Below are 62409 nucleotides of genomic sequence, written 5' to 3'. Positions count from 1 at the left end.
CTTTGGTTTCATCAAGAACGCAGACGAATCTTGTGTATACAAGAAGGTCAGTGGGAGCAAAATTGCTTTCCTAGTATTATATGTCGACGACATATTGCTTATCGGAAATGACATTCCTATGTTGAACTCTGTCAAGATTTGGCTTGGGAAATGTTTTTCGATGAAGGATCTAGGAGAAGCACAGTACATATTGGGCATCAAGATTTACAGAGATAGATCTAAAAAGATGATTGGACTTAGTCAAAGCACTTATATCAATAAGGTGCTTGATAGGTTCAAGATGGCGGACTCCAAGCGAGGCTACCTACCCATGTCTCATGGAATGACTCTAAGCAAGACTCAGTGCCCAAAAACACTTGATGAGCGTAGACGAATGAATGGGATTCCATATGCATCATTGATTGGTTCAATAATGTATGCTATGATATGTACACGCCCGGATGTTGCGTACGCACTCAGTGCTACGAGCAGATACCAGTCAGACCCAGGAGAGGCGCATTGGACTGCTGCCAAGAACATTCTGAAGTACCTGAAAAGGCACAAAGATGACTTCCTGGTCTATGGTGGAGATGATGAATTAATTGTTAAAGGCTATACGGACGCAAGTTTCCAAACCGACAAAGATGATTTCAGATCACAGTCTGGGTTTGTCTTCTGCCTCAACGGAGGAGCAGTAAGCTGGAAAAGTGCTAAGCAAAGCACCATTGCGGATTCTACAACTGAAGCGGAGTACATTGCTGCACATGAAGCAGCAAAGGAAGCTATATGGCTAAGGAAGTTCATAGGAGAACTTGGTGTAGTCCCCTCCATTAAAGGACCAATAGCCCTGTATTGTGATAATAACGGAGCTATTGCACAGGCAAAAGAGCCTAGACACCACCAGAGAGTCAAGCATGTACTTCGTAGATTTCACCTTCTACGAGAGTTCGTTGAAAGAAAAGAAGTCGAGATAAGCAAAATTGGAACTGATGACAACATATCAGATCCATTAACTAAACCTCTGCCGCAAGCGAAGCACAACTCGCACACTGCAGCTATGGGAATCAAGCATATTGGAGAATGGCTTTGATGTCTCTGTTTAATGTTTTAAAGTTTTAGAGTTTAAATCTTTGTAAAACATTATTGGTTAATCATTCACAATAAATGAAAGGAATTCATTTTTCCATTTAATTTGTGGTTTATTAAATGATGAGTCCCTTCAACTTGACGATATATTCAAGATAGACTGTCAGGACCAGTCCTGTGACTAAGAAATGTCTATCAAGTGAACTTGAATGTCAAAGGTTGAAAATGGTCCCTAGTCGGAGTTTTCTATAAAATTGGACGCATAGAAAACGTTAGACGATTAGAATGCAAGATGACTAGTAGTTCTGTTTCTTGAACTATGTGGACATGGCAATGTCATAATCATTTGCATAGATACTTACTTTGGGAAGACTAGTATCGGACAAGACCTATGAAACTTTACTGTAAGAGATGAAAGTCTGTCATAAGTAAATTTCATTAAATTATTAGACACTAAATCCTCAATACCTGAGTGATTTGAGATTACTTGTTTGAGAACTGGTTGCTTTGACGTTGACCAACCGTCGCACCGTAAAAGGAGGCTATAAAGGCAACGCTCAGGTAATCACCTATCAAACGAAGTCTAATCTCAAGATCGCAAGATTGGGATTGTCCTCCCATAAATCGGGATGAGATGCTTAAAAGTTGTACAAGGCCACTCGGAGAGCTAGAAACTGTGAAATGCATGGCCGTGCTCGGATGAATCATAGGCTATGATTATCTGTTTATTTGATCAGTTGAACTCTGAAACCGAGGAACACCTCTGGACATAATAAGGATGACAACTCTTACCTTATGTTCAAGAGCAAGCATCGAGCGACAAAGGAATTAGGAAATGCACACTTGTCCCTAAGGACAAGTGGGAGACTGAAGGAAATAATGCCCTTGGTCCAAGTATGCATTCTATGTTAAGTCTAATAAATGCGGTTCAGTATTAATTAACAAGTTAATAATTCAGTGAGATCAAGTGAGCTGAATGCCTAGCTAGAGGCCGCTTCAGTTCAAGTGGAATTAATGATATTAATCCACAGCTTACTCTTGACTGAACCCGTAGGGTCACACAAATAGTACGTAAACGGATCAAGTATTTAATGGCATTAAATACTCCATCTATGAATATTCGGAACCGACGGATCTTGGTTTCAGTGGGAGCTAAGATCGTCACAGGCAAGAAATGAATACTCCGGAAACGATGATATTGCCGGAAACGGAAATATGGATCGTATCGGAAATATGAATATTATCCAAGTCGTAGATGTTGCCGGAAACGGAAACATGGTACGTATCGGAAAATATTGTTGGAAATGGAAATATTACCAGAATCGGAAATATTGCCGGAAACGGAAATATTGTCAGAATCGGAAATATTACCGGAATCGGAAAATAATTCCGGAAACGGAAATATTAAATATTTGTTCGAAACGGAAATTAATTCCGGAATCGGAAATATTAAATATTGTTCGTATCGGAAATAGATTCCGGAAATGGAAATTTAATCGGAAGCGTATCGTACGAATTAGCATCGGACGAGGCCTGCCGGACGAAGGCCCAGCACGAAGCCAGGCCATCGCCCAGCAAGCACGCACGCCACAGCCCAGCGCGCACAAGGCCGCGCATGCGTGGGCCGCGCTGCGTGGGCTGCTGCTCGCATGCGTGGGCAGCCCTAGTGGCTGCCGTGTGTGTGTGAGTTTGAGCTCATGCGAGATTCCTGAATCTGCAAGAGTCAGTGTATGATTAAATGTCTATTCCTATTGGATAAATTGATTAAGTAGAATTCATGTAGAATTCTAATTCCAATTAATTCGCATCCTACTAGGATTACGATTCCTTTTCCATAACTCTATAAATAAAGGCCTAGGGGTCATAATTTATATACAAGTTTCAAAGTATTCAAAAATTGGTCAATCTTAAGGCGGATCCGGACGTGCTGTGGACTTTCTACGGAGGGACGACACTTGGAGTCCTAAAAGACTTGTTCTTGTTCGGTTCGGGCGCAGCTAGGGAAGGCACGCAACAAAGAGTATGCATCTAATTATGCTATATGATTATGTGTAAATAATATGTTTCCTGGGTTAATGGTTGTTTCCGCATGATCTATGTAAATGTCATATGTATCATAACCTAACAGATTATTCCAGATTAATCCTAAATATATGATTTGTCTTCTATAAACAGTCTTAGTAAATTTAGAACTCAGTATAGCCGGTAACTTCATTAAGCGTGGGTCCCACCCCCTATGTTCTTCTTCTTCTTCCTTATTACTGTATTAATAACGAAGGACTTCCTTCATTGAAGCTCTTCTCTTCCTCTTTCTTTTCTATTTTTCTGTCTTCTCCTTCAATCTTCTGCCTCAATCTCCATTGAAGTATGGAGTTAAGCTCTTTTGGGTCTTCATCAAATTCAAGAGGTCAGCGATCTGGGAACGTCGTAAAATGCCACCACAACATCCCGGCTAAGGCAAGGCTAGCCAAACGTGGGGAAAACGTTGGAAGCTACTTTTATGGTTGTTCATATTGGCCGGTAAGTATTTCAATTATTTAAAGCAATTTAATTATGAATTCTGAATTTTAGGGCTAACAATTCCTTTTTATTTTGCTTCTGAAGAATCGGGATTGTGGGTTTTTCATCTGGGAACAAGAGCTCATAGAGGAGCGTGCGAGGGATCAAATTGCACCTAAAAAGAGTGAATTGGAAGAGAAAGTGGCAAAATTGAAGTCACAAAAAAGGCTCTGGAGCAGATTGTTATTGAACTGAAGGTTGATGTTGGTAGGCATGCTAAAGGAGAGAGACTAGTTGTTTTAGGTCTGATTGTGTCATGGTTCTTTTTTGCAGTTGTAATGTTTGTAATGTACGGAAAGTAGTGGTCGTGAAGTTAGTTGATGGGTTATAATCTTAACTAGTACGGAGTACCTGATTGTATTGAACAAGATCGGTTTCAATGAATTAAAATATTTTTTCAGAATTAAAGCTTACATATGTATGTTGAGTCCTAATAGTTATAGACAGTAGTATAGTTTAATTGTCCAAACTTATGGGCATGGTTGGCTTGTCAATGGAATATAATGTCAGAAACCTAATTCCTTTTACTTGGAATATTTACACTCGTACTTTGTTACTCACAATTCCACTCAATCATGATCTGATCATTCCTTTGATCATTCATCATTTGTAATAAGATGTCAGAACATTTGGTATTAGGTGGATAATTTTGAATGTTTTACTAAGGTTTTTGGTCCATTCTTAAAATGTATGCTGATATATGGTAACTCAACTGATCAAAATTATATGCTAACTAATGATACCATAATCTATTAACAAACCATGTACTGGAATGACGGCCAACGGGCAGCAAAACCAGGTCTGATCTTTTGTTTGGTGATGTTATCCTGATTATTCTAAAAGTTCAGAGAATAGGTCAATGGCTAGCCATGATGATGATTCTCAAATTCAGTTATGCTTCAGGACTATGATGGGGAACATATCCAAGAGCCAGTGGTTGTATTAGATATATTTATATCTATATCATAAATTTCCTGCACTCTTGACTTCTTGAGTCATTGAATAGGAATCTGAAAGTATGGAAATCTATAGACAATAAAGGCAGCTATGGTAAAGAACTGACAAGGAACCATGAGAATCGATTAGGCCCAACTCTTGTAATAAGACATAGATCTTCTTGTAGTTCACTTGATCTTTGTAGCTTGTTAAGCTTGTAACTTTTTATAATAATAATAATAATAATAATAATAATAATAATAATAATAATAATAATAACTCTTGAGGATTTGAAAGGATCAAGAGTTTTCCTCGTGGTACATCATGTGGGAGGGATGGTTTACGTGCTCAACACTTAATGGATTGCTTGAGTGGTGCTACTATTGTTAGGTTATGATACATATGACAATTCATAAATCATGCGGAAAAACCATAAACCCAGGAATACATATTATTTACACATAATCATTTAGCATAGAATAGATGCATACTCTTTGTTGCGTGCCTTCCCTAGCTGCGCCCGAACCGAACAAGAACAAGTCTTTAGGACTCCAAGTGTCGTCCCTCCGTAGATAGTCCACAGCACGTCCGGATCCGCCTTAAGATTGACCAACTAGAATCGCCCTTAAGGTACTAGAAAATTTCGGCAATTTGAGCAAGATGTGTGTTTGAATTTTCTCTCAAAAACTCACTTTGAATACTTTGAAACTTGTGTTATAAATTGTGAGCCCTAGCCTCATATTTATAGCGGTATGGAAAGGGAATCGAAATCCTATTCAGATACAAATTAATCAAACCTAGAATCCTACAAGAACTCTAATTTAATTAATTTATCAAATAGAATTAGGAATTTAATCATTAACCGAACTCTGCATGTTTTAGGAAACGTGCACGAACACAAACACTTGCACACACACGCACGACAGCCACGATGGGCCTCATGCGTGCGCGCGAGCAGCAGCCCACTCAGCGCCCGCGCGCGCTGCGCGCGCTGTGCGCTGCGCGTGCTGTGCGCGCTGTGCGCGCTGCGCGCTGCGCGCAACCTGCTGGGCCTGGCCTTGCTGTTTGTGCGGCGCGCTTGGCTTGCTGGGCGATGGCCTGGCTTCGTGCTGGGCCTCGTCCGGCAGGCCTCGTCCGATGCTTATTCGTACGATGCGCTTCCGATTAAATTTTCCGATTCCGGAATTCATTTCCGATACGAACAATATTTAATATTTCCGATTCCGGAATTAATTTCCGTTTCGAACAAATATTTAATATTTCCGTTTCCGGAATTATTTTCCGATTCCGGTAATATTTCCGATTCTGACAATATTTCCGTTTCCGGCAATATTTCCGATTCTGGCAATATTTCCATTTCCGATAATATTTTCCGATACGTACCATGTTTCCGTTTCCGGCAACATCTACGACTTGGATAATATTTATATTTCCGATACGATCCATATTTCCGTTTCCGGCAATATCATCGTTTCCGGAGTATTCATTTCTTGCCTGTGACGATCTTAGCTCCCACTGAAACCAAGATCCGTCGGTTCCGAATATTCATAGATAGAGTATCTAATGCCATTAGATACTTGATCCGTTTACGTACTATTTGTGTGACCCTACGGGTTCAGTCAAGAGTAAGCTGTGGATTAATATTATTAATTCCACTTGAACTGAAGCGGCCTCTAGCTAGGCATTCAGCTCACTTGATCTCACTGAATTATTAACTTGTCAATTAATACTGAACCACATTTATTAGACTTAACATAGAATGCATACTTGGACCAAGGGCATTATTTCCTTCAGTCTCCCACTTGTCCTTAGGGACAAGTGTGCATTTCCTAATTCCTTTGTCGCTCGATGCTTGCTCTTGAACATAAGGTAAGAGTTGTCATCCTTATTATGTCCAGAGGTGTTCCTCGGTTTCAGAGTTCAACTGATCAAATAAACAGATAATCATAGCCTATGATTCATCCGAGCACGGCCATGCATTTCACAGTTTCTAGCTCTCCGAGTGGCCTTGTACAATTTTTAAGCATCTCATCCCGATTTATGGGAGGACAATCCCAATCTTGCGATCTTGAGATTAGACTTCGTTTGATAGGTGATTACCTGAGCGTTGCCTTTATAGCCTCCTTTTACGGTGCGACGGTTGGTCAACGTCAAAGCAACCAGTTCTCAAACAAGTAATCTCAAATCACTCAGGTATTGAGGATTTAGTGTCTAATAATTTAATGAAATTTACTTATGACAGACTTTCATCTCTTACAGTAAAGTTTCATAGGTCTTGTCCGATACTAGTCTTCCCAAAGTAAGTATCTATGCAAATGATTATGACATTGCCATGTCCACATAGTTCAAGAAACAGAACTACTAATCATCTTGCATTCTAATCGTCTAACGTTTTCTATGCGTCCAATTTTATAGAAAACTCCGATTAGGGACCATTTTCAACCTTTGACATTCAAGTTCACTTGATAGACATTTCTCAGTCACAGGACTGGTCCTGACAGTCTATCTTGAATATATCGTCAAGTTGAAGGGACTCATCATTTAATAAACCACAAATTAAATGGAAAAATGAATTCCTTTCATTTATTGTGAATGATTAACCAATAATGTTTTACAAAGATTTAAACTCTAAAACTTTAAAACATTAAACAGAGACATCAAAGCCATTCTCCAATATGCTTGATTCCCATAGCTGCAGTGTGCGAGTTGTGCTTCGCTTGCGGCAGAGGTTTAGTTAATGGATCTGATATGTTGTCATCAGTTCCAATTTTGCTTATCTCGACTTCTTTTCTTTCAACGAACTCTCGTAGAAGGTGAAATCTACGAAGTACATGCTTGACTCTCTGGTGGTGTCTAGGCTCTTTTGCCTGTGCAATAGCTCCGTTATTATCACAATACAGGGCTATTGGTCCTTTAATGGAGGGGACTACACCAAGTTCTCCTATGAACTTCCTTAGCCATATAGCTTCCTTTGCTGCTTCATGTGCAGCAATGTACTCCGCTTCAGTTGTAGAATCCGCAATGGTGCTTTGCTTAGCACTTTTCCAGCTTACTGCTCCTCCGTTGAGGCAGAAGACAAACCCAGACTGTGATCTGAAATCATCTTTGTCGGTTTGGAAACTTGCGTCCGTATAGCCTTTAACAATTAATTCATCATCTCCACCATAGACCAGGAAGTCATCTTTGTGCCTTTTCAGGTACTTCAGAATGTTCTTGGCAGCAGTCCAATGCGCCTCTCCTGGGTCTGACTGGTATCTGCTCGTAGCACTGAGTGCGTACGCAACATCCGGGCGTGTACATATCATAGCATACATTATTGAACCAATCAATGATGCATATGGAATCCCATTCATTCGTCTGCGCTCATCAAGTGTTTTTGGGCACTGAGTCTTGCTTAGAGTCATTCCATGAGACATGGGTAGGTAGCCTCGCTTGGAGTCCGCCATCTTGAACCTATCAAGCACCTTATTGATATAAGTGCTTTGACTAAGTCCAATCATCTTTTTAGATCTATCTCTGTAAATCTTGATGCCCAATATGTACTGTGCTTCTCCTAGATCCTTCATCGAAAAACATTTCCCAAGCCAAATCTTGACAGAGTTCAACATAGGAATGTCATTTCCGATAAGCAATATGTCGTCGACATATAATACTAGGAAAGCAATTTTGCTCCCACTGACCTTCTTGTATACACAAGATTCGTCCGCGTTCTTGATGAAACCAAAGTCACTGACTGCTTCATCAAAACGTATATTCCAGCTCCTGGATGCCTGCTTCAATCCGTAGATTGATTTCTTTAGCTTGCATACCTTTTTAGCATTCTTTGGATCCTCAAAACCTTCAGGCTGTGTCATAAACACAGTTTCTGTTAAAACGCCGTTTAAGAAAGCAGTTTTGACATCCATCTGCCATATTTCGTAATCGTAATATGCAGCGATTGCTAACATTATTCGAATAGACTTTAGCATTGCAACTGGTGAAAAGGTTTCATCGTAATCCACACCGTGGACTTGCCTGTAACCTTTTGCAACCAATCTAGCTTTGAAAACTTCAAGTTTCCCATCCTTGTCCTTTTTCAGTTTGAAAACCCATTTGCTTCCAATGGCTTGGTAGCCATCTGGCAAATCGACCAAATCCCATACTTGGTTTTCAGACATGGAGTCTAATTCAGATTGCATGGCTTCTTGCCATTGCTTGGAGCTAGGGCTCGTCATAGCTTGCTTGTAAGTCGCAGGTTCATCACTTTCAAGTAATAGAACGTCATAGCTCTCGTTCGTCAAAATACCTAAGTACCTTTCCGGTTGAGATCTATATCTTTGCGATCTACGCGGGGTAACATTTCTAGATTGACCATGATTCTCACCAGATTCTTCTAAAGATCTCTGAGTTTCATCTTGAATGTCATCTTGAGCATTCTCTAGAGTTTGTTGTTCGACTCGAATTTCTTCGAGGTCTACTTTTCTCCCACTTGTCATTTTGGAAATGTGATCCTTCTCCAAAAAGACACCATCTCGAGCAACAAACACTTTGTTCTCAGATGTATTGTAGAAGTAATACCCCTTTGTTTCCTTTGGATAGCCCACAAAGATACATTTGTCAGATTTTGGATGAAGTTTGTCTGAAATTAATCGTTTGACGTATACTTCACATCCCCAAATCTTAAGAAAAGACACATTTGGAGGCTTTCCAAACCATAATTCGTATGGAGTCTTTTCGACAGCTTTAGACGGAGCTCTATTTATAGTGAGTGCAGCTGTATTTAGTGCATGTCCCCAAAATTCTAATGGAAGTTCGGCCTGACCCATCATTGACCTGACCATGTCTAGCAAGGTTCTGTTCCTCCGTTCCGACACACCGTTCCATTGTGGTGTTCCAGGAGGAGTCAATTCTGATAGAATTCCACATTCTTTCAGATGGTCATCAAATTCATAGCTCAGATATTCACCGCCTCTATCAGACCGCAGTGCCTTAATCTTCTTGCCTAATTGATTCTCTACTTCACTCTGAAATTCCTTGAATTTGTCAAAGGATTCAGACTTATGCTTCATTAGGTAGACATAACCATACCTACTGAAGTCATCAGTGAAAGTGATAAAGTAGCTGAAACCACCTCTAGCATTTGTACTCATTGGTCCACATACATCTGTATGGATTAAACCCAATAGTTCATTTGCTCTTTCTCCAACTTTAGAGAAAGGTTGCTTTGTCATTTTGCCAAGTAAACATGATTCGCATTTACCATAATCCTCTAAGTCAAATGGTTCTAGAATTCCTTCCCTTTGAAGTCTTTCTAAGCGTTTCAAGTTTATATGGCCTAATCGACAATGCCACAGATAGGTGAGATCTGAATCATCCTTTTTCGCCTTTTTGGTATTTATGTTATATACTTGTTTGTCGTGATCTAATAAATAAAGTCCATTGACTAATCTAGCAGATCCATAAAACATCTCTTTAAAATAAAACGAACAACTATTGTCTTTTATTATAAAGGAAAATCCCTTAGCATCTAAGCAAGAAACTGAAATGATGTTTTTAGTAAGACTTGGAACATGGAAACATTCTTCCAGTTCCAAAACTAGCCCGGAGGGCAACGACAAATAGTATGTTCCTACAGCTAATGCAGCAATCCGTGCTCCATTTCCCACTCGTAGGTCGACTTCACCCTTGCTTAACTTTCTACTTCTTCTTAGTCCCTGTGGATTGGAACATAAGTGTGAGCCACAACCTGTATCTAATACCCAAGAAGTTGAATTAGCAAGTATACAGTCTATAACGAAAATACCTGAAGATGGAACGACTGTTCCGTTCTTCTGATCTTCCTTTAGCTTTGGACATTCTCTTTTGTAATGGCCTATTCCATCACAATAAAGACAGCTTGATGTGGACTTGTCCTGCTTTGATTTAGCATTGCCCTTGGACTTTCCACCTTTCTTGAATGGTCTCTTTCTAGCCTTGAGTAAATCTTTGGCTTCACAGTCCAGTACTATTTCAGCCTTTCTGACAAGGTGAATAAATTCTGCAACTGTTTCTTCTCTTGGTTCACTTAGGTATAGTTGCTTGAAGCGACCAAACCCACTGTGTAGTGAATTGAGCAAGACAGAGACTGCCATCCTTTCGCTTATTGGTGTTCCTAGTAGACTTAGGCGATCAAAATATGAACACATAAGATCCACATGGAACCTCAGTGGGACGCCTACCCTTTGTTTAGTGCGAAGGAGCTGAACATGTGTTTCTTGGACCTCCATCCTATAACACCTGTTGGGAGAACTAACCTTTAGACCAGACATTGATTCAATCAACTCATGGACGTTCAGGTCCCTGTCCTCCGTACTTCCACGACAGATATCCCTCAGATTCTTGATGAGCGTAAAAGGTTCATAGGCTACAAACCTTCTAGCCCAATCATCAGGGATATTGTTCAGCATGAGACTCATAACCTTTTTGAGATCCGCATCCCAGGCGTAAAACCTCTCAGGGGTCATGTCTCTGGCATAGTAGCTTGGCATGGGATGTGACAGTACATACTCAAGTCCATTGAGTTTGACTATTTCAACTAGCTTAGCTTCCCATTCAAGAAAATTTGTCAGGTTCAGCTTGACCATAAGCTCAGAACCCATGATGATGTTTTGATTGTTGTTTGCCATATTAAAAAACTACAATTGAAAAGAATAAACAAATAAATAACCATTCACAGTTTCTCTTAATAAACTTAAATTCTAGCATACATGCATAATTCAATGTTTATTAAGCATTTTATTCAAGTTATGTGTTCCGGCAGGTGTGAATAAAATGATTCCAAGATCCTAAAATCATTGAAGAACTAAGCACAGTTTGTCGACTTAATCCTAGAACATCTTAGGTAAGCAAAAGCCTTTTGCTAATAGTCTAGAAACTATTCTTGGTTGATAGGTACGTCTAAGAACTTATTAGGTAAACCTATCGAATTTGCCACGACATAAAAGGACTCCTTACTTATATCGTTGAGTTTCACCAAAACTAACATGTACTCACAATTATTTGTGTACCTTGCCCCTTTAGGACCAATAAGTAACACCTCGCTGAGCGAAAACTATTACTAGATTGATGTAAAGGATATCCAAGCAAGTGTATATTTTGGCATGGCACCTTTTAACTCAATTTTTAAGTTTGGAACTTAAGGCTCTTACTATGTTGGTTAGATTTTAAGTGAACTAAAATCCTTAATCATGCAACATAATCAAGCTTTTGATCTCATGCATTTTAAGACATATTTAAAACAATAAATAACTTAAAACATGCATAAGATATTTGTGATCTAGTATGGCCCGACTTCATCTTGAAGCTTTGACTTCAAAGTCCGTCTTGAAAATCTCCGTGGGAGGCACCATTTTCTTCAAATAGGATAAGCTATAACTAATTACAACTATTTGATGGTTCGCAGACCATATTTGAATTGAAAAATAACTTTGGTACTTTAGACCAATTACATTCAAATTAATGGTACGCAGACCATATTTTCTATCCTATTTGGGCCATACTAGTCACTTCATAACCTGCAAAACAGTACATATACAATATATACCATTCACCCATTCATTATCATGAATGGCCCACATAGCTGGTTAGTAAAACACATTATGCATCACGTAAACATTTGCAGCAATTAATCAAGGGCACCAATAATCTACCAATTATTCAGTCCTTATTAATTCTAATCAAGTTGTTTTAACCTTAAGGATTTGTAGACCTAATCAAGAGTTTATGACTAAAAAGCGCTCCCACTTAAACCAATAAATTCATATGCTTTACCAATTTTAAACATACAAATGTATTTCTAGTCCAACCGGAAACATACAAATTTAATTAAAATTTAAAGCTCATATCAATTTATAATTGAATCCAAAAATTTAATTTAATTTCAGTCGTATTTAATTAATTCATGATTTTAATTTTAGTAAAATAATTAGAATAAATAACATTTATTATAATTATAATATTCAAAATTGAAATCCAAGAAAATAATTCAAATTTTTAATTTTAAAATTAATTAAAATTACGTGAACTGAAATTTTCAAATTAAACATTCAAAACGATCTAATCGTAACGCAAACACCCTACGCGTTGCACGCCCATGGGCCGTACGCACACAGCCATTGCTGGCCATGTGCGCGCAGCCCATGCGCTCGTCGCATAGCTGCTGCTTCCCTATCGCAAGCCTCCGCACGCATTGGCGCTCGCTGCGCGCGCCAGCGCTCATCGCACGCGAGCTATCGCTCGCAGTGCGCGCGCGCGACATCGCTCGCTGGGCGCGCGACATCGCTCGCTGGGCGCGCGACATCGCTCGCTGTGCGCGCGAGCCATCGCTCGCTGTGCGCGCGAGCCATCGCTCGCTGGGGCGCGACATCGCTCGCTGGGCGGGCGACATCGCTCGCTGTGCGCGCGAGTAATGCTGGGCGCAGCGCTCGTGGCACGCGAGCTTGCGCTCGCTGCGCGCGAGGCTGCGCGCTCTTGTGCGAGGCAGCGCGCGTTGTGGCGCAGCTCGCTTGCTGCCCACACGCGACTGCCTTGGCTCGCTCTTCGCCCATGCCCATTCGTTCATTGCTCGTGGCACACGACACAAGGCAGGGCTGCTGCCTTGTGCTCGTGCACTACGCCCTTGCTCATTGCATTCGTGCCGCACGGGCGACGAGCTCCCTTGCTCGTCGTCGCATGCCCGCATTATACAACACCCCTTAAGGGTAACACGAAGCATCCATTGCTTCGTGCGTGCAAGTTATATGAACGAATCGCATAAAAATTTAAAATTTATATTTAAAATTAATGACAAATTAATAAATAATATTAATTTCATAATTTTAGGGCGAAAAAATCGAAAATTTATTATCCAATTGATTTCCGATTGATATGGATTCAAGTCTAGGTCATAAAAATTTAAAATTTATCGTAAATTTACAATTTTTATGGTGGTTTTTAATCATAGGTTTCTAATTAAATTACAATTAATTATGAAAATCAAATTAATTCTAAATTATTCTAATTTTCAACAAATTAATCATAATTAATAATTAGATTGCATAATTAACAAGACTAGGCATTCAAACTTGTTAAACATATGCAGTAGGTCAATCAAAAATTCAAGATTTATCAACAAGAATCGCAAATATTTAATTTAACATCTTAAATTTACGAAATTTTGCATTCGAAAAACTAAAACCTTCGAAAAGTCATAGTTAGGCTTCGAATTTAAGAATTCTGGGTTCGGCAGAAAAATACTATTTTTGTCAAAATTTTTAGAATGCCTTTTACATGCGGAATTGACACAAAAATCACTCAATTCGGATGAGTAACGAAGAAACTGCCGAAAAACTGCGTACGTATAATTAAATAAACGCAATTTGCAATTAATTAACAATTACGAAAATTAATCACCCCTTTTAATTCTTGCAAATTTGTAATATTTAACCATGTTCATGCAATTTAGATTATGAAAATAATAAGGGGCTCGTGATACCACTGTTAGGTTATGATACATATGACAATTCATAAATCATGCGGAAAAACCATAAACCCAGGAATACATATTATTTACACATAATCATTTAGCATAGAATAGATGCATACTCTTTGTTGCGTGCCTTCCCTAGCTGCGCCCGAACCAAACAAGAACAAGTCTTTAGGACTCCAAGTGTCGTCCCTCCGTAGATAGTCCACAGCACGTCCGGATCCGCCTTAAGATTGACCAACTAGAATCGCCCTTAAGGTACTAGAAAATTTCGGCAATTTGAGCAAGATGTGTGTTTGAATTTTCTCTCAAAAACTCACTTTGAATACTTTGAAACTTGTGTTATAAATTGTGAGCCCTAGCCTCATATTTATAGCGGTATGGAAAGGGAATCGAAATCCTATTCAGATACAAATTAATCAAACCTAGAATCCTACAAGAACTCTAATTTAATTAATTTATCAAATAGAATTAGGAATTTAATCATTAACCGAACTCTGCATGTTTTAGGAAACGTGCACGAACACAAACACTTGCACACACACGCACGACAGCCACGATGGGCCTCATGCGTGCGCGCGAGCAGCAGCCCACTCAGCGCCCGCGCGCGCTGCGCGCTGCGCGCGCTGTGCGCGCTGTGCGCTGCGCGTGCTGTGCGCTGCGCGTGCTGTGCGCGCTGTGCGCGCTGCGCGCTGCGCGCAGCCTGCTGGGCCTGGCCTTGCTGTTTGTGCGGCGCGCTTGGCTTGCTGGGCGATGGCCTGGCTTCGTGCTGGGCCTCGTCCGGCAGGCCTCGTCCGATGCTTATTCGTACGATGCGCTTCCGATTAAATTTTCCGATTCCGGAATTCATTTCCGATACGAACAATATTTAATATTTCCGATTCCGGAATTAATTTCCGTTTCGAACAAATATTTAATATTTCCGTTTCCGGAATTATTTTCCGATTCCGGTAATATTTCCGATTCTGACAATATTTCCGTTTCCGGCAATATTTCCGATTCTGGCAATATTTCCATTTCCGATAATATTTTCCGATACGTACCATGTTTCCGTTTCCGGCAACATCTACGACTTGGATAATATTTATATTTCCGATACGATCCATATTTCCGTTTCCGGCAATATCATCGTTTCCGGAGTATTCATTTCTTGCCTGTGACGATCTTAGCTCCCACTGAAACCAAGATCCGTCGGTTCCGAATATTCATAGATAGAGTATCTAATGCCATTAGATACTTGATCCGTTTACGTACTATTTGTGTGACCCTACGGGTTCAGTCAAGAGTAAGCTGTGGATTAATATTATTAATTCCACTTGAACTGAAGCGGCCTCTAGCTAGGCATTTAGCTCACTTGATCTCACTGAATTATTAACTTGTCAATTAATACTGAACCACATTTATTAGACTTAACATAGAATGCATACTTGGACCAAGGGCATTATTTCCTTCAACTATTGCTGTTTCTGATGAGTTGGTCCTCTCTATAACTCAAGTGGTCAATCTCTTTCTTGATGGGAAATGTCCCAAGATATTGGGTGAGTACATTGCTAGTGCTCCTCTCATACCGCTTGTCAAGCCTGGTAGTGACATTCGCCCTATAGCTGTGGGCACTATCTGGAGGCGCTTGGTTTCTAAGGTTGGTGCTGCTATGATTGGTCATTCCTTGAGTGATTACTTGGATGATTTTCAGTTTGGTGTTGGTGTGTTTGAAGGATGTACGTGAGGCGATCCTCCATGCCATGAATCGTTTACTTGAGGATCATGGTGATGTTCTTGGCCTTTCTACGTTGTTGGTAGATATTAAAAGTGCTTTCAACTTAGTAGATCGAGAGGTCATGTTACGAGAAGTTCGCCTTCGTTGTCTTGCTATTTCGCAATGGGTTGAGTTTTGTTACTCTAATCCGCCAGGTTGTATTCTGAGGATCACACTTTATGGTCATGCCAGGGGGTGCAGCAGGGCGATCCCATTGGCTCTCTGCTATTTGCTTTAGTGTTACATCCTTTGGTTTGTAAAATCGGAGACACTTTTGACTTGTGTACGCAGGCTTGGTATTTGGATGATGGCACTATTGTTGGTGATACCTTGGTTGTGGAAGGTTCTAGAGTTTGATTATAGAGGATGGACCCCGATATGGTCTATACCTCAATGTTGATAAAACCAAGGTTTTTTTTTTGGCCTAAGGAAGACTCGAGAAGCAGGTTAGTTGGTGTATTTTCACCCAATATTGATAGGCCTATATCCGGTGTTAATTAAATTGTTAGGGGGTCCTGTAAGTGTGGACTTTGAGTTTAACAGTGAGCTTGTGATGAAGAGAGTGGCCAAAACCATTATGCTTATGGATGCGTTTGCCAAGATTGGTGATCCTCAATGTGAGTTGTTGCTCCTCCGTGCTTGTACTGGAGTTTCAAAACTCTGCTTTGTTATGCGTATATGCATGTCCACCTCGTGTGTTCAAGTCAGCTCAACTCACTTTGGACAAGGCATTGGAGCGTATTGGTGTTGCTTCGGGGGCAGGTTTCGGAAGCTGGCAATGGAGACTTGCTACATTACCCTTTACATATGGGGGACTTGGTGTTTGCAGTCTACTGACTTGCAGACTAAGCTTCTTCAGCATACATGTGTCACATATTCGGGGTCTATCTTTGACGATGCCTTAAGTGTGATTAATAGTACTATGGGGACTGACATTTTGAGTAACCCTAGTGAGATCGCTACCCCCGAACTCATTGATATATATTTCACATAGGTTACTATAAATGCAGAAACAATATTTTCTTTATCACCTCGACAAATGGATGTGGAAATCACAACAAGGAGAACGCGCTCATGATTGGCTTAGGCGGTCCCGAAATCTGGTTTGGGTCAGACTATGAATGGTAAGACATATCCTTGTGTGTTGTGCTATCGGTTGGGAATACCTTTGTTTTCCATTTCGAAGCCATGTTCTGCTTGTTCTAGGGTTTTTGATGGGGATATTTATGGAGATCATGACGTGTCATGTGCTGTCATTGTTGGTATTAAACATCGACATAATGTTGTCCATGATACTCTGGTAGATGTTTGCTATCGTTCGGGGATCTCCACGGTCGGTAAGGAGGTGGATTAGGTTATGTGGGGGCGAAGACAAACCTCTCCGTCCAGCAGATATGCTACTCTATTGATGAGATGAGGGGCCTAATGTGTGTGTGTACTTGAATGGGTCATCGCCTTTGACGCAATTCGGGATGTCTGACTTTGTGCATGGCCGTGTTGTGATAGATGCGGCACATCGTAAGCGGGTCAAGTATCAAGCTAAGTGTACGACAATTGGGTATGGTTTCTTACCTTTCTCCTTTTCTTCATTGGGGGAATATGAGACATACACTATTGTGCTACTCAAACGGATACAGAAGTTCTCCAAGGCTCAAGATATCGGGGCACGAGGTGCGAAACATATCTTCAATAGGATCAGTTTCGCTATTGGTAAAGGAGTGGGGGCCCAGATAGTATCTCGGCTTCCCACTAACTTCTTGTAATGTTTCGAGTTGATTTAATATAATAATAATAATAATAATAATAATAACAATAATAATAATAATAACATTATTATTATTATTATTATTATTATTATTATTATTATTATTATTATTATTATTATTATTATTATTATTATTATTATTATTATTGGAGGGGGTGAATATTAAAAGGGAAAATATCTATTTTCCTGCAAGAAATATGAGCACGATTACGAGGTCACAAGAAATATTCCCGGCTCACGAGCCAAGCGCGCAAGGCCCATGGGTGCTACAACGCTAATACAAGCAGCAACAAGCACGCGCAAGACCTATGGCCGGCTTACCTTGGGCGCGCACGGCAAAGCGCTGCACAACAACACCAAAGCAGTAGCGTTGGGCGATAGCAAAGCCCATGGCTTGCTAGCCCATACGGATTTGCGATGGGTTATGTGCACGCGTGTGGCCGGTAAAAGCCTTGTGCCTTTGGCCGATTACACTAGTTTTCACAAGGGTTTATTTACTAAACCCTAATATGTTTTACCATATGACACAATTCATACACACAACCCTATTTAGTGCTTTGCATCCGGTGAGAGAAAAACTCCAAGTATGAATAATTTTCACCATAGCCAAACTACCTTGAGAAAGTTCTAAGTTAACGGAATTAAGGCGGATCCGAACGTGCAGGTGGGCTATTGTAGAGGAACTACACATGGAGATTTTGTTTGTGTTCGTGAGGCAAGTGGGAGTACAAGCTACGAATGTATGTCACGTTTAATCCATACTTTTACATGTGATTCTGAAATTGGTGATTGTTTCCCCATTGTTAATTAGATTAGCATTAAATCCCAACAGTGGTATCACGAGCTTCATGTTTTAAAGTATGTTTTTAATGTAATTTTCATGAATTAATATGGCTGGAATGAATGGTTTTAGTTTCAGAGTTTTTTTTCTTTAAAAATTCGGATTATTGGATGAATTTGTAGAAAAGCTGCATATTAGAAACTTGTTGGAATTTGACGTTTCCTTAGTGCATTTATGGTGGGAACGACCTTCTAAGTTGGACTTTTCGAGGGTTTTATGTTTCGCGATTATTAATTCTTGAATAATTCGAGCTTTAAAAATTAATTATTATTGCTAATCAATGAATAATTAATTGTGGATTGTCCTACTAGTTTATTAAGATTTTTATGATGTAAATAAGTTATTTGGTTGCTCATAATTTATTATATACACTAATTCCGGAAAACCTAAAGTTTTGTACTTTTATCGAAAATTAATTGGATTGGTTGGTTAGATATAAAATTATGCATAGGTGAGTAGGGGAGTACGTTGGCCATATAGGTCGTATTTAGAGAAATACCTATTCCATTGACTTCTTTAATTATTTTCTACGAAGAGCTTCTCTCTCCCTATCTTCAGCCCAAACTAAAGCAGCGCAAGGAATATGGGTGCATGTTTTCGCTAATCTAAATGAGAGAAGAACCACGATATTGATGAACGAGAATTAGCTTCGAGGTCTCCTTGTTTCTCCCCTTACCACCATCATCAAGGACTCACACGAAGGAAGAGAAGTCAGAATAGAAACCCCCCACCAAATCAAGTCCAAGGGCTAAGGAGTACATCCATGCAAAGGAGAAGAGAAGAAGAGAAGTGGAGTAGCTAGAGGTACGGTCCTGATACATCGTGCAACCCTTGCACCACCGTGCAGACAACATATTCGGAGAGCATTGACACATACCGTCGCCCTATCTTGCATGATACGCCACACATACTATGCAATAATTTTTCTGCCACCCTACACAAAGTTGTACGATCCTCTTGCATGCACGGACCGTGCTGACCTGTCGAGCACCATCAGTGCTTGACGGACTGCCCCCACTTCTTGGGCACAGGTACCCCCTTGGATAAATATAATGATACCTTAAACCCAATAGATGTAGAGTGTATTTTATGAATTTTGGAGAATCCTAGGTTTCTCTAGACCACTTTATTTGCTTTCTTAGTTTAGCTTAGTTTAATTGTCTTTATATTTCAATCAATTCTGCACTTTTGGAGCAAGATCTCACCTTTAATTCAAGTCTTGTACTTCCTCTGTTCTTATTTATATGACACAATTGGAATTTGGACACTATTCGCACAAACACCTTTGACTTGATTTTGTGGTTTATACTTAAGAAAAAACATAGTTGTGTGGGGTCTTATTAGATTTGTCTCAATAAATATTTTTTAAATATCAACTTTTTATAATTTTTCTTATCCATAATTGGCGATATTATGTTTGAAATCGTGTATTGGCAAACGTGCCTAAATAATTGTGTCATTTAAAAAAGAACGGAGGAAGTATATTTTATTAACTTAATCTCTGTATTACTTTATTTATAATTTCTGAGTTTTTAGTTTATGATGGTTGGTTGAAGTTATTTACCCAAAATAGTATGTTCTTAGTTTTCATCTTCAAGATCATCTTTTAGGTTGAATTTCTTTACCCAAAATAGAAAGTCATGTTTTCATGTATGTTTTGCTCATATCTTCTAGGTTTAAAGTACTACCATGTGTGGGTAGTTCCCTTAGGCTTAGGGTTGGGTGACCTCTAGTAGAATTATGACATCAAAACTTCCTCTCCCTTAGTTGTATGTAATCTTTGTGTATGCTAGCCTTTGCTAATTGTTGTGACGGGTTATGTCCTTGCTATGAGATGGGATTATGAGCATGTTAGATGGACTTAAGTTGGTCTAGCTAGCTTGTTTGTTGCCTTATTACAAACCCTTAGTTGGTTTGATTCTGCTAAGGGAACCTGTAATGTTATAGTATGTGAATCGAAAAATCAAATAACACCTTTTTTTGTATGGTTTTTAATGTTTTGTTTTTATTTTCAAGTTCTTCATATAATCGAAAATTCAAGAGGGGAAAAACATATTGTAAAATAGGATTATGAAAAGATAGAATTAGAACCCCTTAACAAGAGGCAGGAGACAGAGATTTAGAGTACAGCAGTTATAATAGCAAGAATGATATACTCTGGTAACATGTTTCAACTTTCAAGAGTACATGTATTGCAGATCACAAATTCTTATTTACAAAGAGTGTACAATAAATATTGTACACCTAAGTAAAAGTTAACACAAAATGCTTAAAAGTTAAGCTTATATAGCTAAAAGTTATTAATTTTTTAGTGATAAGTTTTTTCATTTCAGTAAAACTTATTTTTTCAAAATCACTAATAATGTATAAAATTAATCATTTAAACCTTTAATATGTTTTCTATAACTATTTTTTAACTAATATAAAAGTTAATCAAAACTAGGTTAAAGTTCTAAAAAAATGGGTAAAAGTTATCTTGGTGTACAATAAATTTATTGTACACCTTGTGCGCGCAAGACCTTTTGATTGCAGATAATCAGTAACAAAATTACATTCAAAAGAGGAAAGGTGATCATTTTGCAGCACCGGCCCTCCAGAAGTTCAGTAAACATGAAAAGGTGAGAAGATGCTCAAACAATGGAGACTTGGTGATTCAACATTATCATAAAATTATAGCAAAAAGAGGAAAGGCGATGATCTTCGCTGGGGTTTCTAGAGAAGCAACGTCTGTGGCAGCACCGGCCCTCCAACAATTCAGTAAACTTTGAAGTTTGAAAGGTGAAAAGATGCTCAAAAAATGGAGACTTGATCATGAAACTATAGTTTTCCCTGTCACAGTGGTTAGCTCACCTCTTTGTCGTGGACAGCATAAGTTCCAGTCAGAACATCCAAATTATCTGCTACTAACTGAAGCTCAAGTGATGCAAGAACAGAAATTCAATGTCAGTTGCAGTAAGTCATTCATATGTTATCACCCTTGTTATCTGCATTGATGTCCTGCCCACCCCATTTCTGCATTCGGCTGCTTGTTTCCTCCACCTGTATATAATAACAGCAGTCATGACTCTTTTCTATTACAAAAGTATTTGCATAATTAAGATGGAGTTTTGTTCAGAAGCAAACAGCATTGAACCTTTTATGATGTCTATTACAGCATACTCAAGAAACATTATATTTGAACTCTTCAATTCATCTCACATATACCCAGGCAACTCGGCATTTATTTTCCTCACAGGACAATAAGTTTGCCAGTAGTGCATATATTGTTGTTAAAACATGCAAGACTTTCAAACTAATGGCCAAGTTTAGTTTTAGACTTATGCTTTGTCAGACAGCCAAAAGTTATTGCAGCTGGTTCAGCCAGTTGTGATACATGTGCATGTTTACAGACTATAATGAAGCGTAGAGTGTCCAGGTTATCTCAGACTCCCGGAGTATCAATATTCTACACTCGAAGTTTGAACAACAAAGACACAAATATTTGGTCCAATGGTTGCACTGGTAATTGCTCTTCTATTATCTGTTAACTTTGAGTTAGAACAGGGGGGCTTAATAACAGTTTCCCGCAAAATGGAGAAGTATTACAAGCACATATCTCAGAATTATGGCAAAGCAAACTATCAGAAAAACAAGGATAAAGTAACTGAAAGCTCTAAGATTCTCACCTCTTTATTCCAATTAGTTCTGTAAAGGATGAAGAGTAGAATGAGTGTCTGCAAGAGGGTTCCAGCTATCATACCGCTCCATAATCCCTGTCATTGATGGATCCATATTCAGAAAACGGGATCACTACTGAAGAAATATAACCTTAAGTAAAAATGGAAAGGAAATTTATATTCAGTACCATTACTCCAAATTCTGCAACATAGCCAAGAATGTATCCAAAAGGTAGCCCAAAAGCATAATAGCACACCAAATTTATATTTGCCACAGTCGCTTGCCATCCTCCTCCAATGGCAACTCCTACAAATATCATAAAGAAACTAATTATTGAATCATGAAGTACTCAAGTACAGGGTGTTCAACAGCCTGTCGATCAGTTGCACGCTGACAGAAAGAAAATGTCACAATTAACATAGCAGGAATTGCAGAAATACCTGAAATGACAGGCTGAACACTGTTAAGAACCATTGTCACACCAAGAAGCCAGGCTAATTTAGAAACTGCTTGCTGCAATTCCTCGCTGTCAGTGAAAATAACGGCAAAATAGTCTCTAGAAACGAGGATAAGGGCCATGCACAAAAGCCCGATGATGAGAGACTGGAAGACTGCAACGTACACACTATATCTGGTCGCCCTTGGATGCTGGAATCCGAGCTCATTTGAGACACGAACACTAATTGTAACAAAAACCCCTTCAGAATTGATAGATAAATTTGCCAAAGCTACTTTATAGCTCTATAAGCATATGATCAACACAGAAATTCTCAACTCCTAAAACAAGAGAACTGAAGAATATCGATGAGTAACCCTTTACCTTACAGCAGCATTTATTCCGATGAATACCATAGCTTGTAGTCCATTTACATTCATGCTGAAACAGAAACAGATAAACAACAGCAACATTTATCAATAAGAAGGTCTAATATATATGCCACAAGTATTAATCTTCTCAACAAGGAAATGCATGCAAATAGAAATCGTCATAACTCGGAGAGGCTAGGAAACTGACCAGATAGAAAGGGAGCCAATAGTAATGACAGCATTTGGAAGATGACCAGCAAGAAGCATTATGCTCATCATGTACCAGATTTCAAGGCAAAGCATTACAGCCGAAGCAATTGAAAGCCTAACAAAGGCCCATATGTCCTTGAAAGCAGCCCATGACAAACCTCTCCAAGCATCCTTACACCAACCAAATACATACACAACTTGGGAAATTGCAGTTACCCATCTTGCGATGTTGTTAGCTGCTGCAGCTCCTTGGATGCCCCATCCAAATACAGAAATGAAAAGCCATAGAAGCACAGTGTGTTCGACTAGAACAATGAAACCAATCCAAGCCATTACATCAACCTTACTTTGGGCTTGTAGGAACTTCTGAGTAGGAAATATGATAGCCAACGCGAATACTGAAGGTATAGTAAGGATGGTGAACTGTGCGGCAAGGTCGGCTACATCATGGTCCTGTCCAAGAAGCTTTAACAATGGTGCAGAGAAGATGTAAATCGGCATGAGTCCAAGACTGGCGAGCAATAGGATAATCCAAGAACGTTGCAGGTAAATTCCAAGCATATGAATTTGTCCTGCACCGAAAGCTTGTCCACATAATGTTTCAAGCGCACTCCCCATACCAAGCTACAATGTTGAACAACAACAAATTAGGTCTAGGCCTAGTGTACAATAGGTCACATGTTCGAATCCCACCACCCACTCTGTAATGCCCTTTGACTAGACAGTTTTTTTTTACCAAATTTAAGTCTCCATAAATACATTTTACTACCTGAGCTGCAAATCAAGGAACAATGAACTACTGTAACAATTTGGTGCACCAAATAATTTACCATCGCGCTAATAACAGGCTCATTGAAGGATCTCTGTGATGATAATTTCATGTTCTTATGAGCGATTGAGTGCCCATAATTAGATCTTGACCTAATGGTTAAGATTAAGAGTCTATGTAAGATAAGTATCGGGTGAATCCCCCTCTGTAATACCCTCTTAAAATGTACTCTCTCCATTTCAAAAGTGTCCATAATACATTGGGATATAACTAATAACATGTCTTCTAGGCCTCTAGGTATACTTAGTACTGTTTACTAATACTACCTACTTTAACTAACTAGAGCATTGATCGTCAAAGTTTTGCAAGTATTACGAAAGAGAGGAAGTAAGTTATATACTTGAGTTAAATTAGAAACAAAAAAGTCAAAGGAGAGAGAAAAAATACCAGGAATCCGAAGGCAAAGGTGTTAATAACAGACAATGAAATAGAAACAGCAGAAAGCTCAAGCTCCCCAAGATGTCCTACAAAAATGTTGGTAAGAGAACCGGTGCCGTACTGACAAAGTATGTTAAACACTAATGGACCTGCTATCTTCCATAGCATTCCTGACTCTTCCTTAAACACCGATACTGCCTCGCTTACGGTTTTCACCTCCGCGTAGTCTCCGTTCTCCGCCACCAACCTCTCAATACTGCCGCCTTTCCGGGCCTTTAGCAATGGTGCTTCCATTTTCTCTCTCTAACTTGTTTTTATTTTTCTATGTTCTGTCTCTATACAATTCAGTGGCATATTTATGATCCATTCATTTTGAGCTAAGAGACGTGCTACTGGCAGAGGTGTTTTAAAGCTGAAGTGACAAATTGGACACAGTCACGCAATACGACTTTTTTTTTTTACTACCAATAACACAAAACTCTTATCAATGCTACCAATACCAAATTAATGAACAAAGGGTCTTGCATACATAAGTTGTACAACATAACTTTTTTCCACTTTTCTCTAACTTTTACCCAATTTTCTCTAACTTTTATAATTTATATTATTAAGAAAAATGTTGATAGATAAATATTTTTAAAGGTTAATGATTAATTTTATACATTATTAGTGATTTTGAATTTATTTTTTTATTAAAATAAAAAGTTTTATTACTAAAAAATAAATAACTTTTACATATATAAGGGTAACTTAGCATTTTACGTTTACTTTAACTTCAGTCAAAGCGGAGCGAATATTAAAGGGCGGATGGAGTATTGAATAGGAGTGATTTATGTCTTTTTGAACATAAGTCACTTTTGATATAGATTTTGTAGCTACTTGCATAGGTTGGTACGAGCAATGCGCGGTGCTGTTTCTATTACACGTGACAGACCTGATGGTCCTGATGGAGCAATGAAGATCTATGGACTATGGGGGAAGCAAATTGAGTACTCGGTATGTCTGTGGTTGTCATTTAAACAAGTCAAGGCTTTCTTCTCCTCACGTTAGTTCACCTAATTTTTTATTCCCAAAATACTTGTTGTAACAATTATATGGCACGACAATACGACATAAACAGCACGAACATAGAGGACAATTTTACAATGGCTACCCTAAATCGGTAGCCATTGAAATCTTTTGATCATGGCCGTCCATATTTAGTACAAAATCAAAACCATTTATTTAAGTAAATAAGTATAGAATTAATACAAAATATTTTTTTTTGAAAAGAAATCCCTGGCAAGAGTACAGGACCATTTCCATGGAAAAACTTTGCAAGCTTCATGATTGTGCATTTGTGCACAATAGTGATCAATTCTCAACTTTTTTAACTTTATCAACATTATCGCCTAACAAGATAATATCGTATAATCATCAATTTGTATATTATCACAAAACAGTTATGATAATTTTTTAAATTTTTTGGGTGAATTGAAGCACATATTATGATGATTTGGGTAGAAGAAAGATGATAATATCTGAATTTTGATACTCTTTATTTAATTATTCTAGTCTTCAAATTATCAGTTTTACTTTGATTGTTTGTTTTACAGAGTATATGTTTTTTTTTTTTTTTTTTGATAAGGAAAGAAAACCCAGGCGGACTACCTGACACCATCATTTCGAATGGGTGAATTACAATGACTCCGAGCTAGTAAAATACTTCTTGTAGAACAAAACGTACAATGAAATTACGCTCCAACCTCATACTACCCCAGCCCCGGTTCCAAGTAAACTTGGTGAATAGACTTCAAAGATGACGAATAGCAACGGAGTATATGGGTTTGAATATTTGATAAAAAGGTTTTTTTAATTTTTTTTTCTCCTGGTAATAATTAAATCAAAAAAATTATTTCGTCAAATAAATAAACGGATAAGATTGCTCCTTGTAATTGAAGGATTGAGAAACTTGAGATCGATTGTAACTATAATGGCTACCATTTTGTGATAACCATTGAAAAACCTTCCGAACATAGAATTGCTGGGGGGAAATTGAAAAACTACAAAGTTAATGCAATACATACGACACGGATTGAAACGAACTTCAACCCAACCTGTTTTGATAAATTTGTTATTTACGGAGAAATGGACACGAGACCACGTAAATAATATGACATGGCACGTTTGACAACTCTAGTAGGGCAATAATGGTAAAGGTTGTTGGGTTGGGAGTGTAGAGAATGGTTCAAGGCCAATCCAATGGAGGCAAAAGGATGAGCATGATCATCCTTAGAGCTAGAGGAAGTTGTCAACCGCGCCCACAAAGGAGTTCTGGTTATTCGGAGACTTTAGCTCTAGATTAGAACGCAAAGGAAATGAGAAGTTGCATGGGAATGAAAATTATTAGGTGTATCCGGTGCATCGTACACCCAAGGATGTTTTTATGCCCATTGGTATTTCCTATTATATTTTCTCCTCACATATAAGGGTAAAATTACCAAGTAAGGCTTGGCCTAATGGTAAAGGTTTGGCCTCATAACCTCAAAGTTATGGGATCGAACCCCACTAGGGGCTCTTTGGGGGTGAGGATTTCCCTTATAATTGCCCCTCACTTCCAATGAGCTATTTGCATTTGAGCTGAGGTATTTAACAATTTTTCTACTATAGAATATTCTGTATGCTTCCAAAGTACTTTAGAATATTCTGTATAAACATTTTAAAGGGTTAAAATAGTTATATTTATACATTGTAATTTGAAGGAATAATTATTAAAAAAAAAAATTATCACTTAAAATAGATAGGGAAATTCCCATTAGTACACTTGTACTATTGGCTTTTGCCAATGATACACTTATTTGAAATTATATTGCCAATGGTACACTTAAGGTATTGACTTTCCTATTTCCATGACTTATATTCCATTAAATATTTAACTGTGGTTAACTGGGTTAAAAATTAAAAAAAATTAAAAAAGTTTTATCGATTCTATTTTTTGCTCCTATTCTTCTTTAAAGAATGGGATTAACCTGTGCGACTGTGAGCCCTATAAGAACACATTTCTAAAACCAATCGACAGAGAAATTAAATGTTTGGAACTCCAATTTGTTATCTCAAGCTGGAAGACTCACTTTAAAAAAGTCAGTTATATGTTGAATCCGGATAACTATATTTTATATGTTATAAATCCCCAAATACATGAAAGAAAGTTAATTTCATTGTTAATAAGTTCTGGTGGCTGGGTGCAATAAGAGAAGTGGAATTATTGGAGAAGTTGGAATGTTTTGACAAAGCCAGAAAATTTGAGTTCAATTTCATTCGAACGCACTACTCGAGTGCTCGTTGCAAGAAGAGTGTCAAGAAATTTCAGTTTTCTACCTCAAGAAACCCAAAAAATTGGCGTTTGATAAGGGCTTTTCAAAGTTTTGTTTAGGTTTTTAGATGACATAAAAAAGAGGGAGACACTGTTTTTAGGGTTTTGCGTTCAAATCAAACTGTTATTCTTTGTTTGTTTTTTTATATTATTTTTAACCAATGGTTAACCGCATATATATAAACTACCTTATGGAAAAGTTTATCGTAATAACATTATAAGTGTAGTATTGGCAAGTCAATTTATATTGAGTGTATCGTTGGCAGAAGCCAATAGTACAAGTGTACTAATGGGAATTTCCCAAATAGATATATCGAGTTAACTTTTAAGCATTTTTATTAACTTTTACTCTGATGCACAATATTTATTGTACACCACCTTTAAATAAGAATTTGTGCGTGAAAATTAACCGAAAATAGGGAAAGATGGGAAGTGACAGTTTATTCTACGTGCGGTATCATCATTCATCTGCAAACGTCCTACGCAAATATATATTTTCTGAACATATTATTCTATTAAAAGATATATGACTAGCTGATTCCAAACATTAGTTAAACAAAAACTCAAAAAGTAATAAAAGTTACGAAAAACAGGACAAACATTAACCATCTGGTGGTAATTGCTCAAAATTTAAGAAAAGAGGGTAAACTTATAACGTTGATCCTGTTTCAGTTTGCAATTTAGCATTACATTAATCACAGTAGGGTTTCATTTAAAAATGCTTTGAGATGTATTACCTTCTGGAATAAAGGAAATTCTGCTTTAAAAGACGAGCAGACAGCTTCATTGATTTCTTCATTAGTTCCTGGTTCTAGCAATCCAAATTGGTTACATGGGAAGGCTAAAACTTCAAAGCCTATCATGAAGATGATAGTCATGTTAATATACAACTTAGTTAGACCATTAGATACTGTAAGCAAAACTTTAGAAGAACAGTTGAAGAAAGAACAACTGCACTTTTAAGAAAAACGAAATCCTGAAATGAACAAAATCCAAATGGAAAAGACTTTGAGGAGAGAAAACAGATTGATGTATCCACATTGGACCAAATCAAAGCTAGCACTCTAATCACAATTTTGTCGTGTTGCACTGGGCCTTGAGGATCAAGAGGAATTAGCCGAGGTTGTACTTCCTACAAGAACACTTTTTCAACCTTTTGGAACATAACAGGTTGTAAGTTGGGTCAGGCCTGTTCCTAAGGCCATTACTGCACAACTTGCAATTGGGTCTCTCTCATAACAGGTAACCTATTTGGGAACCTTAGCTCTTACAGGAGTCTCCTAGTTAACGGGGAACCATATTCAGTTAACGAGGAAAGAAAATGCAAAAGAAAAAACTGCAATTTCCTATCTAAATCAAGATGATGTCAACCATCTCATAACAACCAGTAGTACTCTGTACTCCTGTACAACATAATTTAGCTTGCATTATCACTGAATCACCTAATCATTGTAGATTACCCTCGTTAATCAGAACAGTTAGCCAGTCTGTATAAACAATTTAAAGAGGAGAAAAGGTGCATGGTAAAACTAAACGAATTAGGGGAAGATATCAGGCAAGAGTAGGGAAAAAGGTCCATTGCTCTTGCTAGGTAATTATGGTTCATGTTCCAGACTCAAGGTAGCGAGGGTTTCTTTCGGATGATTTAGCCTAGGAATTCACCTACATGATCTCTACTGGGTAGTTTTTCAGAACCGGTAACACTCTTCCACTTTTCTATGAAACATGAGAGTTATGCATATAAGGATTCAAGGAAACAAAAATTGAAAAGTACTCCCTCCGTCTCTTTTTGTTTTTTACGTTTGATGTTTTTCACGCGTTTTAACGACTATTTAATGTGCATTGAGATTCCTCTACTTTTTTATTTAAACAAGAAAAATTACATTTATTTATAATGTTTTTACTTTTATCAAAAATCTGACATTGGGAAAATGAGAAATATTTAATGTCCAATGAATTTAATTGGTTAAAATAATATTTGGGCACAAATTTTGATAGAATATTACACTACAAGAAAGCGCGTTATTACCAACCGTTTTTACCGACCGTCAAAAAAGCAGTCAGTAAAATTAAATTTATCGACCGAAATTTAAGCAGTCGCTAAATTTACCGACCGAAAGAAGAGCGGTTGGTAAATTTAGAATTTACCAACCGCCTTCAAAACGGTCGTAAATTTAGCGACTGCTATACCCCCATTATGACTAATTAGCAGTCGGTAAATACCCGACTATTATCAAAATAAATTTTAAATTTTAATAACCGCTTATTTAATATCTCCGACCAATAAGCGGTCGCTAAAAAAAAAAAAATAAATAAAAAAGTAACTAATCATATACTTCGTAGCTTTTACTGACCAACTTCTCTTTCTCCTTCAAGGTCTGCGACCATTCAAAAAAAAATTGAAATCAAATTTGCTGGGCTCTCAACCTCACGTCGCAGCCACCCTAAACGTCGCCGCCACCCAGCCCACGACACAGCCACCCTAAACGTCGCCGCCACCCAGCCGCTCACAACCGTCCCTCCCAGCTGCGAGCCCCCCAGCCAGCTGCGAGAACCATCGGCCCGCGCACCATCCTCCGCCCACCGGCGCACCATCTACATTTGATACAACTCCACCGGCGCGAACATCTCCGCCCACCGGCGCACCATCTACATTTGATACAACTCCACCGGCGCGAACATCTCCGCCCACCGGCGCACCATCTACATTTGATACAACTCCACCGGCGCGAACCCACTGGCGGCGCACATCTCCGCCCACCGGCGGCGCACATCTCCGCCCACCGGCGCACAAACCTGTGAGTTTTTTCAGTTTCTTAATTTTTTATAATATTATTCAAATGCTTCAATTTTTCAAACCCTAACTTTGTTGTTTGTATCAAATGTAGATTTTCTATGTGAACTCTGTGAACTCTTCGATCTTTGAAGGTAACCTTTTTTTCTCTTCTAATTTAGTAACCCATAATTATGGAATGACTTGATAGATAATCAATGTTTATTTTTTTCAATGAATTTATGGAATGACTTGTTGGAAAATTATGGAGATGTATGGAAATTATGGAAATTTTATGAAATTTTCAAGGAATGACATATTTAATTTGATGTATGTGTAAGATTTTATGAAATTTAATTTTATACCAAAATTTCAAGGAATGCCATATTTAATTTGATGTATGTTAATGTTATGAAAATTTCAAGAAAGTTTCAAGGAATGTCATATGAGAAACAACGAATAATTTAGAGAATAAATTTGAGTAGTAAGTAAGTGTAATGAATAAATTTGTGCATGGTTAGGTGTTTTAGAAACCTTGAATATGCCACATAAAACATGTAAATGGTTTGAAATGACAAGTTTGGTTCCGTAGTTCAAAGTTGGGCGAGAAAATGACATTTTAGGCAAAATATGACCTATAACGACCAAATAGGCCTTAGATGTGAGTAAATACCTTTGAATGTGACTTAGCAAGTTTAAACTAACCTTATGAAACATGTTCTAAGTTTAAAATCAGCCCCTACGTGATTTAGTTGAAAAATGGGACCGAAAACGCCTTATTTAGCCTATATATGACCTATATCGACCAAATATGACTTAAATGTGCTTAAATTGCTTAGAATCGGTTTTAGAAACCTTGAATATGCCACATAAATCATGTAAATGGTTTGAAATGACAAGTTTGGTTCCGTAGTTCAAAGTTGGGCGAGAAAATGACATTTTAGGCAAAATATGACCTATAACGACCAAATAGGCCTTAGATGTGAGTAAATACCTTTGAATGTGACTTAGCAAGTTTAAACTAACCTTATGAAACATGTTCTAAGTTTAAAATCAGCCCCTACGTGATTTAGTTGAAATATGGGACCGAAAACGCCTTATTTTGCCTATATATGACCTATATCGACCAAATATGACTTAAATGTGCTTAAATTGCTTAGAATCGGTTTTAGAAACCTTGAATATGCAACATAAAACATGTAAATGGTTTGAAATGACAAGTTTGGTTCCTTAGTTTAAAGTTGGGCGAGAAAATGTCGTTTTAGGCAAAATATGACCTATAACGACCAAATAGGCCTTAGATGTGAGTAAATACGTTTTAATGTGACTTAGCAAGTTTAAACTAACCTTATGAAACATGTTCTAAGTTTAAAATCAGCCCCTACGTGATTTAGTTGAAAAATGGGACAGAAAATGCCTTATCTAGCCTATATATGACCTATATCGACCAAATATGACTTAAATGTGCTTAAATTGCTTAGAATCGGTTTTAGAAACCTTGAATATGCCACATAAAACATGTAAATGGTTTGAAATGACAAGTTTGGTTCCTTAGTTTAAAGTTGGGCGAGAAAATGTCGTTTTAGGCAAAATATGACCTATAACGACCAAATAGGCCTTAGATGTGAATAAATACATTTGAATGTGACTTGGCAAGTTTAAACTAACCTTATGAAACATTTTCTAAGTTTAAAATCAACCCCTACGTGATTTAGTTGAAAAATGGGACCGAAAATGCCTTATTTAGCCTATATATGACCTATATCGACCAAATATGACTTAAATGTGCTTAAATTGCTTAAAATCGGTTTTAGAAACCTTGAATATGCCACATAAAACATGTAAATGGTTTGAAATGACAAGTTTGGTTCCGTAGTTTAAAGTTGGGCGAGAAAATGTCGTTTTAGGCAAAATATGACCTATAACGACCAAATAGGCCTTAGATGTGAGTAAATACCTTTGAATGTGACTTAGCAAGTTTAAACTAACCTTATGAAACTTGTTCTAAGTTTAAAATCAGCCCCTACGTGATTTAGTTGAAAAATGGGACCGAAAACGCCTTATTTAGCCTATATATGACCTATATCGACCAAATATGACTTAAATGTGCTTAAATTGCTTAGAATCGGTTTTAGAAACCTTGAATATGCCACATAAATCATGTAAATGGTTTGAAATGACAAGTTTGGTTCCGTAGTTTAAAGTTGGGCGAGAAAATGACATTTTAGGCAAAATATGACATATAACGACCAAATAGGCCTTAGATGTGAGTAAATACCTTTGAATGTGACTTAGCAAGTTTAAACTAACCTTATGAAACATGTTCTAAGTTTAAAATCAGCCCCTACGTGATTTAGTTGAAAAATGGGACAGAAAATGCCTTATTTAGCCTATATATGACCTATATCGACCAAATTGGACTTAAGTGTGCTTAAATTGCTTAGAATCGGTTTTAGAAACCTTGAATATGCCACATAAAACATGTAAATGGTTTGAAATGACAAGTTTGGTTCCTTAGTTTAAAGTTGGGCGAGAAAATGTCGTTTTAGGCAAAATATGACCTATAACGACCAAATAGGCCTTAGATGTGAATAAATACATTTGAATGTGACTTAGCAAGTTTAAACTAACCTTATGAAACATGTTCTAAGTTTAAAATCAGCCCCTACGTGATTTAGTTAAAAAATGGGACCGAAAACGCCTTATTTAGCCTATATATGACCTATATCGACCAAATATGACTTAAATGTGCTTAAATTGCTTAGAATCGGTATTAGAAACCTTGAATATGCCACATAAAACATGAAAAAGGTTCGAAATGACAAGTTTGGTTCCGTAGTTCAAAGTTGGGCGAGAAAATGACATTTTAGGCAAAATATGACATATAACGACCAAATAGGCCTTAGATGTGAGTAAATACCTTTGAATGTGACTTAGCAAGTTTAAACTAACCTTATGAAACATGTTCTAAGTTTAAAATCAGCCCCTACGTGATTTAGTTGAAAAATGGGACCGAAAATGCCTTATTTAGCCTATATATGACCTATATCGACCAAATATGACTTAAATGTGCTTAAATTGCTTAGAATCGGTTTTAGAAACCTTGAATATGCCACATAAAACATGTAAATGGTTTGAAATGACAAGTTTGGTTCCGTAGTTCAAAGTTGGGCGAGAAAATGACATTTTAGGCAAAATATGACCTATACCGACCAAATAGGCCTTAGATGTGAGTAACTACGTTTGAATGTGACTTAGCAAGTGAAAACAAAGCTTATGAAACATGTTTTAAGTTTAAAATCAGCCCCTACGTGATTTAGTTGAAAAATGGGACCGAAAACGCCTTATTTAGCCTATATATGACCTATATCGACTAAATATGACTTAAATGTGCTTAAATTGCTTAGAATCGGTTTTAGAAACCTTGAATATGCCACATAAAACATGTAAATGGTTTGAAATGACAAGTTTGGTTCCTTAGTTTAAAGTTGGGCGAGAAAATGACATTTTAGGCAAAATATAACCTATACCGACCAAATAGGCCTTAGATGTGAGTAACTATGTTTGAATGTGACTTAGCAAGTGAAAACAAATTTTATGAAACATGTTTTAAGTTTAAAATCAGCCCCTACGTGATTTAGTCGAAAAATGGGACCGAAAACGCCTTATTTAGCCTATATATGACCTAAATCGACCAAATATGACATAAATGTGCTTAAATTGCTTAGAATCGGTTTTAGAAACCTTGAATATGCCACATAAAACATGTAAATGGTTTGAAATGACAAGTTTGGTTCCGTAGTTCAAAGTTGGGCGAGAAAATGACATTTTAGGCAAATTATGATCTATAACGACCAAATAGGCCTTAGATGTGAGTAAATACCTTTGAATGTGACTTAGCAAGTTTAAACTAACCTTATGAAACATGTTCTAAGTTTAAAATCAGCCCCTACGTGATTTAGTTGAAAAATGGGACCGAAAACGCCTTATTTAGCCTATATATGACCTATATCGACCAAATATGACTTAAATGTGCTTAAATTGCTTAGAATCGGTTTTAGAAACCTTGAATATGCCACATAAATCATGTAAATGGTTTGAAATGACAAGTTTGGTTCCGTAGTTCAAAGTTGGGCGAGAAAATGACATTTTAGGCAAAATATGACCTATAACGACCAAATAGGCCTTAGATGTGAGTAAATACCTTTGAATGTGACTTAGCAAGTTTAAACTAACCTTATGAAACATGTTCTAAGTTTAAAATCAGCCCCTACGTGATTTAGTTGAAAAATGGGACCGAAAACGCCTTATTTAGCCTATATATGACCTATATCGACCAAATATGACTTAAATGTGCTTAAATTGCTTAGAATCGGTTTTAGAAACCTTGAATATGCCACATAAATCATGTAAATGGTTTGAAATGACAAGTTTGGTTCCGTAGTTCAAAGTTGGGCGAGATAATGACATTTTAGGCAAAATATGACATATAACGACCAAATAGGCCTTAGATGTGAGTAAATACCTTTGAATGTGACTTAGCAAGTTTAAACTAACCTTATGAAACATGTTCTAAGTTTAAAATCAGCCCCTACGTGATTTAGTTGAAAAATGGGACCGAAAACGCCTTATTTAGCCAATATATGACCTATATCGACCAAATATGACTTAAATGTGCTTAAATTGCTTAGAATCGGTTTTAGAAACCTTGAATATGCCACATAAAACATGTAAATGGTTTGAAATGACAAGTTTGGTTCCTTAGCTCAAAGTTGGGCGAGAAAATGACATTTTAGGCAAAATATAACCTATACCGACCAAATAGGCCTTAGATGTGAGTAACTACGTTTGAATGTGACTTAGCAAGTGAAAACAAAGCTTATGAAACATGTTTTAAGTTTAAAATCAGCCCCTACGTGATTTAGTTGAAAAATGGGACCGAATATGTCTTATTTAGCCTACATATGTTTTAAGTTTAAATGTGCTCAATTTAATATATTTGTTATGCATGGTTGATAATCATTTTAATTCTTGTAGGAAAACTATGAAAAAAATGTTGCTGAAGGTGTTGAAAAAGGCATTGCTAAAGATCCCAACCAAATCTACTTTGAGACAGTAGGTGGGAGAAAGAAGGGAAAGGTCCCCGGGCTAGGGAGTGGAGACTCTCTATACTTTGCACCATCTAGAAGGGGTGGTAGTTCTTCTAGCTCATACACCCCATCTATTTATTCCCAAATGTCATCTCGATTGGAAGAGACTCAACAACAGTTGACCCAAAAATCCATTGAACTTGAAACAACAAAAAATCAGATGTTAAAGGCTATGGAGGACGATCTACTTTTGAGGCAAAGGGAGAGAGAAGAAAGAGAAGCAGAGCGACTAGAGCACCAAAGGGAGATTGAAAGGGAGAGACAAGAGAGAGAAAGGGAGAGACAAGAAAGAGAAGAACATGCCGCCCAGATGAAAAAGACAATGGAGTCTTACGAGCGGATGTTCAGTCAATGTACTGGTTTTCCTTTCTCGCAGTCGCAGGACCCTCGAGATCCAACCGGCGGCGGGACACCTTTGTGTTAGGTAGTTAGTATTCTTGTATTAGTTTGAACTAGTTATAACTTTTCGTATTAACATGTTTGAACAACATTATGTGTATTATGAATCTTTGTTGTATGACTTTGAACAGGTTTAATATTATAACATCGAGCAGGTTTCATACGATTTTACAGAATTTATATAAATTCGTATATATACAGGCATATATAATATTTACAGGTACATATATAATATTTATACAGGCATATAATACAGGTATATATGCGATTTTACAAAATTGGCTGCAAATGATATTTGCATAATTACCGACCGCAAAGGCAGTCACAAATTTAGTGACCGCCACAAAAGCAGTCACTAATTTAGTGACCGCCACCAAGGCAGTCACTAATTTAGTGTCCGCCTAGGCAGTCACTACATTAGTGACCGCCACCAAAGCAGTCACTAATTTAGTGACTGCTAGGGCAGTCACTAATTTAGTGACCGCCACCAAGGCAGTCACTAATTTAGTGACCGCCTAGGCAGTCACTAAATTAGTGACCGCCAAAGCAGTCGCTAATTTAGTGACCGTCAAGGCGGTCGCTAAATTAGCGACTGCCTTAGCGGTCACTAAATTAGCGACTGCTTGGCGGTCACTAATTTAGTGACTGTTTATTGCGGTCGCTAATCCTGTCGGTAAATTTTAGCGACCGCCTTCCAGTTGGAGTTTCCTAAATTACCGTCCAGGTGAAAACTGACCGCTTTTTTGCGACCGTTGGCGGTCGCAAAATCTTTTACCAACCGTTTTTCGCGTTTTACCAACCAATTTTAGCGGTTGGTAATTAATCAATTTCTTGTAGTGTTAATGCATTATGTGATAATATAAAAGGAAATGTAAAGAACAAAATGAAACACCCAAAATGGAATACGTAAAAAACAAAAAAAGACGGAGGATAACTAAAAAATGCAAGAGGATTGAGAATCGTACTTACCATTGGGAAGCGACATTGACAATCAGAAGAACCTTCCCCTTGTAAGTACTCAGGCTTACATCTTTACCAATTACCATGGATATCCTATTTATCCACAGGAAGTGAAACAACAAATCAGACATTAAAATCCAACTCACTATATTCGCACACAGTAGAAATAGTTAAATCGAACATGGTTGTTTTGGGTTTCATATTATTTAAGAAGGACCATCCCCAAAATCAACAGCCATTTTTAAAGGTTGTATTTTGGATAATACTCTAAAGTCTAAAGTTCATCCTGATAATCAACATTAATGTCTACTGTAACATTTTTGTCTCACATTGCTAGACGTCGAGCCATGAAAATCAAAGAATCAAGGCCACAAACTATATACTGTATTTCGTAGTACTTTGGGATCAAACAATTATCACCTATATACACAATTATAATGCAGTTTCCTCTCCTTTCCTTTCATCCAATAACACCCAAAATTAGAATAATCACAACAACCAAATTGAAGTCAAGCACAGTAGTCAATGTCAAATACAGAAACATATTTTTTATCCTGATTTCATGAACAAGTTCAAGCTTAACCTCATGGATATACAATCTTGACACACCAATCATGAATATACAACATACAAGCATCCATATGTGGAAGAATAAGCTCTACAACAATGGTGATTTTCGGATTTAACAAAGAGGTCCATGAAAAGTTGTCCAAATTTGCCCAAAATCGCGTAAAACATCAAGAATTGTGGCATTATGCACCCAACATCGTATACAAACATGTACAAGCTAAAATGAACAAAAAATTTAACCAAGTTCGTGCATAGGACAAAACCCTCAGTTCAATTTTGCCTTAACTTACAAAAAAAAAAATGAAGAACAAAGATTCATGGACACTTACATGAATTCGTTGATTGAAGGCAAAAAGCACAAGAATTGGCCATCAAACGGACGGAAATCACCTTCATCAAGCTCGGAGAGGAGAGAGAAAAGCAACAATGGAAAAGATGGGAACAAAGAGTATCCGTTAAAACCAAACTCCACTCATCATAAGCAACCCTTTTAGGCTTAGGAGTTAGGACCTTAATTTTCTCATTAGGTCCAAAAATAAATAAATGTAATCTGGGGTTTGACCGCCATAAGCACTAAATGTTTCTAAACAATTTAATTTTAAGTGTTCTCTATCGAAAATTGGGTAAACAATTTACAAATATCATCATAAAATCTCACTTCCACGAACTTGTAGAATCTTATGATTTTACAACTCAAATTTACAATCTAATTCTGGCAGGCCCTAGCGATTTAGAATAAAATCGCAATTTTGATAACCTTGCCCCTGAACATCGCGCCAAACTTTTGCATTGCTCAAGTACCTCTACTACGCAAGTTTGAAGGTCGCCCTTTCGTTGAAGGGAAAGCACATTGCGCATTGCACTGTGCACGTGAGTTATGCATCGGTGACAAAATTCAAATCTTAACTTCAAATTCTCATTTCCTTATGAATACATTTCACGTCCAATTTCCAAAAAAACAAATTTACACAATTGTAACCTAATTACAATGTACATTATCTAAGACAGTTTGATTCTTGACTAGTGAAATCTTCATGATACCTTAAGAATGTGATTATTGTAGCGTATCTGTTATATGATCAGATTCGTTAGAGACTTACAGTCGAATAGAGTCAGCATTGTTCGTAACAAGACTACAGAGACTGGTAGTGTTCTCTTCACCTGAATTTCACTTATCTTATCTTATCTTATTGGCTCTGAACTTATCTTATCTTCTCTTATTGACCCTTATCTTATCTTATCTTATCTTATCTGAACTTGACCCTTATCTTATCTTATTGACCCTTATCTTATCTTATTGACCCTGAACTTATCTTATTTTATCTTATCTTATCTTATTATATTGGCCCTTATTTTATCTTATCTTACCTGAAATAAGTGAAAATAAGGTGAAGATAACAGAGCCAAGGTTAGTATCATTATTGCTTATATCAGTTGTAAACTTGTAACTTATAAGGACATTTGTACCATTACATTACACTAAAGGAAAACTGGAAAAATCCAAATGATAGCAAGAATGATATACTCCGGAAACATGTTTCAGAAGTATTATAGATCATCTACTTCAATAACAAAATTGCAGCAAAAAGAAGAAAGGCAATGATCTTGGTGAGTTTTTCAGAGAAGCAATGCCTGTGGCAATTCCCTGTACCGTCCAACAGTTCAGTAATGTTTGGAAGGTAAAAACATAGTTTTTCACTGTCATAAGTTCCATTAAAAAAATCTAAACTATCTATTATTAACTGAAGCTCAAGTGATGCAAGAGCAGAAATACAACATCACTTTCAGTAAATTCCCTCATATTTTAGCACCATTCTTATCTACGTTGATATCTTGTCCACCCCACTTCTGCATTCTGTTGCTTGTTTCCTCCACCTGTAGGTATCATGCCGAAGATACCAGCATAGTTAGTAACAGTTCCATACACCTCTGAATTATGGCGAAATCAAACTATATATCAGCTTTGACATGCTCACCTCTTTATTCCAATTCGTTTTGTAAAGGATGAAGAGTAGAATGAGTGTCTGCAAGACGGTTCCTGCTATCATACCACCCCAAAGGCCCTATCATTGATGAAACCATATTTCAGAAACTTGGATTGTTAAATCGCTAATGAAGAAATATAATCTTTTGTGCAAATAGAAAAGGATAGATATTCAGTACCATTACTCCAAAATCTGCAACATAGCCGAGAATGTATCCAAGAGGTAACCCGAAAACATAGTAGCACACTAAATTTATGTTTGCCACAGTAGCTTGCCACCCCCCTCCAACGGCGACTCCTACAGATATGATAAGAAACTTATCATACTCAAGTACAAGTTGTACAAAAGTCTATGGATAAGTTCCACATTCGAAAATATACCTGAAATGACAGGCTGAACACTATTAAGAACCATTGTCACACCAAGAAGCCAGGCTAATTTGGAAACTGCTTGTTGCAATTCCTTGCTGTCAGTGTAAATTACAGCAAAATAATCTCTAGCAACCAGGACAAAGACCATGCAAATAAGCCCGATGACTAGAGACTGGAAGACTGCAACGTACACACTATATTTGGTTGCCCTTGGATGCTGCAACCCGAGCTCATTTGATACACGTACACTAATAGTAAGTAACAAAACTTGCTTCAGAATGGATAGATTAATTTACCAAAGCCACTTATATATAGCTTCTAATGTATAGATTCGTTACACAATTTCCCAACTCCTTAAACAAATGAGCTGAAAGAGGTTAGTGTCTAACACAGTAAGAACATCAACGAGTAAGCGTTTACCTTACAGCAGCGTTTATTCCAATGAATATCATAAATTGTAGTCCATTTATATTCATGCTGAAAAACAAATAACAGAATTGCATCAGTGACTTCTTTTTTCCTAAAACAACAGCTAGTTAGGAAAATTAGTCAGTTATCAGTAGGAGGATCCAATACACAACAATTGTTCATCTTCTCAACAATGACATGAATGCCAATAGACAATAAACTCATAAGTCATAACTCAGAGAGGTTCTGAAACTGACCAGATAGAAAGGGAGCCAATAGTAATGACAGCATTTGGAAGATGACCAGCAAGAAGCATTATGGTCATCATGTACCAGATTTCAAGGCAAAGCATGACAGCCGAAGCAACTGAAAGCCTAACAAAGGCCCATATGTCCTTAAAAGCAGCCCATGAGAAACCTTTCCAAGCATCCTTACACCAACCAAATACATATACAACTTGGGCAATTGCAGTCGCCCATCTTGTGATGTTGTAAGCTGCTGCAGCTCCTTCCAAACCCCATCCCAATACAGAAATAAAAAGCCATAGAAGTACAGCATGTTCGATCAAAACAACAAATCCGATCCAAGCCATTACATCAACCTTGCTTTGTGCTTGTAAGAACTTTTGAGTAGGAAAATTGATAGCCAACGAGAACACGGAGGGTAGTGTAAGGAAGGTGAACTGTCCAGCAAGGTCGGCTACATCAGGATCCTGTCCTAGAAGCCTTAACAATGGTGCAGCAAAGATGTAAGTTGGCATCAGTACAACACAGCTGAGTAATAGGATAATCCAAGAGCGTTGCAGGTAAATTCCAAGCATATGAACTTGTCCTGCACCGAAAGCTTGTCCACATAATGTCTCAAGTGCGCTCCCCATACCAAGCTACAATGTTCAACAGCAATTTTTACCACATTTTATTAAATATCCATTAACATATTTCCTTACGTACTTGATGTGCTGACAAATCAAGGAAGAATGAAATATAGTACCAATTGGTGCACCAAATTATTTGCCAATAACTCGATGTATTTTAAGTTATTAAACCATGGTAATAGTCCTAAATGCATATACGAAGTAATAGAATCCAACTCAATAAACACCCTTTTAGTATCAATTTTTGTTACAAAAGGAAAAAAACTTCTTCCATCAATTTATGAAAAACATCATTTCAATTTTCAAACAAAAAAAAATATTGAGAATTATTTTTCTAGTAAAGTTACTGCATAAAAAAATAATTTTTAAAAAAAGGGCTAACATACTAGAAATAATGAAGTTACACTTAAAATAAAAAGATGGTCAGATTACACTTTTTTTTTTTTTTTTTTTTTTTTGACATAAAGATTACACTTTTTTCATTATCACATATACTAGTTAGTTATCTAGCAATTTCTTTTTTCCAAACAGTTTCTCAAAATTGCAAAATATGTCATATTATGTTTTCCGTAATACGTACATGCCAATACAGAAATCAAAATAAACTAGTTAATGTCCCATTGCCCCGGGCAATGCCCCAGTGATTATACGTAATTTGAGAATTAATCTTAATAAAAATTGAGTTAAATTAAAAATAAAAAAAAAGTTTGATATTTAAATACTTACGTGTAACATTAGATAAAATGCATAATTTATTTTTATATTTTATTTTGTAAGGTAATTGAATATAAAATTTGGTTAAATATATTAGTAAACTAAATTTAAATTCAAAGTGGAGTAGACGCTTGCTATGTTTAAATTCCAATTATTCCTTTTTTCTATAGCTTTAAGTACATGTTAAATGAATTGTCATGCTAAAAAAACATAGTTGTAAATGAACCTGTCAGAAACATGTAAATGTAAACAGAAAAATTGTAAGTATACTGAGTATATAGTTATTTTGATAAGAAATAATTAAAATACATAATTTATAATTATGGTAGGTAGTACAGTTTTAATATAAACATAATTTATATATTTTAAATTGCTTAAATATCATATGTTGCGTTATTGGATTAATGGTTATGGGTTCAAGCATTGTGGTGTCTGAATTTCTTCACGATATATGGCAAACAATAATAAACTAAGTACTCACAGAAACTGCAAAAGAAAGAAAAAAGAAAAAGGTTCACTAATATAAATACACATTAAAAAAATATAAATGTACACATAAGCATTGTTCATTGATTCAAACAATAAATCATTTTCCCGTTAAAATGTACACTACTTTATAAAAAATAAAAATAATAAATTTGCAAACTAGGACAAAAGTGATCTCCTTCATTTTTTTTATTTTCTAACAGTCTCTCATTTACTGATTTCCTTCCTTTTATATATTCCTAATTAATGCAGCCTCTATTTTCTAATTAATCTTCCTATTTTAACTATGCACACTTGTCTGCTCACATCTTCAATGTAGTAAGATCTTTAATTTTTTATTAGTAAAAATTCTAAAAAATTGATACTCTTAAACTCTTAGCACTCATTGAACAAGTTAAATAAGATCCTATAATTAAGATTATATTTTCCCTTTAGATATGTCTTAATTCTAAATAGTTGTAAGATTCTAAACATAGACAACATTAAGAAATAAAGGGAGTAATATTATTATTATTATTATTATTATTATTATTCCATTACCCGGCACATCATCGGACACACTCTACAAAGCCAATATTTTTGTTGTCCAATTTACGAGCATTAGCATTTTCGATCTTAATTAGTTTTACATAGCCTGCCTGCCAGGCTGCCAGTAGGATGAAGGCTTCAATTGTTAGTACTCCGGTTTTACTTCATTTTAAAAGTAACGAAGGTGACATACTGACATTACCTTTAAAATAATCTTAAACATACTAAAACAATCTACTCCCTCCGTCCCGGAATACTCGACCCGGTTTGACCGACACAGAGTTTAAGACACTTGAATTGACTTATTTAATTTAATAGGTAGTAGTTGATAGTGAGGTATTATTTTAATGTAGTTAGTGGGAGGTGAGTTAAGAGGTGGGGTTGGGGAGAGTAGGGGTTGAATTTTTAATTATTTTTTGTATGGAGTAGGGGGTAGGTGGGTTAATAGGGGTGGAGTGAGAAATAATATAATATTGTTAGAATATTTCCATTTTTAGAAACAGGTCAAGTATTAAGGGACGGCCCGATAAGGAAAACAGGTCAAGTATTCCGGGACGGAGGGAGTATCTAATATGGATAAAGGATGCATATTTGCTGAAACCAAATTCTTATATGAGACTGTCTTCACCATCAACTGATAGTGAGACCAGTTCACACTTGCGAATTTAGGTATGTTACTTCTATAATTTAGATATGTTACTTTTTAAAAAAAAAATTAGAGGAGATACTTTTTTTAGTTTAGGTATGTTACTTCTATAGTTTATACATGTTACTTTTTTTATAGGGAGTAGTTTTAGGGGAGATACCTTCTTAGTTTAGGTATGTTACTTCTATAGTTTAGACATATACGGAGTAGTTTTAGGGAGATACCTTCTTAGTTTAGGTATGTTACTTCTATAGTTTAGACATGTTACTTTTTTTTTACTAATTTTAGAGGAGGTATTTTTTTTAGTTTAGGTATGTTACTTCTATAGTTTAGACATGTTACTCTTTTTTTTATATAATTTTAGATGAGGTACTTTTTTAGTTTAGGTATGTTACTTCTATAGTTTAGACATGTTACTTTTTTTTATACAGAATAGTTTTAGGGGAGGTACATTTTTAGTTTAGGTATGTTACTTCTATAGTTTAGACATGTTACTTTTTTTTATATAATTTTAGAGGAGGTACTTTTTTAGTTTAGGTATGTTACTTCTATAGTTTAGATCTGTTACTTTTTTTTATAGTTTTAGCGCTCGTCACACCATCAAGTTGATGGTGTGACTGGTCTCACAGGAGACGCGCTGTTTGCTGAAATATTAGAGCGCCACCTAGGATTACGGTTGGTTTCGGCCAATGAAAAGTAAGATTTCTAATTTATTTTTGAATTAAAAAAAATCAAGTGTCACATAGATAATTAATTAGGTGCCACATAGATATTTTAATTAATTAATTACTAATATACAACTCCATCCAAAATAAAAAAAAAAACTATAATAATTAAAAGATAAATCTAAAATAAAATTCATCCAAAATCAAACACTAATAAAAAATAAAAGTCATCCAAAATCAAACACTAATCTAAAATAAAATTCAATCTAAAATCAAACACTAATCCAATATTAGAGTGCCACGTATGAAATCTAATGTTTTCGGCCAATGAAAAATAATATTTTGAAATTATTTTTGAATTAAAAAAGTCGAGTGTCACGTAGATAAATAATTAGGCGCCACGTAAATGTTTTTATTAATTAATTATTAATATTACACATATACAATTTCATCCAAAATCAAACATTCTAATAATTAAAAAATAAATCTAAAATGGAAATCCAAAAAAAAAAAAAAATCTAATCTAATATATATAAATATAGCAGTTTGTATATATAAAAGTTTTATTTTAACTTAACAATTTTTTAGAATTCGTGCATTCGCACGAGCTAAAATCTAGTAAATTAATAAAATAATGACATCTTAGGCTAGTTGCAAATATTAACGACATTCAAATGTTGGAATCTTGTAATTAAAAAAAACGAAATGATCGAGCGAGGAAATAATAGTTGAAGGAGAGAAAAAAGACCAGGAATCCGAAGGAGAAGGTGTTGATAACGGACATGGAAATGGAAACAGCAGAAAGCTCAAGCTCCCCAAGATGCCCTGCAAAAATATTGGTAAGAGAACCAGTGGCGTACGTACAAATTATGTTAAAAACTAACGAAGCTGCTATCTTCCATAGCATTCCCGACTCCTCCTTAAACACCGACACCGCCTCGCTTACGCTCTTCACCGCCGCGTAGTCTCCATTTTCCGCCTTCAACCTCTCAATGCTGCCGCCGTTGATCAGCAATGGTGCCTCCATTTTCTCTCTCTCTTGGATTCTTTTTTTTTTTCTTTTTTTTACCTCTCCTTAATAGACGTGCAAGTGGACTGGGTCACGTACCGGGTGCAATGGTGCAAGGCGGATATATATAATGGTTTTTTTTTTCATGTATGTTACTTACTTACTATGTTAGTATGTGGTATTAAATGTAGGGGATTGAACTGATCCTTGGTGATTAGGAGACAAAACACGTGTTTGTGTGTGTAGATCAAGAGAGGGTCTATGGTCTTGGGTATGTACTGTCACCTTAGATTTTAACCAATTAAGCTAGTTGACATCGATAAAACACAAAGCAAATTGAATAAGGTCTTTACTATATTCGAATTTAATAATCACATATGGGTTGTGTGATTTTAAAAAGTTAAGCAATTTGATTACGTGGTACTATAATTTGAATGAATTAGATGTATTTCCACGTTTTATGAACAAAAGATTTGAGAAAAGGTGATATTATACCATAAATGTTCATATGATTATAAAGAAAAGAGAGGGTGTGTGAAAATGGGTTTTGGACTTTTGGTGTGTGAAAAATGTACAAGTTTGAAAAGTATTAAATCTCCTATAACAGTGGACAATCCATTAAAACAGTTATTTTCGATTGCGGAAATGATAAAGGTCGCAACATGCGACCTTTAAGCCGTGTCACAATAGTGACATGGCACGCGTATGTGTCATAAATATCATCGTCCTTCCGATTGAGTTGTTCAAAAAAAAACTACCCTATTTTATTTTCATGGATCTCGATCTAAATGCATAGGCCTTTCTAGCTAATTTATTCGAAGTATGTTCTCTGATCTCTAAAGGCATTATGTTCTAAGATACCAATGAGTCACAAGAACAATACAAACTACAAATGGGAAGGGGTATTCAAAGTTCAAACATATATGATCTATCGTACACAGGTCATAAGTGTTAAGCTCTTAACCAGTAGACCAAGACATTATTGATATCTCCTAAAGCATTGCATGCAACGTTAAGATATGTTAGGACCTTAAAGGGAGGGTGAGAGTGATACTATTTCAACTCAGTGAGAACTACACTATCAGATTTCAAAAAAATATTTTAAAAAAAATAGGGATGTTTCAACAGGATTTCAAATGTATAAAGTATAAGCATAAGAAGAGTAGTACTGAAGCAAACCTCGATTTGCATTGGAGGTCACAGGAGCACATCTGTTAACAACATTTCCTTGTCTGTCCACCAAAGTTTTCGCAAAAGTTTCATTGATCTCATCTAATACGAAGTATTACTCTGGACTTCTTTGATTTTAGAAACTTGTACATTGGTAAATGCATAATTGCGATTAGTAAATAATTAGCAAAAGAACTGAACCCAGAAATTAAATTAATCTGATTGAAGTTGAATAATTACCTTAACAGTGACATCATAAAAAGAATTATGCAATTCTTTAGCTGATCTTGAGAAGATGGAGATGGGTAGATGTATTAAAAAAAAATGGGTAACAAAAAGGCCCAGAAAGAAGAAAGAGAAATTACAGAGTCCATGAAAAGTTGTACAAAATTGCTCAAAATCATGCCAAACATCCAGAATTATGCAACCAGAATCATATAAAAACATGTACGAACAAAATTGTGAAAAGAATTCCACCAAATTCGGGCATATGACAAAACCCCCAATTCAATTTTGCCCTAATTTGCAATTCACGGAGTACTAAAAAAGGAAATTAAAATCGAAGAACGGGGAAGAGAGGTTCATAGAAACTTACATGAATTCGTGGATTGTAGGAAAAAAAAACACAAGGATTGTCCATCAAATGGATGGAAATCACCTTCTTCAAGCTTAGAAACGAAATGGGGTCTTATTTTCGTCGGGCTGTGCGCATCGTTCTCCGTTTTCTTCAGTTATTCTATCGCGCGGGAAAAAAAAACAGATTTTAGAAGAGGTGAAAAGACCATTTTGCCCCTAAATTATATACTTCCTCCGTTCCATACATATTGCACTAGTCCAACTCTAACACATTACTTTGAATCTTAATAACCCAAATCGTGTGTAATTAAAAATTATAAAAAATTAAATTTAGGAAATATATATTGATATACAAATCTAACATGACTCCACATGACTACAGTCACAAAAAACGGCCAAAGTCATAGTGTGAATAGTGTGAAAAACAAAATGGTGCGATATTTACGTAACGGATGAAGTATTTGAAACAAAAAATTGGGGTCCATAAACGAAAATTCAGACAAAATCGGTTTATGCAATTATGTCTATTATATAAGTCATGCTCTTGAGTATTTTGGTGTTTACATAAAATATTAATAATACCCTTAGTTCATACTACGTATTTAAGTAAATTTTTAAATACATTAGGGTGTGTTTTCTCTAACTTATGGAATTTAACATTGTCTGAACTTATATGAACATATAGGACACTATAAGACTTTATTTAACTTATAGGAGCTTATAAGACTTGATTTAACTTTAGGACCTATAGGCACTTATTTAACTTATAGGACCTTATAAGACCTTATTGAACCTTATTAGATTCTTACAAAACTTTTAGCTATTAGAATATTGATAATTGTTTATTGCAAATATTAATAAATACTATAAGAAATTATTATTTAGTTCTTATATTAATAATTATCTCTTTTATGTTATTATTAATAATATAAACTATTACTCCGTGATAATAATTCAAAATTTATAAAATTCAAGCACGAATTTGACCCGTTTGTAAAATATTTATGATTGACTCTTTAATAAACCTTTTTATACTCCGTAATGGAACTTTATCAAGGACGAAAAAACAACGAACCACATTGATACTCTTTACGAGCATTTCACATGTCACATGTCTAGGGGGAATGTAAGTTGGAAGTTATTACTTACGGTTAACGTATTGATATAAGAAGTAATATTATGATTATTTTCATCTTACCAAAAAGATCGTCCATTAATTTGTGATGTACACGTAATTTTAAAAGTGTTAATTGAGTTTTTCCCTTATAATTATATTGATAGTAATTAATAATAACAAATTTATTAATACTTACATATCATAAATACGGAATAATCATTATTGTCAAATAGTAACCACAAATTTTTTAATAATAAAAATATGATTATTTAATACTCCCTCCGTCTCTTTTTGTTTTTTACATTTTCCTTTTTGGGTATTTCGAAATGTTCTTTACATTTCCTTTTATACTATCACATAAATGACTTAGCATTCTATCAAAATTTGTGTCCAATTATTATTTTAACTAATTAAATTCATTGGGTCATTTAATTTCTCACACTTTTCCATTGGGACATTAAATTTTTCTCATTTCCCAATATCAGAATCTTGATAAAAGTGAAAACATTATAAATAAACGTAATTTATCTCGTTTAAATAAAAAAATTGAGAAATTTCAATGCAAATTAATTATTCGTTAAAACGCGTGAAAAATACCAAACGTAAAAAACAAAAAGAGATGGAGGGAGTACTTCGTATAACAACGCAAATAATCATAATATTACATATTTTATTAATTGAAAATTATAGGACCTTACTGGACCTTCTAGAACGTTATTAGACATTATTGGAACTTATTTAACTTATAAGACCTTATAATACCTTATTTAACTTATCTGAACTTATAGGTTATGAAACTCATTTAAATAAGGTATTGTACATTTAAGAGAACAAGTCCTTAATTTGTAGAGTGTTACAACATTATTTACATATAAATTCCGATTTTAAAAGTATACACACGCATTACGTGCACACGCATTACGTGCACCAAATACTAGTTAATAGTTATAGAATAAGATGTCATATGATCAGATCGATTAATTAAAGACTTTTAGAGGTAGCATTATAACAAAACTACAAAGAAGGAGTATATACTCAGGGGCGTTAATAGAGTTACGTTGAGCAGCTCGTGCCTCGCGAGCAATTCGAACTCGACTTGGTCAAAACTCACTTCAAAAACTTAACGACCACGAGTTGAGCACACTCTTATTCAACTCGATAAGCTCGTAGGCATCTGGTAACTTACTAACTTTTAACATAATTTAATTAACTTTTTGTATTATTCCATATCTTTTTAAGAGATACAGTTTCTTTATTCGACCGTATTTTATTAAGAGATACACTCTCCTTATTCGACCGTATTTTATTAAGAAATATTCTTTCTATTTTTGATATGTCATGGCCGGTCCCCACTTCCAATTTTATTTTATCTTTCTCTCCCTCTTGTAATCATCACACTTACTCACATCCTCTTATTTTAATTCACCCACTTTCAATTTTATACAATAAATAATAATCCAATACCCCACTTTCATCTCATTTTAATAAATTCAACTCAACCTCTTAATAGTTAAAACTACATGTCGGTCAAAATGTATCTCTTAAAAAGATACGAAAGGAGTATATTCATTTTCTATAGGTAAATTTATTAAAGAGGTATATAATTACCTTTATACGTTGAGTGATTTTGAATGGATAATTTTTAATAACGTCAAAAATCTCTTCTAAAAGCTTTCCAAGCGGCCTGCTGAGATCAAATGAGATATTCCCTTAATTTAGTTTATTATTTTTTACTAGGACCTTAAGTCGGGAAATAGCCATTGATTATCACTTTCCGGCGTTGACTAATCATTTTATTTTATATTTTTTTTAAAAAAATCACCTTTTCCCTCCAATTCTAACCCCTTTTTTATTCGTATTTGTTAGAAATGACCTTCATGAGAAAGAAACTTTTCTTTTTTTAAGTGGCAAATTAGGACCTTGAATCACATTTTGGCTGTTGACTAGGACCTTTAGCCGGATTCTAAGCGTCGTCTTTAATTGTTTTTCAGCATTGACTTTGTTGTCTCACAAATGTGATTTTAGGTCCTAATCCCCGCCTTCCCTACAATTACTTTAAAAGACAAGCTAGGTATCAAAACGGGGTTAAAGATAACTATTTCACAAAAAGATTGTGGAAATCAATATTATTCATGACAGTTTACGTTATCAAAGTTGTAGTATCCATACATTGTATTTCATACTTCATAAATTACAACGGCATTATATCCACACATTGCATTTTATATTTCATACACGAGATTAACCATACCTAAACCTAACTAACTAAACTCTTCCACAAAAATGAAACTGAGTACAAACGAAAATATTCGCATAGACTTTTAAAAAAATAGCCAAATGGTCATTAATCTCTGCCTCTTAATTACCTTTTTTCTTCTTCCTCGCCTTCTCATACTTCATATTCTCGGAGGAGAGAGATGTGAAATGGAAAAATAAAGGGAGTTTGGAATTAGAGGCCGGGAAAAAAAAGGGGGGAAAAGGGGTCGTGGGTGGGTGGCAAGATGGTGATTGGATGCAAGACTTGGAGAAGAGAAAAGGATGAAATGGAGGCAAGTGGAGAAATGTGATTTCAGGTAGTCCTTCCTCACAAAGATTACTACATAAAAGGTCATTTTTAATAAATTACAATAAGGAGGACTAAAATTGGAGGGAAATGGGGCTTTCTTTTTTGTTTTTTAAGGTCACATGACTAGCACATGATGAGTCAACACTGGAAAGTGATGATCAATGATCATTTTTCGATTGAAGGTCTCGGTCAACAACAATAAATTCAAGTAAGGTCTCATTTTACCTCTTTTATTTTATATAAGGTTCCTTCTTAATTACAAAGTCGTCCTCGTAAAAGTTTCTTTCAAACAAATTTTCCTTCAACAATAAACGACTTTTTTACTATTAGATTAACGTATAGGTATTTTAAGATAACTTTTGCCTTATAATATTTATTGTACATCCTTCTTAATTTAGAGTTTGTACAACTTATGTTAATAGAGTTGTGTACAACAATTCCTTCTTAGGCCCCATTTAGTTCACCTTATTTCTCCTTATCTGATCTGATCTGTACTAACCCTGATTTCAAGCAGCTCTCAGTGTGTTGTTAAGCATAAATTATTTTCTTAATTTGGTATTAAAAATTTCTTTTGAAACTAATTGATATTATAGTTTTGGGATTTTATTAACTCGGTGAATGAATTTAAAATTTTGTTAAACCAATCCCGAATTTCTACTACTCCCTCCGTCCCACATTACTTGTTACACTTTCTTTTTTCGTCCGTCCTAAATGTAACACCCCGACAATTCCCTTTTTCTAAAACAACCCTTTTATAAATATAACTATAGAGAATTATCAAGGCATTGTCGCCCGTGTGAAAACGTACGGCTTATTCAGAATTTTGCAGCGGAAAACATAAAACTAACTTTTAGGTTCATAAATAATCGATTACATACTAAGTCCAAAACCAATTAACGGAAATAAGGAAATACGAATAGTACGACAACTTTCAAATATAAGTTAACAACCCAAATCACTTAATAAAACAAATATAACTACAAGCTCTCTAATCCCGATCCCAATGATGCATCATCTTCAAACCTGTAGATGGGCAACGCTTATTGATCCTTAGAGACTGCTCACCAAAGTTGGGTCATCACAGGATCAATAAGGCATAGCCATGATCAACACACACAAACAAAGCACGTAATCAGCAAAGCTGAGTACTACATACTAAAACAATAATAATCCTAACATGATACTATTAAACATAATTAAGGGCAGACAAAGCATGATAATCTGACGACCATACTTAACTAGACTAGGCTAGACTGGACTAGACTTTTATAACAATAATATTATTTTAATTGAAATAGGCAATGGACCGAGTTTTCTAGCTAAGCGAGGTACGTGCGCGACTCCGTAACCTCAGTGACCTGCGATATCGAGGAACGTTTGACTGAAAATAGGACGCGGTGATCAATCCGGTCCGAATGAAAGGCCATGGGCTACCACCATGAACCCCAACTCCTGTTTGTCCGTCACTTTAGACGTGCACAGTCTAAAGCTATTGCTACTCAGTTTCACTTTACATGATTTACAAATTGACACCCTGTTATGACTCAACAATCACATAAGGCATGCAACTCACATTTATTTATAACTGTTTTTATCTTGGAATTGAGTAAGTGACCACAAAGGCATCAAACAAGACTCATTCCAATTAACTCCAATCTTTTCTTTAATACTGATCAACCCCTGAATATGGGTATAAGGTTTCAACTTACTAAATAAGGTCCTCCGCCCTCATAAAGTAGTGAAAAGCTAAAAAGGGAACAACAATTAACTGATCTGAATTATATACTAAATAATCTAGTGTTCCCAATCAAACATGTTTGCATCAATCTTCCATACTAACATGTTATAATCCTCAATATGCAATAAAGGTTTAATATGTTCATCCAACAGTATCAAACATGCAATTTCAACCTGACTAAGTTCATCAACAACATCAACATAACCAAGTTCATCAATAATTCAACATGGTTTCAACAATTAGCACACATTCCAAGCACACAGGTATGTACGTACCTTGTGTAAACAAACTGCAAGACCACTTTAATAATTCAAAAGTCGCCTAAGGAGAATTCTCCGCCTAAAACAACCAACAAGGATTCACAATCAACTTCTAAACATTCACAACAATAACAAAGCATTCTAAATACATCCTAAACATATTTAGAACTTTCCCCAATATCAAAACTTGAGTATTTGATTTCTTAGCATCATAATTATTGAATTAGTGATTGAAATCCGTTGAAAATTCTTTGCAAACATCGTACTTTAAATTTCAAGCATATAAATTTGTTTAAAAACTTCCCCAACACCAAATTACCACGCTTAGAATATAAAAATAATAGTTTTAATCATTCCAAATCATTCTACCATGATCCAACATCATTAAAAACTTAGAATTCCCGCTTTAACTAATTTAAATTCTCGTTTCAATCAATGTATGAAATCTGAAAATTAATAATTTAATCATAAAATATTAAAATCTGAAATAAGTAAATAAATCTTAAAAATCATAATTTTAATTCACTCCAACAATATTTAAATTAATACATATGATATAAAAAGATTAGCTTTGGGTTTTAAGAGTTAACCGACGAGAGAGGACGACGGCGGCAGGCGGTGAGGCGCGGCCGGAGGCGGCAGCACTGCTCGGCGACAGCAAGGAGAGGGTGGCGCGACTCGGTTGCTGCTACGCAAAAACCAAAACGAGCGAGGAGAGCAAGAGCGAAAAAGATCGTGAGAAGGGTAGCGAAGCTGCAAGAAACGAACGAAAGAGAAAGGAAGAAGAACGAAGGAGAAGAAGAAGGTTACCGTGCAGCTGGCGGTCGCGGCGGCGGTAGGTGGTCGGCGGCTGGGGCTGTGCGAGGTTCAAGCATAATCACGTGAGGAGGGGTGAAAACGAAGAAAGAAGAACGAAAAGAAAAGGGGAACGAAAGAGAAAAGGAAGGACGACGGAGAAGAGCTTACCGGCTGTGACGAGGACGGTGGAGGTCCGGCGGGTGTATGGTGGCTGGTGGCTGGGCAGAGAGTACCAAGGTTTGAGGGTTTGCTAGTTTACGTGAGTTTGAATGAGAGATAGGTTTTGCTTCTTTTTTTTTTCTCTTTTGCGTTTTCACGTGAAGTTCAAATGGGGTTTTGGCTTTGTTTATTTTTTTTATTTTTGTTTTACGTGAATTAGAGTAAAGGGAGGGTTTGAGTTTTGGGTTTTAATATTGGGCTTTCCCAAGTGGGCTAGAATTAGGATTTAGCTTTTATGATTCGAATCCAAAACTGAATAGGATCGTTTTCTAAATTCAATCAATTTTCGTAATTCAAATTCTTTTCTACTTAAAATTCTAAAATCATTTTCGATTTCGTAAATCGTTGAAAATATTAATATGTAATAAATAAATATATGTTAATTATATATTTATTTCCAAAATTCATAAATTCTTATTTAAATATATTAAATATACGGTAAAATATATAAATGAAATGTATAAAATTACGGGGGATTACACTAAATTACTTACATTTCTAAACTAGGAATAACCCCATAATTATTATATTGTTTTTCTCTTTCCACTCATTTTTTTTTTGTCCTCACACCCTCTCTCGTTCAATTAAAAAAAAATATCCCCACTAACTCCTATTACATCTTGTTTTTCAATAAAATAACAGTTAATTAATAATCAAACAACCACTTATCATCTAAAATTTTGTGTAAAAATAAGTGTAACGAGTAATTTGGGACGGAGAGAGTATAATTTTAAATCTTGAAAATAAATTTGGTTCAAGCTTTAAAGGTTTATTATTCTAGAAAATTACTTATAATCGAAGATTAATTTTGAAACTATGATTTTCACTTTTAAACTAACTATTGGGAACTTAAAATAACAGTTTTTCAATGAATGTTTTAGAATTTGAAGGAGGTCAGTTTGGAGGGAGAGTTCGAGGTTGAAAAGGAACGGTGATGGCTGATGAAAAGTAGGACAGATTGGCTATCTAAAGGAGAAAGGAATACGGCTTTCTTTCATAAATCGGTTATAATTGGTAGGCAAAGCAATAGGATCAGGTCTCTGTCGAATAATGTAGGGCAAGTTTTTTCAACTCAGGGGGAGATTAGGACTCTTATTGACTCCTTTTTTGCTGATCTGTATACCACAGAAAAGCCCAACATCAACCCTAGTTTCCAGTCAAGCTCTAGTACTATAAATATTGGGCACATCCCAACGGATTTGGAAATTAAAAACGCTCTTTTCTCCATGAAACCAATCAAAGCCCCAGGCCCGGATGGGTTTCACCCAATTTTCTTTCAAAAAACGTGGGGAATTGTGGGTCAGGAAGTTTGTCAACATATAAAATCTTGGTTTAAGGAAGGGAGGGTACCTAAAGACATATGTCATGCTCTAATCTGCCTAATACCAAAACAGAAAAATCCTGAGCTTGTTAAACACTTTAGACCAATTAGTCTGTGCAATACGGTGTACAAGGTGGTAACCAAGATTATAGTGAATAGGTTGAAGCCCCACCTGCCTACTTGGATTTCTAACAACCAGAATAGTTTTATTAAAGGTAGGGGGCCTGATATTAACCTAGTGGTGGCATCGGAAATTCTTCATTCTATGCACAAGAAAAAGGGAAAATGGGGTTGGTTTGCTTTGAAAGTCGATCTTGAAAAGGCTTATGATAGGCTAGAATGGGGGTTTGTGAGGGAATGTCTAGTTAACATTGGTCTTGACCTTGATACAGTAAGGCTTATCATGGATTGTGTTTCGAAAGCCTCCTCTTCCATTCTGGTCAATGGTAGGAAATCCACTTCTTTTGAGCATTCGAGAGGGCTAAGGCAGGGAGACCCTATGTCCCCATACTTATTTAACATTTGCCTCCAAACGTTGTCTGCCAGTATAACCCAAGCCTGTAACATTAAGCAGTGGACTCCTTTCCTTGTAGGGGCTAAAAGAGTGCCCATCTCACATCTACTCTTTGCTGATGACCTGATCTTGTTTGGTAGAGTAGATGAGTCAACTGCTTTTGCCGTCCGTGACACCCTAGATTTCTTCTGCTCAGTTTCTGGCCAAAAGATAAATGAGGATAAGAGTAGACTCACTTTCTCTCCAAACACTTGTCAGGAAACAAAAAACCTCTTCCAGGAGACCCTAAATGTGAGGGAGAGTGAGAATCTAGGGATGTATTTAGGGATACCAATCTCTCACATGAAGCCTAAAAGGAAGGAAGTCCAATTCATTGTTGACAAAGTCAGATCTAGACTTGCAAATTGGAAAGCTAACTTCCTATCGAGAGCAGGTAGACTATGTTTGATTAAATCCACTCTGAATACTATTCCAACTTACTACATGCAGGCTACTTTCCTCCCAATTTCAACCCTAAATGATCTAGATAGGATTTGTAACAACTTCTTATGGGGTGAAGTAGAGGGGAAAAACAAAATTCACTTAGTAGGCAAGGAGACTACCTTTAGGCCAAAGGAGAATGGGGGGTTGGGAATTAGAAGCCATAACATTATGAATACCATAGCCATGGCCAAGTTAGGCTGGAAGATGTGTAGAGGACCTACCAATTTAGCAGTCCAGTGTATCCACTCCAAATATGTGCACAACAACTATGTTACTAGTTTCAAGAAAGGTTCCACTCTCTGGAAAAGCATTGGCAAAGGGTGGAATTTTCTAAGTTCAAAGAGCTTATGGCATATAGGCAGAGGGGATAGCATCTCGTTATGGAATGACAATTGGATAGGAAGTGGGACTCTTAGAAGCCTAATTTATGGCCCTATCACAGAGGACGAAGAACACAGACTATTGAGCACCTGTATTGTAGAAGGACATTGGACTTTTGATCACCTGACTATCACCATCCCCACTGAGATATTACATCGCATACACTCACTTCCAAAACCAAATCAAACTCAAATTGACACCCCCATCTCCCCCTTTGTCATTGAAGGGAAGTTCTCCTCATCTCTAGCCTATACAGCAGCCACCATGAACCCAAACCAACCAAACCTTGACTGGATCTGGAAAGCTAACGTACCTCCCAAACTTCAATTTTTTCTTTGGCTCCTTTGGTGGGATAGAATCCCACATTGTCATCTCTTGCACATAAGAGGCATTGTAAATGATCCACTTTGTTTACCCTGTGGCCACGAGGAGGAAAAATCCATCCATGTCATGCGTGATTGTGTAGTGGCTAGGGGGGTGTGGGATGATCTGAATATGGACCTTAACATGCGCCAGGGGGACATTAGGACATGGATTAGAACGAACTTAGGCCTTAATCATAGGAGAGGAGGGATTAGTTGGAATATCTTGTTTGTCTTTGTGTGTTTTGAGTTGTGGAAACAGAGGAACAACCTGGTGTTTTCGAACAAAGTAAGCCAATCACCCCAAATACTCATAGACAAAGCTGTTAGGTTAGCTCAGGAATTCATAGCTATTAGGAAACCCATTATAGCCATAGAGAAACCAAGACCCAACCATCAAAGTGGTAACCACTGTCTGGGGTTTGTCCATGTGTATGTAGATGCTTCTTTCATAACTCCTAGATGTATATCAAGTGTGGCAGGAGTATTACAGGACTTTGCAGGTAACTGGTTGCAGGGATTTCAAAAACAAACCTATACACTCAACCCTCTACAAGCGGAGCTCATTGGGATTAAAGAGGGAATGGTGTGCGCTCTAAAGGAAGACTACAACAAGATCATTATCTTCACAGACTGCTAAAAGGCAGTTGATCTGTTCAACAAAACTGATTTTGAAACTGACATGTACTTTAGCATTTTAAATGAATGTAGGGAGTTATACCAATCTTTCCACGAGGCTAGATTGCTCCACATTGATCGAGACAGGAACAAGTTGGCAGATGCTCTAGCAAGGAAGGGGAGAAATGCTTCTTTGGATGTTAATGTAACTACATATTTGGCTATTCCTCCTAGTTATTGTTTAAATTTAGTCCTTTCGGATTGTAATAGGCGTAACGCCGAAATGTAAACTCCTCTAGTCATGCTGTTTTCACCAAAAAAAAAAATGAATGTTTTAAATTTTCACGAAATTTAAGAGAAAAAATTACTCCGTAGTAATTAAGCATTCTCGAGCTCCAAAATTTAATTAACGAGTTCAAGTCAAGCTACGAGCAAATTTAACGAGCTTAGTGAATAAAGAGAAAGAGTGGAGCATGAGTGCAAAATGTTCGAGTCAAGTTGAGCACTCTCCAACTCTTGCCCTTAGATGCTGCAACCCGAGCTCATTTGATAATCGAACGCCAACAGTAAGTAACAAAAATCACTTCAAAAGGGACAAATTAGTTTACCATAACCACTTATAGCTTCTAATGTATAGGATCATTACAGAATTTCCCAACTCCAAAAATAAATGAGCTGGTGAGATTATTATTAGAGGTTACTACAGAAAAATCTCGATGTGTAATGAAAAATCAAGTGATGATGTATTTAATAATACATTTGTTTCATAAAGATCTTTAGAGTTACTATTTGCACAAATATTAATACAAAAGTAGAAAAGTTGGTTGAATATAATAAAATATGGATAAAGTAAGAAAAATGTGTAAAAATGTGGGTGAATGTACGAAAAAATAAATAAAGTAAGAGAAAATGAATGAAAAATTGTAAATATTGTGGGGTAAGAAAGGTAAGGTAGTAAATTTTCATGTCCAAAAATAGAATAAAACAAAGAGTAAAGAACATTATGAAACGGATTAAAACGAAAAGTGTAAATAACATTTTGAAACGGAGGTAGTATGTGCATAAGTTAAGAAGAGAGATCCCACAAAATATGAGGGGTAGAAATAAGGGTTCTACCAAAAAAATAAGTGAAAGATATGGAATGTCGCAAATATAGTTGTACAATTCTGATTAATGTAATCAATTATAAAATTGCATTGTTCTTCTATTATTCAGGTCTATCAAAACTTGCGCGTGCGTCTTCAAATTTGGGCAATGATTCAGTTACCCACAGGGTTTGCCAACCCTCTGATGTGGAGTATGACCGGACTTATTTTGATTTATGTCAAAGATATTTCCAAAAAATAATGTTCGTTTAAAAATGAATGTTTTGATGACTTGAATCAGATTTTTTAAAGGAAAAATTGATATTGACAGTTCCAACTATGGCCGTTTAACTTTTAAAGGTCCCAACTTTTGATTATTCTAGAGTGGTCTCAACTTTAAGGTGTGTTTTCCAAGAATGGTCCTTTGGTTTATTAAACTATTAATTAAGTTGATTTAAGCATATCATACTGTTCCATTTACTTCATTTAATTAAAAAATATGATTATTGCACGAGAGATATGAGTGTTAATTAAGTTATTTAGCACTTAATTTTAACTAAGGGACCATTTTTGGAAAACACTCTCTATAGTTGGGACCACCCTGACATAATCAAAAGTTGGGACCTTTTAAAGTAAATCGGCCATAGTTGGGACCGATAATATCAATTTTTCCTTTTTTAAATGATTCATAAACAAAGAACAGGCGTGTAAAATATTTTTTTCTTTAAAATCAATGTCTTCTGCATAACACTCATTAGTATTTTTACTTAAAATATTTACAACAAAAAATGTATTTCATTGATGTACGGACAAATAATACTTCCGTACTAAAGTCTACCACTACTCTACAAGAAGTGGCTTCCAGCCTTCCATAATTCCTTTAGATGACTCCGTATACCAACAAGCCATCATATCTCATCTTGCAAAAATCTCTCTCTATGGAAACCCTAACAGAAAAACCCAAATCAATTGAGGAGAACGATCAATTGACAAGATCAAAGAAAAAACCAAAACGAAAGATCACCCATTTGATCTTTGATCGGAACAACCCAGAAGACACAACGATGAATGAGGCTGCACCAATAGAGGCGGACGAACAACCAAACCAGGGAGTACAGCCCCCTTCCTTTCGTGATATGCTAAAAGGAGGATCCCATCCACCAATTAACACTCAAATAGTCCAATTTGGTGAGGAGGATGAGGATGATGTGTCCGATGATGACACAGCTCCAGATGACGATTCCATTAATGATCAATGCCCTGCTATCTTGCTAACCAAAGAAGAAAAAAAGAGGATGAGACAGCCATGGAAGAACACTCTAATCATCAAGATGTTTGATGGCAACCTAGGCTATATGGGACTTATGCGCAGATTGAAAAAGAAATGGAGTATTCGTGGAGACCTTGCGCTCACGGATATCGGTTGCAAATACTTCATAGCAAGATTCACTAATGAAGCAGACTACAACTATGTCCTCACTCAAGGACCATGGCTACTTGATGACTGCTATCTCACTATCCGTAAATGGATACCTAACTTTGTGCCAGATGAAGCCCCGATTAAAGCCCTCACTGCTTGGGTGAGAATACCAAACCTATCAGTTGAGTATTTTGATGCCAACTTTTTGAATAAAATTGGATCAAAAATCGGAAAAGTCCTACGAGTAGACAGAAGTACAGCCAGAGCAGACAGAGGCCAATTTACCCGATTGAGTGTGGAGATTGACTTAACCAAACCTCTTCTGTCAAAGTTTTGGTTAAAAGGACGCATTTGGAAGATACAGTATGAGGGGATACGTATGATCTGCTACAATTGTGGGAGAATGGGGCACAATGGTGAGCACTGTCCAACAGGAAACATTGACCCAATGGATGATTTAATGATGATTAACAATCAGCTACGAAATACCTCTATTATTGAACAACCCCCCAAAGCACGACCTGAAGAACAGGAGGTCTACGGCTCATGGATGTTAGTTAAAAAGCCAGTCCGTAAAAGGTCACCTAGAGTTGAGACATCGAATGTTAGCACCGGAAAAACACTGGTAAACGGAGCTAAGGGACCGGAAAAAAACCATGGAAATAGCAATCTAGGAAAGTCCAATTCTAACGGAACTGTAGGCGCAAAAGAAGGGACTGGTTCAAGATTCGCAATCTTAGAGAATCAAGGGGAAAAGGAAATAGAGGATTTAGAGGGAATTGGTCAAGGAAATAAAGATAATGATCCCCAAGAGATTGTATGTGTGACAAACTCCTATAATACAGTTAACTTAGGAGAAAATTCCCAAAATCCAGCCAAAAATCTATCCTTTAATATAGGAAACAAAGCACCAAATCAATCTATCCCAAAAGCTGCCAAAAACACTACCAAAATATATCAAGCCAAAAAAAGATCCCAAACTAAATACCTAAACACGGTACTAGCAGACATCGATCAAAATACTCGTCAACCACACATTGTTACGAGTATTGCAGCTGCAGGATTGGGAAAAGAAAATTCACTGCTTGTTTTCCAAGCCACACAGGATACCAATTTGCCCATCAACGACACTGACAAGCAGAAAGATGCACAACCAAGCCATTCACAATCAATTTCTCATGTCTCTCCAACCATCCAAAGTCATCAAACTGACAGTACCCCCGGAGAAAACTTTATTTGTGGGACACACAATGGACATGCCATATCTGGTGAATTCGAACCTCCTGACCCACATAATGGAAGTAAGGATAGACTCATGGCTACCACCAATCTCGACGCCTCCGGAGTTGGTGATGACCATGATGATCCCCAATGATATTCAACGAATGTTGAGACTAATAAGTCAAGCATATATGACATCTCTCCCCTCCACTCCTGTTTCTATGGAAGAAAGAACCCCAATCTTAGCTCCGGACTCGCTACCAATCTCTTGCTTGGTATGGAATGTGCAAGGCGCGGGCAGCCGAACTTTTGTCTCTGCTCTCAAGGACATGGTCCGAACGCATCAACCTAATGTGATTGCTCTTGTAGAAACTCATATGGGAGGCAGTCAGGCCACAAAAATTGCCTCATCTTTAGGTTACACAGGGCACTCTCGTGTTGACGCAGTTGGTTTTAGCGGGGGTATTTGGGTATACTGGAGACCAGAAATTGTCTCAGTCGAGCCAATTATTCAACACAGCCAACACATCACGATGAACATCACTAAAGTGGGAGCGATTCCGTGGTACTTCACTGCAGTTTATGCGAGTCCTGACCCCACCAAAAGACAGGAACTCTGGCAGGAATTACAAGATTTTGCAGCCTCTCACAACCAACCATGGTTGATTGCTGGAGATTTTAATGAAACACGATTTTCTCATGAACGTAACCGCTCCTCACCAGAGACTACTAGACGCTCAGCCAGGTTCAATGAGTGGGTGGATGATATGGACTTGATTGAAGTCGAATTTATGGGTGCTGCTCATACTTGGTCTCGTGGGCTAAGCCCGGAAACTCGTTCAAGTGCTAGATTGGATAGAGCTCTGTGTAATAGAGAATGGGGACTAAGGTTTGATCAGGCGAAGGTCAAGCATCTCCCGGCTACACATTCGGACCATTGCCCCCTCTTGATCTCACCCAACGGTTTTGCTCCTATTCATGTAGTGAACCGCCCCTTTCGGTTCCAGGCTACATGGCTTTCTCATGAGAACTTTCAAGAGTTCATCACTGCAAAATGGAATAAGAATGAGCCCCTTGTTCCTACTCTGGCTAAGGTATCTAAGGAGCTTCAACTCTGGAACAGAGAAGTCTTTGGCAACATCTTTCAACAAAAACGCTTGTTATTAGCTAGAATAGCAGGGATACAAAAGGTGTTATCAAACTGTACAGACCGTGGCCTCCTCAAACTTGAGTCAAAGCTGAGACATGAGCTAGATGCTATCCTTGATCGAGAGGAAACTCTTTGGTACCAGAAATCACGTGTTGAATGGCTTAAAAATGGAGACCGTAACACCACATTCTTCCACCTTAGTACCATAGTTCGACGATGGAGGAACAAAATTTCTG

At 36.6% G+C, this 62409-nt stretch overlaps 2 protein-coding genes and 1 long non-coding RNA gene across 8 annotated transcripts; all 3 read right to left on the bottom strand.

Annotated features, from left to right (window-relative positions):
• Positions 1 to 20874: 20874 nt before the first annotated feature.
• On the bottom strand, positions 20875 to 37978 carry LOC110789088 (protein DETOXIFICATION 35). Of its 2 annotated transcripts, XM_021993735.2 has the most exons (9): positions 37818 to 37978; positions 36928 to 37011; positions 28374 to 28492; positions 23076 to 23701; positions 22881 to 22937; positions 22501 to 22739; positions 22248 to 22366; positions 22069 to 22155; positions 20875 to 21442 (listed from the first exon to the last, which is right to left on the bottom strand). In XM_021993735.2, the coding sequence occupies exons 2-9, from the start codon at positions 36941 to 36943 to the stop codon at positions 21365 to 21367; spliced, it is 1341 nt and encodes a 446-aa protein (XP_021849427.2). In that variant the 5' UTR covers positions 36944 to 37011; positions 37818 to 37978; the 3' UTR covers positions 20875 to 21364. The 2 variants fall into 2 exon arrangements, with proteins under 2 accessions (XP_021849427.2, XP_021849426.2); XM_021993734.2 differs by lacking the exons at positions 28374 to 28492; positions 36928 to 37011; positions 37818 to 37978 and adding an exon at positions 24294 to 24710.
• A 1091-nt stretch (positions 37979 to 39069) lies between these two features.
• On the bottom strand, positions 39070 to 47071 carry LOC110789074 (protein DETOXIFICATION 35-like). Of its 4 annotated transcripts, XM_056838876.1 has the most exons (10): positions 46940 to 47044; positions 46585 to 46625; positions 46354 to 46487; positions 44914 to 44990; positions 40510 to 41135; positions 40265 to 40321; positions 39854 to 40092; positions 39652 to 39770; positions 39465 to 39551; positions 39070 to 39363 (listed from the first exon to the last, which is right to left on the bottom strand). In XM_056838876.1, exons 4-10 carry the CDS (start codon positions 44947 to 44949, stop codon positions 39286 to 39288), a joined length of 1242 nt encoding a protein of 413 aa, XP_056694854.1. In that variant the 5' UTR covers positions 44950 to 44990; positions 46354 to 46487; positions 46585 to 46625; positions 46940 to 47044; the 3' UTR covers positions 39070 to 39285. The 4 variants fall into 4 exon arrangements, with proteins under 4 accessions (XP_056694854.1, XP_056694855.1, XP_056694856.1 ...); XM_056838877.1 differs by lacking the exon at positions 46585 to 46625 and having other exon boundaries at positions 46940 to 47071; XM_056838878.1 differs by lacking the exon at positions 44914 to 44990 and having other exon boundaries at positions 46585 to 47048.
• Positions 47072 to 51405: 4334 nt separating this feature from the next.
• On the bottom strand, positions 51406 to 53613 carry LOC110797255 (uncharacterized). 2 transcript variants are annotated; one of them, XR_008931401.1, is made up of 5 exons: positions 53568 to 53613; positions 53412 to 53457; positions 53192 to 53286; positions 52617 to 52680; positions 51406 to 51660 (listed from the first exon to the last, which is right to left on the bottom strand). It is a non-coding gene; the product is annotated as an uncharacterized lncRNA (long non-coding RNA). The 2 variants fall into 2 exon arrangements; XR_008931402.1 differs by having other exon boundaries at positions 53192 to 53289; positions 53568 to 53606.
• Between the last annotated feature and the right edge of the window lie 8796 nt (positions 53614 to 62409).

The sequence above is a fragment of the Spinacia oleracea genome, chromosome 3 (assembly GCF_020520425.1).
Source record: "Spinacia oleracea cultivar Varoflay chromosome 3, BTI_SOV_V1, whole genome shotgun sequence".
NCBI classification, from domain to species: domain Eukaryota; kingdom Viridiplantae; phylum Streptophyta; class Magnoliopsida; order Caryophyllales; family Amaranthaceae; genus Spinacia; species Spinacia oleracea.
The sequence above is the reverse complement of the archived record's forward strand: the minus strand, read 5'-3'. Positions and strand labels throughout refer to the sequence as shown.

What these genes read in the sequence shown, in the direction of transcription:
- LOC110789088 (XM_021993734.2), bottom strand. Translation starts at nt 24,578, where the DNA reads ATGGAAGCACCATTGCTAAAGGCCCGGAAAGGCGGCAGTATTGAGAGG. An exon ending in TTGCAGAATTTGGAGTAATG is followed by an intron (nt 22,156 to 22,247) that starts GTACTGAATATA and finishes CATCAATGACAG; the next exon opens with GGATTATGGAGCGGTATGAT. An exon ending in GAACTAATTGGAATAAAGAG is followed by an intron (nt 21,443 to 22,068) that starts GTGAGAATCTTA and finishes TATTATATACAG; the next exon opens with GTGGAGGAAACAAGCAGCCG.
- LOC110789074 (XM_021993723.2), bottom strand. Translation starts at nt 45,192, where the DNA reads ATGGAGGCACCATTGCTGATCAACGGCGGCAGCATTGAGAGGTTGAAG. An exon ending in ATTGGCTCCCTTTCTATCTG is followed by an intron (nt 40,322 to 40,509) that starts GTCAGTTTCAGA and finishes TTTGTTTTTCAG; the next exon opens with CATGAATATAAATGGACTAC. An exon ending in AAACGAATTGGAATAAAGAG is followed by an intron (nt 39,364 to 39,464) that starts GTGAGCATGTCA and finishes TGATACCTACAG; the next exon opens with GTGGAGGAAACAAGCAACAG.